This window comes from Puma concolor, chromosome B2, assembly GCF_028749965.1.
Source record: "Puma concolor isolate L17-30 chromosome B2, mPumCon1.1.hap2, whole genome shotgun sequence".
Lineage (NCBI taxonomy): Eukaryota > Metazoa > Chordata > Mammalia > Carnivora > Felidae > Puma > Puma concolor.
The window spans coordinates 571,220-643,308 of record NC_141671.1 but is presented as its reverse complement, the minus strand read 5'-3'; the positions used below and the strand labels follow the sequence as shown (position 1 = coordinate 643,308).

At 40.0% G+C, this 72,089-nt stretch overlaps 4 protein-coding genes and 1 long non-coding RNA gene across 5 annotated transcripts; 2 read left to right on the top strand and 3 right to left on the bottom strand.

The window, feature by feature from the left end:
* Positions 1 to 17,329: 17,329 nt before the first annotated feature.
* LOC112853715 (olfactory receptor 2W1-like) lies at positions 17,330 to 18,863 on the bottom strand. Its single transcript, XM_025917276.2, has one exon. It carries the CDS (start codon positions 18,861 to 18,863, stop codon positions 17,916 to 17,918), a length of 948 nt encoding a protein of 315 aa, XP_025773061.1. The 3' UTR covers positions 17,330 to 17,915.
* Positions 18,864 to 27,664: 8,801 nt separating this feature from the next.
* On the bottom strand, positions 27,665 to 29,619 carry LOC112853607 (olfactory receptor 2W1-like). Its single transcript, XM_086705907.1, has one exon. It carries the CDS (start codon positions 29,617 to 29,619, stop codon positions 28,672 to 28,674), a length of 948 nt encoding a protein of 315 aa, XP_086562033.1. The 3' UTR covers positions 27,665 to 28,671.
* A 5,913-nt stretch (positions 29,620 to 35,532) lies between these two features.
* LOC147580536 (uncharacterized) lies at positions 35,533 to 62,242 on the bottom strand. The gene is made up of 3 exons (XR_015250747.1): positions 61,962 to 62,242; positions 41,191 to 41,330; positions 35,533 to 35,619 (listed from the first exon to the last, which is right to left on the bottom strand). It is a non-coding gene; the product is annotated as an uncharacterized LOC147580536 (long non-coding RNA).
* On the top strand, positions 54,492 to 55,639 carry LOC112853649 (olfactory receptor 2B8-like). Its single transcript, XM_025917207.2, has one exon. It carries the CDS (start codon positions 54,538 to 54,540, stop codon positions 55,495 to 55,497), a length of 960 nt encoding a protein of 319 aa, XP_025772992.1. The 5' UTR covers positions 54,492 to 54,537; the 3' UTR covers positions 55,498 to 55,639.
* Positions 62,243 to 71,111: 8,869 nt separating the features above from the next.
* Positions 71,112 to 72,071, top strand: LOC112853609 (olfactory receptor 10C1-like). The gene has a single exon (XM_025917165.1). It carries the CDS (start codon positions 71,112 to 71,114, stop codon positions 72,069 to 72,071), a length of 960 nt encoding a protein of 319 aa, XP_025772950.1.
* The last annotated feature ends 18 nt before the right edge of the window (positions 72,072 to 72,089 follow it).

The window sequence follows — 72,089 nt, the reverse complement described above, 5'->3', positions numbered from 1 at the left end:
GTGCCATGTACCCCACCAGGCTACTCTTGTGAACCTGCCTCTCAAGACACTTGCCCCATACCAGACCCCTGACTAAACCCACCTGTGTGGTGCTAGCTCCTCTGGAAGCACCCCATCAGCTCATAGAGCACAGCTGGGCACTATCTGAGCCTGTGGCGTTTCAGTTGGTCCTTAACCACATTCATAACCTCCAGGCCAGAGGGAGCCCACCACTCGAATTCTTGCTTGCATGCACCTTTCCAGTTGCCAAGCTCAGTCCCTATTTGGAATGGCTGCCTGGTGGTCCCAGGCTTAGCAGTCATCAAGGCTCTCAGGTGTCTCTTAGTGAAGGATATTCCTGCAGCCAACAAGCCGTGCCCTGGCAAATCAGTGCAGACTCCTCCACTAAACCTTCAGAGGGACTATGCCCCGATATGTAGGAGATCACTTGAAATGGGTACATGCACGGTAACCCCGACAGCCCAGTCTGAGACCCAGAACCTCAAGGGACTTGCCCTGTTCTAAGTCGCTGGCTACACAATCCCCCATGGCTCTCCCGTGCATGAGATGTACCTGCCCACTCGCCAATGGCAGTGGGGTCCTCCAGAACTGTACAGAACAAACTGGTCCTGAACCACCTGCCTAGCCAGCTGTCCGCTGGGATCAAAACCCCGCCAGTACTTCTGAGCAGCAGCTTCAAACTGACGATAACCAGCCCCAGTCTGTGGACTGGCCGCATGAGCAAGTCCCCACCTTTGCCAGAGCTCAAGGCGCCAGGTGTCTCTTATTGAAGGACAACACGGTCCGTGGACTCAGACCCACCTGGCAAACTGTCCGCTTTCCCTCAGCTCAGGCTTCAAGGGAAATACATGTGCTTTGGTAGGTTCAGACTTGCAAATAAGTTTATGTGCCACCACAGCCCACCTGGAGACCCGTCACACCCATCACCTGCCACACCCCAGGTCCTTGCTCCCCGGACACAGGAAGCTCTCTAAAGTGGAAAACACGCTAAGTCAGCCAGGTGAGGCCCTCCGAGCTAGTGGGGATTCAGGTCAGTATGAATCACTCCATCAGCCTCCGGATAAAAAAGGCATCCTCCCTCCCACAGTGCTTCTCAGGTGACAGGTTGAAATGGTAAAGTCAGTCCCCACCGCCTGATGTGGTCCTGGGCCTACCAAGAATCAAGGTTCCTGAGTATCTCTTAGAGAAGAACCTGGTGGAGAGGATAGAGCCGTCTGTGGCGGGTGGTGGGTGGGGGCGGAGCTTTGAGTGGTGAGCAATCGGTGGTGCGTGGTGGGTGGTGGGCGAGGGCGGAGCCATCTGTGGTGGGTGGTGGGTGGAGCTCTCCGTGGTGGGTGAAAGGTGGGGGCAGAGACGTCGTGGTGGGTGGGGAGGTGGGGGTGGAGCTCTCTATGGTGGGTGGGGGGGTGGGGGGGCGGAGCCGTCATGGTGGGTGGTGGGTGGAGCCGTTGGGGGGATGGGGCGGAGCCATCATTTTGGGTAGGGAGGTGGGGATGGAGCCCCCCATGGTGGGTGGGGGGTGGGGGCAGAGCCGTCCGTTGTGGGTGGAGGGTGGGGCTGCAGCCCTCGTGGTGGGTTGGGGTGGTAGGTGGTGGGTGGTGGGTGGAGGGCAGAGCTCTCTGTGGTGGGTGGGGGGTGGGGGTGGGGGCAGAGCCATCAGTGGTGGGTGGTGGGTGGAGGGTGGGGATGCAGCCCTCGGGTGGGTTGGGGTGGTGGGTGGTGGGCGGGAGCGGAGCCGTCAGTGGTGGGTGGTGTGTTGTGGGTGGGGGCGGAGCCCTCTGTGGTGGGTGGTGGGTGCGGGCGGAGCCCTCTGTGGTGGGTGGTGGGCCGGGGCGGAGCCATCAGTGGTAGGTGGTGAGTGGGGGCAGAGCTCTCCGTGGTGGGTGGTGGGCAGGGGTGGAACCGTACGTGGTGGGTGGTGGCAGAGCTCTCTGTGGTTTGTGGTGGGTAGTGGGTGGAGGTTGGAGCTCTCTGTGGTGGGCGGGGTGGGGGCAGAGCTGTGTCGTGGGCGGTGGGTGGACCCAGCAGAGCCTTGCACCTGTGGCATCAGTGGCTGAGAGCCCCGCTAGTGGTAGTGCCCTGGGTCCGGGCAAGGCCTCCACCTCGTGGTTAGAGATGGTGGCCTCTGGCTTGGCGCAGATGTACGTGCTGAACCTGGGTCACCTTTAGTTGTGCGGGTGTCTGGCCAATGCCCCTCCAAGTTCGGGCCCCCTCATGGAAAGGCCATGAATGTGACAATGCTGACCTGCTGGCAGCGGGTGGTGAGGACAGGAGGCTTGTTCCCGCAGCCCTGTGTCCCAGCAGGTGTGAGCTCGGCTCCCTGCAGGCCTCTGCCTCCGGCCCTGGTAGGGGTGCAGTGGACTGTCCCCCAGTCCTCACTGGCCCTGCACCATCCCTGCTAGTGAGTTTGGAAGACAAGCTTGCTGCTTGCACAGCTGAAACCAGAAGGGACACAAGCTGACCGTTGTTAAAATGTCTTGTTCTGTTAGGACACCCTTTGTCTAGGGAGGACACTCTTCCTGAGGCTGTGACCGTGTGCAATTCTGGATGCAGGGTCTCCACGCCCGTCCTGCTGTGGAAGGCACAGCAAAGGCCCGGAGAACACAGCGGCTGGTCCGCACGTCCTGAGGCTCAAAGGAAGTTACCTTCTGTTCCTCAGAATTGTCCTGTGTTTATGTGCTGTTTTATACCCAGGGAATTTTTAGCTGTAGATGGAGAATCTGAGAGTGATGGGATCACTCCGTCTTGGCCAGTCACAAGTCCCAAGTGGCATTATCATAAGAAAAGATTCTGGGGCGCCTGCGTGGCTCAGTCGGTTAAGCATCCGACTTGGCTCAGGTCATGATCTCGCGGTCCGTGAGTTGAGCCTCGCGTCAGGCTCTGTGCTGACAGCTCAGAGGCTGTAGCCTGTTTCAGATTCTGTGTCTCCCTCTCTCTCTCTGACCCTCCCCCGTTCATGCTGTCTCTCCCTGTCTCAAAAATAAATAAACGTTAAAAAAAATTTTAGAAAAAAGAAAAAAGAGAAGGTTTTATTGAGATAATTCACATACCATACAATTCGTCCATTTTTTAAAGTGTATTCAGAGAGTTGTACAATTTTAGGACATTTTCACCAGCCCCCAAAGAAACCCAATACCCAGTAATTACTCTCACTGCCTTCTGAACCTCCTGTGAGGCCCAGACAACCAGTGTCCTAAATTTCTGCTGCGGTAGGTTTGGCTGTTGTGGACTTTGCACATAAATGAAGGAGCACAGATATTCTCTTGGGATCCACTTATTCGAGGATCATGTTGTAGCTAATATCTGTATATAACATGTCAGTGTGAAGTATTACTTGTTTTGCTAAAAATATTCTATGGGGTTAATGTGCAGTATTCTACTTATCCACTCATCAGTTGATAGACCGTGGGTTGTTTTGACCTTTTGGCTATGCTGAAGAATGCCAAAATGAACAGGTGGAGGAACTGGTAGGCTCTGACTCACAGCGGGTGTACCATTCACATTCCTGCCAATAGTACAGGGCATTCTGATTTCTCCACATTCCTTCCAACACCTGTAATTGTCTGTGCTTTTTGTTCTAGCCACCCTAGTGAGCATAAAGTGGTATCTCCTGTTTGTGATTTGTGTTTCCCTGATGACTAATGACATTGAGAATCTCTGCATTTGCTTATTGCCATTTGTAAATCTTTGGAGAAATGTCTTAGACATTTTGCCCATCTTCCAAGTTATTTGCCTTTTTACCATTGAGTTGTAAGAGTTCTTTATGCATTCTAAATACACTTCTATCAGATATGTGACATTCTCTTACGTGAGTTGTTTTCTCACTTCCTCAGTTGTATCCTTTGAAGTACAAAAGTTTATAAATTTTGATGAAACCCAATGTGTCTATGTATTTTCTCTTTGCTTGCTTACACTCTAGGTGTCATAGAGAAGAAACCATTGCCTAATCCAAGGTCTCAAAGTATTATGTTTTCTTCTTAGAATTTTGTATTTTAGCTCTGACCTTTAGGTCTATGATCCAGGTTGAATTTATTTTTAATAAATAAATCTGTGTGAGGTAGGGTCCAATTTCATTCTTTTTTGCACATGGATATTTTGTTGTGGAAGAGACTATTCCTTCCCCCCATTAAACTGATGTGGTTGTTTAACACATTCACATTTAATGTTGTTATTGATATAGTTGGAAGTGCACCTGTCATTTTATGTTTGCTTTCTGTATGTCTCATGTCTTTGTTTGTTTCCTCTATTTCTCCTTTAGTTATTTTCTACATTAAGTGAATAATTTCTAGTGTAACACTATTTTAGTGATTTTTTTCATTGTATTCTTTTTCTTAGTGGTTGTTTTAGAACATACCATATATACCTTAACTCATCATAATCTACTTCAGACTTGGGCTTAATTCCATCAAAACATAGAAACATTACTTCTATATATTTTGACATGGACCTCTTTGAGTTCATCCTACTTAGTGAAAGGAACTTTTTAGACATGTTTATTACTGTTTTGATCAAATTTGTTAAGTTTTGGGGTGCCTGGATGGCTCAGTCAGTTAAGTATCTGACTTCAGCCCAGGTCATGATCTCGCGGTTCATGAGTTCCAGCCCCACATCGGGTTCTGTGCTGACAGCTCAGAGTCTGCTTCAGATTCTGTCTCCCTATCTGTCTCTGCCCCTCCCTGCTTGTGCTCTTTCTCTCTCTCAAAAATAAATAAGTAAACATTTTTAAAAATTTGATGTTTTCAGCAATTATTTCTTTGAATATTTTTCAGCTTCTTTGCCCTGCTTCTGGTATATCCAGTACATGCACTTTGGTGTGCTCAGTGGTGTTCCACATTTGTCTGAGTCTCTGTTCATCTACTTTACTTTTTCCCTCTCAGTTCTTCAGATTGCATTATCGATCGTTAAGTTTATGGACTCATTCTTCTCATTCAAGTCTACTGTTGAGACCCTCATCTCCAGAATCTCCATTTGGTTATTTAAAAATCTCTATCCTTTTTTGTGGTCTCTACTTGATGACACATTGTTATCATACCTTCATGTCTGTAAGCACAATTTGCTTTATTTCTTTGAACACATTTATAATGACTGCTTTGATGTCTTTGCATGTTAAATCTGACCCTTGGGCCTTGTCACTGATGGTGTCCATTGCCTGCTCTTTTTCTCATACATTGGTCACACTTTCCTATTCTTTACACCTATTCTTTACATGTCTCACATTTTTTGCTGTTGTTACTGAAAACTAGTCATTTTAAGTACCACATAGTAATTTTGGAAACTACTATAGCCCCTCCTTGGGACTTACTTGGTTATTTGTTTACTTTGTTGTTTAGTGACTGAGATGGACTGTTTTATTTTTATTTTTTTAACTTTTTTAATGTTTATTTATTTATTTATTTATTTATTTATTTTTAATTTTTTTCAATGTTTTTATTTATTTTTGGGACAGAGAGAGACAGAGCATGAAGGGGCGAGGGGCAGAGAGAGAGGGAGACACAGAATCGGAAACAGGCTCCAGGCTCTGAGCCATCAGCCCAGAGCCTGACGCGGGGCTCGAACTCACGGACCGCAAGATCGTGACCTGTCTGAAGTCGGACGCTTAACCGACTGCGCCACCCAGGCGCCCCAAATGTTTATTTATTTTTGAGAGACAGAGATAGAGCATGAGCTGGGGAGGGCCAGAGAGAGAGGGAGACACAGAATCTGAAGCAGGCTCCAGGCTCCGAGCTGTCAGCACAGAGCCCAATGCAGGGCTCGAACCCATGAACCGCGAGATCATGACCTGAACCAAAGTTGGATGCTTAACCGACTGAGCCACCCAGGCGGCCCTGGGATGGACTGTTTTAGCAAATTTCCCCCACAGTGTGAAGCCTCTGGCTGCTGCCTTTCCATGTGCACAGCCATCTTGGGATGAGAATATTTTTGACTGTCTTTTTCTGATTTCTCTGTTAAGCTGTCCACCTCATTTGGTATCATACCCAACTACTAGACTCCACTAATGGCTGGCTGATTGTTTTTCTTGTTGTTAATGCCCTGGGGCACAGATTTCTTCACAGTCTGATCCATCTTTTCAGGGGTAGTTTTTGAGGCCACTCTTTGAGCTTTGTTCCAATCCCAGGAAGGCTCTTTCCCGGTTCTTTCTGGTCAACTAATTGGCCCACAGTGTAGCTTGGTGTCCCATCCAGTCTCAGCCTTGTCTTACTGGTTTACCATCAAAATACCCATTAGGCTTAAACTTTCCAATACTCTGCTCCAAATAAAGTCTGTTCCTTTGGACAGCTTCTGGGTGTTCTGTTCTTTTGTACTACCTCTGTCTCTGGAAAAATCCCTGAGCCACTGCTCCAAAGCTGGAGGGCAGGAATACATCCTTTCTTAATGAACAGTGCATTGGCCATGAGTGGTAGCCTTTGGTCTTCTTTGCTCGCCTCTCCTATCATTGAACCTTTGCTTAGAGGTGAGTGAGGGCAAGGGTGACCAGGGTCCCAGTATCATTGGCCCACCATGCCTAGTGTAGAGCATCCACACTATGAATGGGGGCTAGGTGGAGGAAGGAACCCCCCAACCTCATGGCCATAACTCCAGGAATGTGGCCTCCACAACTCAGAGCTAGAGACAATGAGAAATGCAGGCAGCTTACCCTTCTCAGTAAGGTATAACCCCCAACTGGGAGTGGAGGGGAGGAGGATCCTTGTTTTCTCGGCCACACCTGCCCGGAGTGGAGCTTCCACCATACTGCTAGGCAGGAAAGGGGTCGGGGGGCGGGGGGGGGGGGGGGGGGACACACTGTGGCTCAATTGTCATAGATTCTTGCTCTTACTGATATTTAGTAGATTTTCTTGGATAAATATTACTTTTTTTGCTATTTTCCCATAGAACAATTTTAGAGAATAAATTTGGATTGTGGGAGGGGGGATAGGCTAAATGGGTAAGAGGCATTAAGGAATCTACTCCTGAAATCATTCTTGCACTATATGCCAGCTAACTTGCATGTAATTTTTAAATAAATAAATAAATAAATAAATAAACAAACAAATAAATAAAATTCACCACTTATGGTTAACAGGGCAGTGAGTCTGTGGAGCTCCTCACCTCACAATTCCAGAAGTGTTATTATAATTTATAAAAAATTCTTTCAAAGTCATAGCCAAATTAAAAATTTATGACCAGAATATGAATAAAAGTATTATTTGCAGATATTAAACAAGAGTTGAGAAAAAGAATATGTCATGAATTAAAAAAAACCAAATTCCACCATCAGGTGTGCCTAGGTGGCTCAGTAAGTTAAGCATTCAACTTCAGCTCAGGTCATGATCTCGTGGTTCATGAGTTTGAGCCGTGTGTCAGGCTCTGTACTGACAGCTCAGAGCCTGGAGCCTTTTTCAGAATCTGTGTCTCCTTCTCTCTCTGCCCTCCCTGGCTCATGCTCTTTCTCTTTCTCTCCTCTCAAAAATAAAATAAACATTAAAAAAATTCCACCATGGGTAAACCATATGGTCCAATAGGATTAAAATAAAACCTTTAATATACATGGTTGAAAAAGACTCATTTCCTTTATAAAATAGCATTCTGGCTTTTTATTTCCCCGAAATAAGGAATGCCTTTACAAAAACAAACAAACCAAAACAAAGGCAAATGTCATAAAAACGTATTTTGAGGAAAAAGAAATATATTACTCATATGAAAATAATTTCAATTCTATTCTAATTAGAAAAATTGAAATTGAAAAGTTGAGATTTTTCTCCTAACGTGCCATATATTGAAGAGTTTAATGTTGCATATATGAGAAAATGGTCAGGCACATAATCTGTGTCAAAGTGTATAAATCTTTTTGGAAGACAAGTTGCCATTATCTCTCACAATTGGCAAACCTTCTGAACCACATTCCCCCAGTTTCATTTATAGGAATTTGCACACATGCATACTTACCATAACTCCCCCAGAAATATTTGTGCAGAATTGTTTTCACGTGAAAAGTTTGAAACACCATAAATGATCATCAGAAGTAACTAGTTAACTAAATGTTACATATCTCAACGGAATTATATAATATACATGTACTTACATGGAAGCATAATCAAGATATGCCATTCATGGGGCGCCTGGGTGGCGCAGTCGGTTAAGCGTCCGACTTCAGCCAGGTCATGATCTCGCGATCCGTGAGTTCGAGCCCCGCGTCGGGCTCTGGGCTGATGGCTCAGAGCCTGGAGCCTGTTTCCGATTCTGTGTCTCCCTCTCTCTCTGCCCCTCCCCCGTTCATGCTCTGTCTCTCTCTGTCCCAAAAATAAATAAAAACGTTGAAAAAAAATTTTTTTTAAAAAAAGATATGCCATTCATTAGAATGCCACAAAGATTGTATGGCAGAGCATTGTATATATTGTATTCTATTTGATATAACAGCATACTTTGCATAAACTTGTAGAGACATTATTCATTTCTTTGGGGAAAAGTTACATATTTAATATTCACTTTATACTCCTATTTTTTAATATGAAATTTATTGTCAAATTCCTTTCCATACAACACCGAGTGCTCATCCCAAAAGGTGCCCTCCTCAATACCCATCACCCACCCTCCCCTCCTTCCCACCCCTCATCAACCCTCAGTTTGTTCTCAGTTTTTGAAGAGTCTCTTATGCTTTGGCTCTCTCCCTCTCTAACCTCTTTTTTTTTCTTCCCCTCCTCCCGTGGACTTCTGTTAAGTTTCTCAGGACCCACATAAGAGTGAAAACATATGGTATCTGTCTTTCTCTGTATGACTTATTTCACTTAGCATAACACTCTCCAGTTCCATCCACGTTGCTACAAAAGGCCATATTTCATTCTTTCTCATTGCCACGTAGCATTCCATTGTGTATATAAACCACAATTTCTTTATCCATTTGTCAGTTGATGGACATTTGGCTCTTTCCATAATTTTGGCTATTGTTAAGACTGCTGCTATAAACATTGGGGTACAAGTGCCCCTATGCATCAGCACTCCTGTATCCCTTGGGTAAATTCCTAGCAGCGCTACTGCTGGGTTATAGGGTAGGTCTATTTTTAATTTTTTGAGGAACCTCCACACTGTTTTCCAGAGTGGCTGCACCAGTTTGCATTCCCACCAACAGTGCAAGAGGGTTCCCATTTCTCCACATCCTCTCCAGCATCTATATTCTCCTGATTTGTTCATTTTAGCCACTCTGACTGGCGCGAGGTGATATCTGAGTGTGGTTTTGATTTTTATTTCCCTGATGGGGAGCGATGTTGAGCATCTTCTCATGATCCTGTTGGCCATCTGGATGTCTTCTTTACAGAAGTGTCTATTCATGTTTTCTGCCCATTTCTTCACTGGATTATTTGTTTTTTGGGTGTGGAGTTTGGTGAGCTCTTTATAGATTTTGGCTACTAGCCTTTTATGTGATATGTCATTTGCAAATATCTTTTCCCATTCCGTTGGATGCCAAAGCAGGAGGCATCACAATCCCAGAATTTAGCCTCTACTACAAAGCTGTAATCATCAAGACAGCATGGTATTGGCACAAAAACAGACACATAGACCAATGGAATAGAATAGAAACCCCAGAACCAGACACACAAAAGTATGGCCAACTCATCTTTGACAAAGCAGGAAAGAATATCCAATGGAAAAAAGACAGTCTCTTTAACAAATGGTGCTGGGAGAACTGGACAGCAACATGCAGAAAGATGAAACTAGACCACTTTCTTACACCATTCACAAAAATAAACTCAAAATGGATAAAGGACCTGAATGTGAGACAGCAAACCATCGAAACCCTAGAGGAGAAAGCACGAAAAAATCTCTTTGACCTCAGTTGCAGTAATTTCTTACGTGACACATCCCCAAAGGCAAGGGAATTAAAAGCAAAAATGAACTATTGGGACCTCATGAAGATAAAAAGCTTCTGCACAGAAAAGGAAACAATCAACAAAACTATAAGGCAACCAACAGAATATACTCCTATATTTTAAAGCTGAATCTTTGTTACTCAGAATAAATTAAGAGTTGGAAAATAATTAAACACAATTTATTTTGATTCTCTTACTTATCTTCAGTCATGAAACAAACTTGATATAATAAAGAACATACCATTCTATAAAATTCTCAAATCATTAATAACTTGAATGCATATTTTATAATGCATTGATTCTGCCTCTGACAGAACTATTACATTCCACAACTTCAAACCTTTCCAGCTTCCCAGATTTCTGATTTTATATTATAATCTCACAATTAAAATTATTACATGATTATTTTTTTCACAATATTCCAAAGAACTCAGCAACTGATGGAATGGGAGAATTTATTTGTAAATGACATATCAGATAAAGGGTTAGTATCCAAAATCTATAAAGAACTCACCAAACTGAACTCCCAAAAAAACAAATAATCCAGTGAAGAAATGGGCAAAAGACATGAGTAGACACTTTTCCAAAGAAAACATCCAGATGGCTAACAGACATATGAAAAGATGGTCAACATCACTCATCATCAGGGAAATACAAATCAAAATCACAATGAGATACCCCCCTCACACCTGTCAGAATGTCTAAACTTAACTCAGAAAACAACAGATGTTGGCAAGGATGTGGAGAAAAGGAACTCTCTTGTACTGTTAGTGGCAATGCAAACTGGTGCAGCCACTCTGGAAACAGTATGGAGGCTCCTCAAAAAATTACAAATAGAACTACCCTTGGACCCAGCAATTGCACTACTAGGTATTTATCCAAAGGATACAAAAATCCTGATTCAAAGGCACATGTACCCCAAGGCTTATAGCAGCAATATCAACAACAGCCAAAGTATATAAAGAGCCCAAATGTCCATGGACTGATGAATGGATAAAGAAGATGTGGTATATATATTCAATAGAATATTACTCAGCCATCAAAAAGAAGGAAATCGTGCCATTTGCAACAATGTGGATGGGACTAGAGTGTATTATGCTAAGTGAAATAAGTTAGTCAGAGAAAGATAAATATCATATGACTTCAGTCATATGTGGAATTTAAGAAACAAAACAGCCAAACATGGGGGAAGGGAAGGAAAAATAAAATAAAATCAGAAAGGGAGGCAAACCATAAGAAACACTTAAATACAGAGAACAAACTGAGAGTTACTGGTGGGGTGTTGGGTGTGGGGGATGGGTTAAATGGATCATGGTTACTAAGGAGGGCATTTGTTGGGATGACCACTGGGTGTTATATGTAAGTGATGAATAATCACTGGGTTCTACTCCTGGAACCAATACTACATTATATGTTGACTAATTTGAATTTAAATTAAAAAAAAGAAAGAAACTTAAAAAATAGATTTAAAAAAAATTTTTTTTTTCAACGTTTATTTATTTTTGGGACAGAGAGAGAGCATGAACGGGGGAGGGGCAAAGAGAGAGGGAGACACAGAATCGGAAACAGGCTCCAGTCTGAGCCATCAGCCCAGAGCCTGACGCGGGGCTCGAACTTACGGACCGCGAGATCGTGACCTGGCTGAAGTCGGACGCTTAACCGACTGCACCACCCAGGCGCCCCAAAAAATAGATTCTTTTAAAAAACAGATTAAATAATTAAAATGATTCTTGAAAAATACTTGTTTTTGTTTCAGAATCTTCTCTTGTCAAAACAAAACAGACAATCTAATAGAGTTCTCTCCTAGATTAATTCATATTCTATAGAGTTCTCTCCTAGATTAATTCATATCCTTTGTCATTTAAATTTCAGATTGTGTAGAGTTTACTACTGGCCATAAACTGAGTTACTACTAAACTCACTTTCTCACTAATGGTTTGTACATAAATTAGGTTTATTTTTCTTCTTACAAAATAGGTTAGTTCAGAGAAAAAGATTAGAAGATTCCTTTTCTCAGGGCACCTGGGGGGCTCAGTCAGTAAAGCATCCGACTCTTGATTTTGGTTCAGGTCATGATCTCAGATTTTGTGGGATCGAGACCTGCATCAGGCTCTGCCCTAATAGCATGGAACCTGGTTGGGATTCCCTCTCTCTCTCTCTCTCTCTCTCTGTCCTCCCACAGCTCACTTGTGCATTCTTTCTCTCTCTCAAAATGAATAAATAAGCATTAAAAAATATTTTTCTCATATGTGTGGTAATTTTTCCTGAAAGCATAAAATTATTGACTATAAATCGCTGAGGAAAGCATTCAAAAGTTTTGGCCTCTTGTATTTTCACTACATTTTCCTTCAATTTATAAGTAAAAAAAAACCACATAATTTGACCTTTATTTCATGGAATAATTGGTTTATTCACCCAAGGGCTTTCATATTCTAAAGGTGAGAAAGGAAAATGGAGTCACCAGATGGGATTGTGGAGGCTCGGACTATACTTCTATCTTGAGTAGCTTGTTCCTGCTTACTGAGAGATTGACCAACTGTTGTATTTGCCATTGCTGTCCCTCTGGATAACTGGGGGGAAATTTCTCAAGGATTTGGAATAAAGAGACTAATATTTGAAGTTTAAAGTCAGAGAAAGAACAAGGAAGATATTCACTTAAACAGTTACATGTTAGGAGAAAAGAGCATGACCCACGTGACCTCATTAGAAAGTTGCATGGAGCTGCTGGGCTGTCTGATCTCACTTTGAGACTGTCACTTTGACATTTAATTTCTCCCAATGCTGCTTGAAGCTATTAAGGTTTGAAGTGCATTCTTTGTAGGTCATGGAGCAAAACTACCTCTAAGTTTTCTCTCTTAGAGGAGAAAGACAATAAAATCATCAAAATGAGTCCCTTAAAGCTCAGCCCCAGCTCTTTCATGGGCAGAGGCCAAGCAGTCATCTACATAGAGGTGAGGAGTAACCAGATCCCCAAGGCAACTTCCTCCTTCCTCCTCCTGTGCATGGCTAACTTGTTAAGTGGCTGAACTATTCCTCTAGGGAACACTTGAGGAAAAATTATTTAACAGTATTTTGCTGCATTGCAGGGTCCTTTCTTCAAGCTGCTCTCAAATGAGAGGATCTGGGTCTGTGAACTGGTCATGAATCCCCACTGTGTTGATTCAAGTTATGTTTCTGCCTTCAGACCTATGTTTTTCTGCTAATATATTCCAACCAACATCTTAGTAGGTCACTCGAGTGTTTTATTTTTAAGAATCCTGTGATAAGTTACCCATCACCACAGATCTCTATAGACCAAACTCATGTGGCTTAATCGTAGTACCTATTTCCAGCATGTTTACATGACACCTAATTTTCCAGAACATCATTATTTTCCATTTCAGGTGGTCCAATTCCATGACTGCACTTCCCAACACCATCACTGGCCATCAGGAGTTAGATACCACAGACCATTTTAAGAATACTGATGTTCTCCTCACCAAATCATTTCTTAATGCCTTCATGAAGGAAATGTTCTCCAGGCTTCCCACACAGTATGTTTAGAGGGTGGCTGAGCATATTGCATTACACAGATTCCAAAACTCCCACCTTCCTAAGCCCACTGATTCCTTATTCCACAAGGTACCAGGAAACTTCCAGCTTGTCAACATTATTGACTACAGACTGTCCTTAAGTTCAAGCTTCAGTCAGCTGATGCAGAAGACAGCCAATTCATCATATCCTGTGCTCTGGATGATGGCACCAATGCCCTTAAATTCAGATGATTCAGGTGTTATGTTTCATATGATGTAACATCATTCCCATGTGTGCCTTCAAACTTTTGCTAATACAAACAGTAAGTAAACACCATCATTTTAGAATAGAATACAACATTCTCATGAAGCAATACTTGAATGTGTAAAATTACTCTGTTTTGTCACTGTAATTGACCCTGATGATTGGCCAAGTATGTTCTGTTTGCATTTATTTTGTATTTTCAACTGTTTCTCTTTTTTTAACTTTTAGTTAGTTAACATACAGTGAAATATTGGTTTCAGGAGTAGAATCCAATCATTCATCACTTACATACAACACCCAGAGCTCATCCCAACAAGTGCCCTCCTGATACCCATTACCTATCTAGCCCATGCCCCACCGCCCTCCCTCCATCAACCCTCAGTTTGTTCTCTATCGTTGAGTCTATTATGCTTTGTTTCACTGTCTTCTCTTTTCTCCCTCCCTTCCCATACGTTCATCTGTTGTGTTTCTTAAATTCCACATATGAGTGAAATCATATGGTATTTGACTTTCTCTGATTGATTTATTTTGCTTAGCATAATACATTGTACTTCCATCCATGTCATTGGAAATGGCAAGATTTCATTCCTTTTGATGGCTCAGTTATATTCCATTGTATATATATACCACATCTTCTTTATCCATTCATCAGTGAATGGATATTTGGGCTCTCTCCATAGTTTGGCTATTGTTGATAATGCTGCTATAAACATTGAGGTGTATTTACCCCCTTTGAATTCATATTTTTGTATGCTTTGGGTAAATATCTAATGGTGCAATTTCTGGATCACAGGGTAATTCCATGTTTGGTTTCTTGAGGACCTCCATACTTCTCTCCAGAGTGGCTGCATTAGTTTGCATTCACACCAACAGCAAGAGGGTTCCCCTTTCACCACATCCTCACCAACATCTGTTTTTCCTGTGTTAGTTTTAGCCATTCTGACAGGTGTGAGGTGGTATCTCATCATGGTTTGATTTGTATTTCCCTGATGATGAATGATATTGAGCATCTTTTCATGTATCTGTTTTCCACCTGGATGCCTTCCTTGGAAAGTTGTGTGTTCATGTCTTCTGCCCATTTCTTAACTGGGTTATTTGTGTTTTGAGTATTGAGTTTGAGAAGTTCTTTATAGATTTTGGACACTAACCCTTTATTAGATATGTCATTTGTAAATATCTTCTCCCATTCTATAAGCTGCCTTTTAGTTTTGTTTATTATTGCCTTCAGGGTGCAGAAGATTTTATCTTGATGAAATCCCAATAGTTCATGTTTGCTTTGGTTTCCCTTGCCACCGGAGATGTTATCAAGTAAGAAGTTACTCCAGCTGAGGCCAAAAAGGCTGCTATCTGTGTGCTCCACTAGAATTTTGATGGTCTCCTATCTCACATTTAGGCCTTTCATCCATTTTGAATTTATTTTTGAGTATGGTGTAAGAACATGGTCCAGTTTCATACCTGCACATGTTGCCATCCAGTTTTCCCAATACCATTTGTTGAAGAGACTTTTTTCCATTGGATATTCTTTCCTGCTTTGTTGAAGATGACTTAACCATATAGTTGTGGGTCAATTTCTGGGTTTTCTATTCTATTCCATTGATCTATGTGTCTGTTTTTGTGACAGTTACCGTATTGTCTTAATGGCTACAGCTTTGTAGTATAGCTTGCAATCTGGAATTGTGACACCTCCAGTTTTTTCTTTTTCAGGACTGCTTTGACTATTTAGGGTCTTTTGTAGTTCTATACAAATTTTAGAATTTTTTGTGCTAGCTCTATGAAGAATGCTAATGGTATTTTGATAGGGATTGCATTAAATGTGTAGATTGCTTTTCATAGTATAGACATTTTAATGATGCTTGTTCTTCCAATCCATGAGCATGGATTTTTTTTTCCATTTCTTTGCATCCTCTTCAATTTCTTTCATAAACTTTCTATAGTTTTCAGAGTATAGATCTTTTAACTCCTTAGTTAGGTTTATTCCTAAATATCTTATTGTTTTTGGTGCAATTGTAAATGTGATTGATTCCTTCATTTCTTTTTCTGATGCCTCATTATTGGTGTATAGAAATGCAACCAATTTCTGTACATTGATTTTATACCCTGTGACTTTGCTGAATTCATGTAGTAGCTGTAGCAATTTTTTGGTGGATTCTTTCTGGTTTTCTACATATAGTGTTATCTGAAAATATTTTTTTCTAATTGAAGTATAGTGAACACATGAAGTATGGTGAACACAATATAGTCTTTCAATAACTCTATATGCTATGCTACATTCACCATAAGTGTAGGTACCATCTTTCACTACACAACACTATTATGATACCCCTGACTGTATTCTTGTGCCGTATCTTTTATTCTTGTGACTTATTCATTGTATTCCTGGAAGCCTGTATATCCCACTCCCTTTCACTCATTTTGCTCATCCCCCACCCCTCTCTCTTCTGACAACAGTTTGTTCACTGTATTTATGGGTCTGTTTTGGCTTTTTTTTTTTTTTTTTTGCTTTACTTTTTTACATTCCACATGTAAGTGAAATCATATGGTATTTATCTTTCTCTGTCTGATTTATTTCATTTAGCATAACCCTGAACTTAAGTATATTTTTATGTATTGTCCATTTGGATATGTGATTGTTGTGTTAGATTTTCCGTTTTTTTCTTTTTGATTTGTAGGAATTTTTTGTATAGTCTGGATGGAAATTCTTTCCTTGAGACAGCCAGCCAGCCAGACACACACACACACACACACACACACACACACACACGGAGTGGCTCTCTTAATGGACCTTTTCACAAAGGTATGGTCTTAATTTTACTATATTTCAATTTAGTCAAATTTTTCTATTATGGTTAAAAGTTTCTGTCTTATTTAATAGATCTTTTCCTATTCAAAATTCATGAATAATATCATTAAAATCCATCTTGTTTTACTTATGTCTATAATCAAGTTGAAATTGATTTTTATGTATAAGTTTAAGTATCTTTTCTCCCACAAGGACGTCAGTTGATCTGGAGCCACGTATTGAAAGACTGTCCTCTCCCTCCTGCACTACAGGGCACAAGAGTCATTAATTGGTTGGCTGTCTATGTGTTGGAGCTCCTTCTGGACTCCATACTATCCTATTGGTCGAGTTGTTTAGCCTCCTCCTCAAATATGTTTGATGGAAACTTAATTATCATCAAGATACAGAACTTGTTTATATTCCAAATTTTCTAAGAGCCTTTGTTTTCCAGTAAATGAATGTTGAAATGCTTTACTGAATCTATGGAAATAACTTTATTGTTTTTACTTTCATTTTGTTAATATTATGGATTACATTAACAGAATCATGTGGTGACTGATTTTCAATGTTACTCCAGTCTTGCATAGTGGGAGTAAACCCACTTGACTGACATGTTAACCTTTATTTCTGGATTTGATTTCTTAATCTTTTGTTAGGGATGTTTGCATCTATGTTCATGAAAGATATTGAAAAAAATTCCCTTCATTTTCTTTCTTTTTCCTTTTTTTTATTTTGTAATATCCTTGTAACGTTTTGAAGCCAAGTTTATGCTGACCTTATAAAAAAGAGCTAATAAACACATTATTTATTTTTCCATGTATTGTTTACTTACTACAAATTAATGAAAAAGATTAATGTACCTGCTGTAATGAACTCAGAAATTTGAAATCAAGAATGATTTGTTAGCAGTGTTATAATATCAAACTCTGCATCCAATTTATTCTCACATTTTATTTTGACAGGCTAAGTTTGAGAAAGTCCTGATTCAGGCAGAAAACAGCTACAAGTAGAAATATATTTTATCCAGTTTATATAATATATTAAGATTCTTTTAAAGTAAATAGACATGGCAGGAACATTTAAGATCTGAACAGAAATGATTTTGTCTTCACACGAACAAATTGTAGAGTCATGTAAAAACTTATAGTTAGAACATTAACTTTTTTCTTTTTGTTAAAGTGTCATGATAATTTAAAGATATTTGATAAATTATAACTTGAATCCAGTTTGGTAGAGTCTTCCCTCCTTCCCCTCACAGTACAATGCTTGGACTCCATACAGCCTGCTCTCTGGCTGCAGGTGGGGATGACTGATCAAAGGTGATAACTGGTGACTTTGAGAGACATACTTGGTTTAGAATCAACCCTTGGCAATTTGGGACATTGATGCTAAAACATAAGCAACATTTTAGGTATAATTTTCACTTTTAGGTGATGAGTACTACTAAAATAATTTGGCAATGATTTGTATGTTACACAGGACCAATTTCTTAATTGGAAACTTCTCATAAAAAGATATTAGTGTCCTGTTGTTTCCAAGGAACGTTTTTCTTTTCCAATCAGCTTCTTCATGGCCCCCTTGAACTCCTTATTCCTTAGTGTATAGATCAGGGGGTTCAAGCTGGGAGTAACAATGGAATAAAAGATACTGAGAAGTTTACCTTCATCCTGAGATGGACTGTTTCCTGGCTGGATGTACATGTAGATAACAGTCCCATAAAAGATGGACACCACAATGAGGTGGGAGGAACAGGTCCCAAATGCTTTCTGTCTCCCTGCTGCAGATTTGATCTTCAACACAGCTATAGCAATGAAGCCATAAGAAACCAGAATGAGAAGGAGTGGTGTGAGGAAAATAAAAAAACATAATGCAAATAAGGTTTCCTCCATGGCTGTGGTGTCCACACATGCAATCTTCACCATTGCAGATATTTCACAAAAATAGTGATCCAAATGGTGGTTCCCACATCGGGGAAGACTCATGGCATAGGGTGAAAGTATCATGCAATTAGTAACACCAACTCCCCAGGTCATGGCCACCAGGGTTCGACAGAGTTGGGGGTTCATAATGGTCATGTAGTGCAGAGGCTTGCAGACAGCATTGAATCGGTCATAAGACATCACAGCCAGAAGCATACATTCGACTGTGCATAGTGTCACATCAGTGAAAAGTTGAAAGGCACAGCCACCAAAAGAGATTTTTTTGTCTTTGCCCCAGACATTGACCAACATCTGTGGGACTATATTTGTGATATAACAGAGATCCAAGATGGCTAAATTCCTAAGGAAGAAGTACATGGGGGTCTGGAGACGTTCATCCAGTAACGGCAGCAGGATGATGGCCATGTTTCCCATCAAGGCAATGGTGTAGAAGAGAAAGACAACCCCAGAGATGATCATCTCCAGCTGTGGCTGCCCTGGGAATCCAAGGAGTATAAATCCACCAAAATGGGTATTGTTGACCATTTTCCTATTTCTTAATATCAGCTGTGACATATTGGAAGCGAGTGTGTTTATGAACAATATTAGTGGAATTATAGCTGGCAAGAAACGTATCATATAATCAAATAACACATCAGTATTTACATCTTATTGAGTATTTGTTCTGTTTATCCAATTAGGTCTAGAATTTATCCCAGGGCGACCTGTCTACTAGATCCATACTCTCAGTTTTCTGTAGGCTTCTATGCCATGGCTAAAACCTGCAAAATCTCATAGGAAAAGCCTGATGAAAGGCTGATGAAATCCAGTGGACTTCTCTTTATTAATTGGGGTGCTGGGAAGGGGGTTTGGAATCTGTGATCACTCATTGTCTCTTTCATTCAAGTGTTCATAGAAAACACAGGTTTCATACCTCTAATACCCCCTTTTCTAATACTTAAACTGCATGGGCTCAGTTTGGGTCTCCATTTTCACTCTGCTATGTAAATTTTCTGACTTTATATCTTAAACTTTCTTAAGTTTATGTATTTATTTTTGAGAGACAGAGACAGCATGAGCAGGGGAGGGGCAGAGAGAGAGGGAGAGAGAAAGAATCCCAGGCAGGCTCCATGCTATCAGCACAGAGCTCTAAGCAGGGCTTGAGCACAAAACCATGAGATCATGACGTGAGCCAAAACCAAGAGTTGGACAGTTAACTGACTGAGCCACCCAGGTGACCAAGTGACTTTAGATTTTAAAGTCAAACTTTTTTCTTTCATCTCAAAACTTGGGTTTCCAAATGCTATCTGCCCTTCCCCGCATGGTCCCAGAACAGCATTCCTCCCACTTTCCCTTCAGATGCCATTTTTCATCTGAACTTTGTGTCCACCATCCACTACTTCCTGTTTCCATCTCTTCATTTTACATTCAATCTCTGATATTCATTTGTGTCCTTCCTCTCATCCTACAAGAACTTCCATTCTATGACTCATACATATGAAATGTTAAAACACCTCAGGAGGGGGAGCTGTGTTATTTTTGTGTTCATATTTCATGACTCCCCTCAGGATCGGCACAGAGAAAACATCCATGAATATGTGAGATTTGTTAAAAGAAACTTTGCTGATCACATCTGACTCTTTCCTTTCATACCTCAAAAAAGTGGTGTCTTTGTAAAAACTCAAGCAGGAACTGTGGAAAACTATATAGGTTCCTCAAAAAAAAATTGAAATTAAAATTAGCATACAATACATTAATGTCTCTACTGAGCTATTCAATGAAAATGAACTCACTAACTAAAAGGGATACATGAACCCACATGTTTATTGCAGTATTATTTACAATAGCCGAGATATGGAAGCAACCTGTGACCACTGACTGATGGATGGAGAAATGGTATGTGTGTATATATACATACACATACATATATATATACACATACACATATAAATAGTACTCAGCAATCAAAAAGAACAAAATCTGGTCATTTGCAAAGAGGTAGATGGAGCTAGAGTTTATATCCTAAACAAAATAAGCCAGTGAAAGAAAAACACCACATGATTTCACACATATGTGAAATTCAAGAAACAAAACAAATGAACAAAGAAAAAAGGAAACAAAAACCAAGACTTTTAACTATAGAAAACAAACTGCTGATCAACAGAGGGGAGATGGGGGGTGGAGGAGATAGGTGAAATAGGTGATGGAGATTAAGAGTGTACTTATTGTGATGAACCTGGAGAAAGATAGAAAATTACTGAATCATTATATTGTACACCTGAACTAGCATAAAACTGTGAATTAATTATACTTTACCAAAGAAAAAAAAAGGCTCAACCCAAATATTCAACTAAAACAGGTCCCTCCTGAGGTGGGTGGGAGGCTGGAGGAACAGATGATGGGTATTAGGGAGGGCACTTGTGATGAGCACTGGGTGCTGTATAGGTTGAATCACTAAATTGTAGACCTGAAACAAATACTGCATGTAGGTTAACTGGAATTTAAATAAAATCTTAATAATAAAAATAAAAAAAATAAACAATGTCTCTCATGCACAGAAATGAATTCCTAGCTTCCAAACCAGTGGTCTTTTCCACGTTATTTTTCTACCTGAATTCTCAGTGGCAGGTTAGTGCCCCCATGTCAGCGTTGCCCTTTGCCTTCCCAAAGACACCACCTAGCTGCCCTCCTGACCCCCCCACCCAGGGCACCCTCCCTGCTAGCTCTGTCCCCAGAGTGTTCTAACGGGCTCTCCTTTCTCCCCTTCCTCCTGTGTCACAAGGCTTCCCTTACCAATTTTTCATAGAAAACTAACAGCCTAGGTCTTCTGGCCCTCTCATCCTTTGCGCCTCAGATTTAAAATTTTAGCTAATTTTTCGGAATTTGTACTGACTTTGATAACAGTAACTTCCCATACCACATGTACACAAAATTGAATTTATTACGTTACCTCGTAAAACAAACGTTAGCTCTTTCTTTCACAGACATGAACTTTTTATGTATATAGCGGTGTTATAAACTACTTCCTAGGGTCTTAAAAATGTTTGTTAAAATGAATTTATGAACTCTGGACATAGAAATTAAAAACACAAATATTCATTTTCATTTCTAGTGTACATTTCATTACATGTGATTAAACATATGTCTCGGACTTTGAAGGACAGAAAATTCATATAAAAGCCAGAAGCTTCTTTTGTACATTTCTTTGAGAATTTTGTAAACTAATTTAAATACAACATGATTTTTAAAGTAGGGAATGTTTCTTTCTCTCTTCACCTAAATAACACTGAGAATGTAATTATTCTTTACTTACAAGATTTCTCCCACTTGCCATGGGGATCATATAGGAGACACTCCTGTTCCTGTCCAAGGAGAATCATCCTATTTATATGACTGGGAAGAGAAACCTGCAGTGTGAAAGATGACAGGTCATTTCCCCAAACAGCAATGATGAAATGTGTTGAGTCTGGGAAGACCTTAGGGATGCTGGGTTATCTCATTAGCAATTAAGGTATATTGTACATTACCCAGGGAAAATCATTTTTAAAAAACCCCAGGAGTTTCCATAGTTAACTGACTCATTTTCAACTCTGCATGGAAATTACAACCATCATTTATTTGAAGTAATAGTAATATAAGACCAAATGAATAACTATGCTTTGCAATTCAAAATACATTTCTGTGTCTGGTTTCATCAATGAAACACTTCTACTGATGGTGTTAGTACTGCAGTTTCTGTGCAAGAAATTCATGTGTCCAGAACTTACAGATTGTCACAAGGCAACATAGGCAATGATGAGACATTTAACCCACATATAATCATGATTGTAAGTTTTATTTTTTCTGTCACATTTGCTTTTGTTTAACTTAAACTTTCAAATATATTTCAATAACAATGAAATTTGTGACTTCTACAAAGAAGGGCGCCTTTAGCAATAGTGCCCCTGACAGTTTGTCCTGGAGTCACAACCATGGATGGAAGAGGTCAGAGGTTATGGTGGTGATTATTTGATAGAGTTATGTTATGCCTGAAAGCCATAATTTGTTATTTAAACTTTGGCTTGTTATTCCCATTGAGGACACACTGGCCAATTAACACTCCCTGGAAACTGACATTTTATAGATACGTGATCCCGCAAAATTTCAGCAGTTTTTATTGTTGAATAGCTTGGTAATAGGATCAGAGAGTGTAAGTCTTGTCAATGACCCTAGAGATTATTTATAAGGATAGGCCAAAACTCTAGCATTAGTGTTGTGAGAATCATTACTTCCTCTCCTCCTCTGAGAAATCACCTCAAAACAATAAGGATGATAATAAAGGGGAAATGCAGCTTTATTTAAGCAGCTGAGCTCTGAAACATGGATCCTAAAATAGAAAACTATTCCAGGGTTAGTGAAGGTCAGACAGTGGAATATGCAGAAGAAAGGATGCCTCCTACTTTGAGAAGCTGAAGGAGGTAAGCTAAGGGGCCTCCTGAACACAGAGCAGGATGGAGCATATCAGGGGATGGTTCTTATATCCATCTGGACTTCTGGAAGAACCACACAGGACACCACTGAGACAGACCTTCTGAAGAATATTTTCTCTTGTTATGTATGTGGTGAGGAGAGGGACTGTGAACAGACTGTGAGCAGGAATTGTGAGTTCACATCACAACACGATAGCCTAAAATCTCCCTTATGTGTGTGACCCTGGGTCTGAAGGAACATTCTCAAGCTCAAAGCATAGACTTTGCTCCTTCCCAACACAAATATTCTGAAATGGGTGGTCCAGGAAAGAAATTTCAGGTTGAATGTAGTAATAAGAAATAAGAAATGAGTTCCATATTTCTAAAATAATAATAATAATAATACCCAATGGGCATGAAAGGGTCAGGAGAGAAGCAAATAACAGATGAGGAGGGGCACTAACCTCACTCTTTATTTTTTTTAATGTTTATTTATTTTTGAAAGAGACCATGAACAGGGGAGGGGTAGAGAGAGAGGATGACACAGAATCCGAAGCAGGCTCCAGGCTCTGAGCTGTCAGCACAGAGCCCGACACAGTGCTCCAACCCACGAACTGCGAGATCCTGACCTGAGCTGAAATCGGACACTTAACCAATTGAGCCACCCAGGTCCCATCACTTCATTCCTTAAGTGTTACACACGGAAGATGAAGTTACAGGATCACATTTCATTTAAAAAGAAAAACATCAGGAAATAATTAGCTCTGTGGAACTAGAAGACAGCTCAGAAATATAAGAACTCATAAAATACATGGTGTAAGAGATGAGCAGTAATGGAGTTTAGCTGAGGGAACACAAATGGGGAAGAAAACAACAGAAATGAAATAAAATTTTGAAACACAGAATACAGACTTGGCTGAATAAATCTTACAGGAAAATGAGGTCAAGATGAAGAAGCTGAATAAAATTAAAATAAAATGAACAAGATGTTCAAAATATTAGCAAGAAAAATATGGTTATTAAAGTTTACCAAGGGTATTATGTATATGTTCAATTGGAATTCATGGAGAAATATCACTAAAACAGTGAAGCAAAGGAAAGATGTATCTAGAAACTAAAAAAAGATCAGTGTTTTGAAATTACTCAAATTCAATGAACTATTAGTTGATTAGGGAAAATTACCAGCCATCTACAAAAGAGATCCTATGGTATGTGGCAAGGAAAACATATCACGACCAAGTTGTACTTATTCCAGGAAAGCAAGGAAGCACTTGATGTTTAAAATCAGGTAATACGATTCACCACAGAAGTGAATAAAATCAGATAAAAAATCATATAGAAGATGGGGTCCCTAGGTGGCTCAGTTAGTTTGGCATCCAACTTTGGCTCAGGTCCCAATCTCACGGTTTGTGAGTTCAAGCCCCGTGTCGGGCTCTGTGCTGACAGCTCAGAGCCTGGAGCCTGCTTTGGATTCTGTGTCTCCCTCTCTCTGTTCCTTCCCTGCTCCCACTCTGTCTCTCTCTCTCAAAAAAAAAATAAATAAATAAAAGTTAAAAAAATCTTTTGATCATATAGAAGAAAATATGATAAAATTCAGCACCTTATAAAAATCTATTTTTGATATTACTCAGCAATCAAAAAGAGTGAAATCTTGCCATTTTCAACAACATGAATGGAACTGGACGGTATTATGCTAAGCAAAATAAGTCAGAGAAAGACAAATATCTTATGATTTCACTCATGTGGAATTTAAGAAACATAACAGATGAACATGGGGGGAAGGGATGGAAAAATATGATAAAAACAGAGGGAGACAAACCATAAGAAACTTAAATACAGAGAACAAAGAGGGTTGCCGGAGGGGTGTTGGGTGGGAGTATGGGCTAAATGGGCGAAGGACAATAAGGAGGGCACTTGTTGTGATGAGTACTAGGTGTGTATGTAAGTGATGAATCACTGAGTTCTACTCCTGAAATAAATACTATACTGTATGTTAACTAACTTGAATTTAAATAAATAAATTATTAAAAATCTTTTTAAAAAAGAAAACAGGGCCACCTAGGTGGCTCAGTAGGTTGAGCGTCCGACTTTGGCTCAGGTCACAATCTCACGGTTTGTGAGTTCGAGCCCCACGTCTGGCTCTGTGCTGACAGCTCAGAGCCTGGAGCCTGCTTCTGCTTCTGTGTCTCCCTCTCTCTCTGCCCCTAACCCACTTGCATTCTGTCTCTGTCTCTCTCAGAAATAAATAAACATTAAAAGAAATTTTAAAAAAAGAAAGAAAACAGTCTTTAACACAAACCTGTAGCAAATCATTAAACTCAGAGGTGAAATAGGGGATGCCGTCCTCCCTGTCAGTGAGCAGGACAGTTTCTGACACTTCCAGCCAAAATTCTGCTGGGAACCCAGCCAGTACAGTAAGAGAAAAGAAAACTAAAAAGGGGGAGCAGAGCACCTGAGTGGCTCAGTCAGTTGAGTGTCCGGCTTCGGCTCAGGTCATGATCTCTCACCATTTGTGGGTTCGAGCCCCGCGTGGGGCTCTGTGCTAATAGCTCAGAGCCTGGAGCCTGTTTCAGATTTTGTGTCTCCATCTCTCTCTGCCCTTCCCCCACTTGTGCTCTGTCTCTATCAAAAATAAATAAATGTAATAAAAAATTTTTGAAAAAAAAAGAAAACTAAAAAGGAAGTTTCAGAAAGGAAGAAATAATTTGTCATTATTTGCAGATTGTGTGATAAAATACACAAAAATCTCTAAAAGGATATACAAATAAATTAGAATAAATAATTTGGCTAGCAAATTCATTGGATACCAGGTCAATATACCAAAAAAAAACCCCACAAAACATATTTTTATACAGTGGCAACAACCAACTAAAATTTTTTTTAAATAAATACCATTTACTACCATTTACAACAGGATCAGAAACATTCAATGCCTAGCAATAAATCTTTGTAAAATGCATGCAGGGGCCCCCCAGAAAAACTGCACACATTAATGAGATAGAAGGAGGGGAGGTCATAGTCATGGGCTAGAGGACCCTGCACTGAAAGATCACAGTGTCAATCTTGAGTTCTTTTAGATTATAGAAAATGAGGCAACTCCACTCACTTCACGAATCTAACGTAACTTAGATACTAAAACCAGAAAAGAACTTTATAGAAATGGAAAATTACAGGCCTATAGCACTTATGAGTTTTGGTAAAAAAAAAAAACAAAAAAAAAACAAAAAACAAAAAAAAACTGTCAACAAAAGTAACAAACTGAATGTATAAACTAAGATAATAATTCTGGTCCAAGTTAGGCCTACTCTGTGAAGGTAAAGTTTGTATAAACATAGAAATCATCAATAAATATTAATTTACAACATAATAAAGCAAAGCCGAAAAAAATCACATGGTCTTCACAACAAACACAGAAAAATACTTCATAAAATTTCATATTTATTTATGACAAAAATAAAATAATCTTAGAATGTAAGGAGTGTAAAAAAATAACAGCTGATAAAAAGTGGCAAGATGGGGCGCCTGGGTGGCGCAGTCGGTTAAGCGTCCGACTTCAGCCAGGTCACGATCTCGCGGTCCGTGAGTTCGAGCCCCGCGTCAGGCTCTGGGCTGATGGCTCGGAGCCTGGAGCCTGTTTCCGATTCTGTGTCTCCCTCTCTCTGCCCCTCCCCCGTTCATGCTCTGTCTCTCTCTGTCCCCCAAAAAATAAATAAAACGTTGAAAAAAAAATTAAAAAAAAAAAAAAGTGGCAAGATAAAACACATCACATTTATTATATAGTAATAGTGAGATAATTAAAACTCTCCCTTTGATATTAGGAACTACATAAGCAATGTCACACATACTACGTTCATCATTGGCAGGGCAGGCTAGTACTATAAATTGAGTAGAAAAATTAAAATCACATAACTCGAAAAGGTACAAGTAAAACTTCACATAATATTGATGAATATTGGTGTATATACGGTCACTTTTTACACATAATAATGGTGTATATGTGGACAGTCTAAAATAATCTCTGGATAAATTAGGAGCCTCAGCAGGTATGTTGGGTAAAATGTGAATACAGGGTCAATATTGAAATCAATTTTGCTTGAACAGCCATTGTGAAAAAATAAAATTAAAAATGTTAAAGATACAACCTGCGATAGAATAAAAATGCATCAAATATCTAGGAAAAAATTCATAAAAAGAGCTTTGGAATGTATATATGTGGATATTAATACATATGTAATTATAGGTTATTAAAAACTACAACCTTTATGAACAGGAGAGATAAATTATTACTTTCTATTCAGAATTATCAGAGTTGTGGAAATAAATGAAGTACTGAAATGCTTAGACATGCATAAATCATGAAAATGTGATGTTATTCATATGAAGGAAGTCAGGCACAACAGAATTCATTTACACAAAAAATTTTAAATATCCAAGTTATACCATATTCCTGGGAGATGCATACCTAGGTAAATCATCCATAACACAAAGGAAGACATTGGAATCCACACATTGAGAATCATGGTTCTTCCAGGGGAGGAGGGCAGGATTATAGGCAGGTATTAGACACGGAATGAATTGTTATAGCCATCTTTTTTAACCTCTTTGGTGTGAATGGGATTTTGTGACAGATGTGAGGACCCTGACATGATCGGAAATGGAGCCAGAGGAAGTGACACTGGATACTGAACCAGAAATAAAGAGGAAGTCATCAAAAAGTCTTAGCCTCAAGCTTCAGTCTGATAATACAGCTCTCAATGGTCTCTACATATCAATATTCATCTTTCTTCTTAAATATGGAAAGGATTACAGTTTGACCAAAATGATGGAGAAATAACTAAAAAACAAACAACATTGTAGCGAAAGGCAAATATGAGAGGTCACTTCAGTGGCCATGAATCACCTTCCCATGTGCTAATTTTTCCCCAAGTTGGGAAAAGAGTATTTCTACTCTGCACACAGAGTAGGGAGTTAGTACAGTTCAAACAGGTGCTGTGGTAAGATCTCCATGCTGGCCCTAAAAATAATCAGTAAAAAAGACCAAGTGGGAAAGTGAAAAGTTATAATATCTTAACAACAGTCACTGGAATGTGACATAACATGTTTTTCTTTTTGTGCTCAAAGAATTGGGTTGTTTGTTGAGTAATTATATAGACAGAGGAAGATGTCAGAGGAAAGACATTTTCGGTGTAATTAGCATCACCTCACTTTTAAGATAAGTGGTAGCTGGAACTCATGGTCTTCTTGGTTTATTAGTGGTCTCACAGTTGTCCTCACACTGGAGATCACCCTATGTGGAGATATTCCTATAACGCTGGAGGCGAAGACATCCCAAACATGGGGTGTGACGAGAACAGCTTTTAGCCCCCTTGACATCCTGACAATTTTACTTAGCATAATGAAGGGAGAAGATTAGAGTTAAATTGATGAATGTCAATATAATTGGGACATGTGTCCTCTGAAAGAATCAGTGCATAATTTAAGCAATCTCTAGTGTTGGCATCTCAGTTTAAGAATTTATTTTAAATATGGACTTTGGTGGCAACTGGGTGGCTCAGTCAGTGAAGCAACATACTCTGGATTTCAGGTTGGGTCATGATCCCAGGGTCATGAGATTGAGCCCTGCATCAGGCTCAGTGCTAACAGTGCAGATCCTGCTTGGGAGTCTCTTTCTCTCTCCCCCTCTCTGCCCCTACCCTGCTCATGCCTGTGCACATGCACACTCACTCTCTCTCAAAATAAACATTTTAACATAAATAAATATGGATTTCTGTACATTGGATTTTATCATAATTATTATCGTATGTATTTAGAGTACCCTCTCTCAGCTGATGTCTACAAAATATCTTGTCTACATTTAATGGATGTCAGGTGAACATTTCCATATTGGAAATTGCTGGGAGTAAGAATCATTGTCCTGTTGTTTCCAAGGAATGTTTTTCTTTTCCGATCAGCCTCTTCATGGCCCCCTTGAACTCCTTATTCCTTAGTGTGTAGATCAGGGGGTTCAAGCTGGGAGTAACAATGGAATAAAAGATACTGAGAAGTTTACCTTCATCCTGAGATGGACTGTTTCCTGGCTGGATGTACATGTAGATAACAGTCCCATAGAAGATGGACACCACAATGAGGTGGGAGGAACAGGTCCCAAATGCTTTCTGTCTCCCTGCTGCAGATTTGATCTTCAACACAGCTACAGCAATGAAGCCATAAGAAACCAGAATGAGAAGAAGGGGAACAAGAACTATAATCAGACACATAGCAAATGTGGTTTCCTCCATGGCTGTGGTGTCCACACACGCAATCTTGATCATTGCAGACATTTCACAAAAAAAGTGATCCAAATGGTGGTTCCCACATCGGGGAAGACTCATGGCATAGGGTGAAAGTATCATGCAATTAGAAACACCAACTCCCCAGGTCATGGCCACCAGGGTTCGACAGAGTTGGGGGTTCATAATGGTCATGTAGTGCAGAGGCTTGCAGACAGCATTGAATCGGTCATAAGACATCACAGCCAGAAGGATACATTCCACTGAGCACAGTACCATATCAATGAAAAGTTGAAGGACACAGCCACCAAACGTAATTCTCTTGTCTTTGCCCCAGATATTGGCCAACATCTGTGGGACTATATTTGTGGTATAACAGAGATCCAAGATGGCCAAATTCCTAAGGAAGAAGTACATGGGGGTCTGGAGATGGTCATCTAGGAAAGAAAGCAGGACGATGGCCATATTTCCCATCAAGGCAATGGTGTAGAAGAGAAAGACAACCCCAGAGATGATCATCTCCAGCTGTGGCTGCCCCTGGAATCCAAGGAGTGTAAATCCACCAAAGTGGCTGTCATTGGCCATTGTTTTCTTTTTTGTCACTAGCAGTTCTAAAGATGGAATAATCAATAATGAGTATATTCAAAACCCTTATAGCCAGATTCAAATCAGGCATTACATTGATGATATGGATAAACGTTTTATTATAAAACATATCATTTTCATTGCTTCAGATAATGTAAATTTTTATTGGTTCAGATAATGTAAATTTTAAGCTCTGATGGACAATTGTAATGGGCTATTGTATAGTTTTCTTTTTTGAACATCAAACAAAATGTCCAAATGTGAATTATAATACAAAAATTTACTGATAAAACTAGTAATCTGTATCTCTACCACTAGAGTATATAAAAGAGAACTTTGATTTAATGTCATTAAATGTCTTTTAATGTGGCTAGTTCTTTACTGGAGGAATTTTCTTTGTGTCAATAATAGCAGCAGTGTATACTGAAGAATTTAAATCAGTAACTTTATGTTTAATCTTTTAAAATAAAATTATTTTAATTTTGATTCCAGTAAGGAACAAAATCACATGAATATCAAATAGAACAGTAATTTCCAACCCTGTCTAAACAAAAAAAAATTTTTGGAGATATTTTCAAATAAAGAGATTCCTTGATGCAGTCACTATGGAAAATACGATGGAAGTTCCTCAAAAAATTAAAAAAGAAAACAACAACCATACGATCCAGCAATTCCACTTTTGTGTATTTATCCAAAGTAAATGAAAATGCTCACTCATTCACTGCAGCACTATTCACAATAGTCAAGTCATAGAAGCAAACTAAGTGTCCATTGATGGAGGAATGGATAAAGACACTGGTGTATAGACGCAATGGAATAAGTCAGTCCTAGAGAGATAAGCATGGTGACTATAGTCCATAATGCTACACTGTACACTTGAAAGTTGCTGAGAGAGTAGATCTTTAAAGTTCTCATCACAAGAAAAATACATAGAATACATTCTGTACAGAGATCTCTCTAATACTATTGGAAAAAATTCATAATCATTGACAGAGCCCTCCAAGTATTCGACTGTGGGTCTTGTTTGAGAATTGTATTTATCCTAGCATTAATTCTAAGTGGTCATATAATAACTAAACATTTATGATATTGGTTATGCCTTTAGTATGTCACAATTCTTATGGAGTCTGACATGAGAATTTTAAATTATAAATGCTTGAAATGAAAAAAAAAAAAGTGCCCAGGCACTGCCCAAAGTCCCATATGGGGTAAGTTTCCCGAGTGGAGAACCATTGGTCTAACCTGCGGCTGGTGTGAGCCTGAATCCCACTCTGTCCTTCCAGATTTTTATTCTCAAATTCTGCCATTTCCTTGTAAGAGTCAAATTTATCCCTTTGATTCAAATTTCTCTGTATTGCCACCTATCTTCTACCACTTATTTTTTCTCAGATCCAGAAATTGATTTATTTTATTATAAAAATTATTTGACCTCCTGTACTATTGATTCCATTATTTACAGTCTCCTAAAGTCTGGTTATTCATACTTTTATGTCTTTCTTGATTTTATACAGGTTTTCTACCACTCACTTATACTTTGGCTTTCGTCCATACAATGACTCACTCCTGGCACACTTCCAGTCAGAATTTTGAGCCACATGAAGCTGTGTTATTTCATAGCTGTATTCTCAGTGACTAACCCCAGGTTTAGGCACAGAGACTGGCAATACATAAAAGCCATAGTAACAGTAAATCTGTGTTCCTCACCCTTTGCCTTTATTAAACTCTGAAAGAGAAGTTTCTTCTTAAAATTACAAGCACAAACTTTCAAAAAAGCAATCTGGCTTCTCTCATATACCATATGTTAAAAATATCATCTTAAAGACAAAGCGGCCCTAATTTTGTTTAATGTTTCTTTATTTTTGAGAGAGTGAAACAGAGCAGAAGCCGGGGAGCAGCAGAGAGAGAGGGGGACACAGAATCCAAATCAAGCTCCAGGCTTTGAGCTGTCAGCACAGAGCCTGACATGGGCTCAAACCCACGAACTGGGAGATCATGACCTAAGCCAAAGTCTGAAACTTAATTGACTGAGCCACCCAGGCACCCACCAAAGTGGCCCTAATTTCTAAAACCAGTGTCTTTTCTCAATTATCTTAGCCACTTGGGTTTACCTTTGCCCTACAAAAACAGTAACCAAAACTTAACTTCTACAATAACTCTACTCTCCTCCAAGATAGGACAACCCCTTTTCTTACCATTATCACTTTATCACTCTCTTTACCTCTTCCCTTGACTTCGTCTTCTCATCCATTTCTCCTTCCCTCCACCTGTGTTCACACCATCTTCTGCTTCTCTCCTGTTTCATGGATCTTCACTCCTGAGGTTTCACTTTCTCACTGGGGACTGATGATCGGCCGTGGGTCTCTGCTTGCCCAGCTCCCCCCAGCAGCAGATTCCACAGCCATACACAGGTTCACGTCATCACCAGGAGCAAATGTACAGCTAATGTCACGCATCATGGTTCTAACTGAGATCTTCATTTTCACTCTCCAACAAATCCACTGCCCCTTTCACTGTGGCACACGCTTAGTTTATTAGATGTATGATCCCTAGAGTGCACCTAGTAGGCTCTTAATACATCTTGTTAACATAGAAGGTGGGGTACAGACACAGGAGTAGAGAGGTAAAACCATTTCCACTTAACAGATAGTGACCTAGAGATTATTAGATGTCCTACATGGTAGAGAAAACTAGAACTGAAAGGTTATATGCAAATTATTTTGATGTTGAGGAACTTCTAGTAATACTACCCAAGACAACCTAATTTCTCGCCCACTTACCCTAATTCAGTTGAGTAAACTTTTCAGTGTTGGTAATTCAGGCAAGAAAAACTTAGAAGAGAAACTTTCTTTTTCTGAAGTACAAGATGAATATTCTTCTTTATAACTAAATAGAGCAGATATATCCCTAGACTATCTCCACTTTTGCCCAATTATCACCGTGACTTTTGTGCTGGCGGAAGGAGGCTGTGCTGCCTCTCACCACCTCATTCACTGGCCCGATTAATGAGGCACGTTCATGTCCTCCTGTGAAAAAGAACCCAGCAAGGAGACACAGCTGTGCTATGAATGATAACTAAGTAGTTTTCCCCTAAGAGCAATGGTGTAACACCTGGGGATACTGAGTCTCTCCTAAGCAATTTGTATTGATAATTGCTCAGAAACACAAAGTCAAAACAAAAACAATTCTCCCTGAAGGGAAGTTATCAATGTCCAAAGGCAGCTACTTTTCTTAATTTTAGACTGAGATTAAAATCATCATTACTATTACTTGTATATGAGGCTAATATGAGTGAAAATAATTATAAGAGTTTTGTATTGTGCTTTGTTGTACACAAACAATCTGCAATACAATATACTTCAATATACAATATACAACACATTTTTGTATATTACGTCTTAGCGATCCTTAAGGCCTTGAGTGGACATTATTACTCTTTTTATGTGGCTGCAAATTGCGTATCATAGAAGTCTTGTGACAAGCCCAGAATGACGAATAATAAACAAAACAGTGTGGTCTGCATCTTCTGACTCTACAATTTTTTTTAATTGAACATATCTTCTTATAAATGATCTCAAGTTTTGAAATAAATTTAATTGGCAAATACATTTATAATTTCAGCATGGAACATAAGTTAATGCCCCCTCAGCCATCTACCAAAAGAGTAAGAGGAGAAAGAAATGTAATGGGTATAAAAGTAACATGGAGAGATGCCTGGGTGGCTTAGTTGGTTAAGCATCCAAGTTCAGCTCAGGTCATGATCTCACAGTTTGTGGGTTCAAGCCCCACATCAGGCTCTGTGCTGACGGCTCAGAGCCTGGAGCCTGCTTTGGATTCTGTGCCTCTCTCTTCCCCTCCCTGCTCGTGCTCTGTCTCTCTCAAAAATAAATAAAAGTTAAAAAAAATTGTAACTAAATCCCAGCAGTAATGACTTGATAGATGTAAACCTAGAAACATAGCTTAGAGTTTAGAAATGTTGCCTCTTGATGCCTCTTGCACTGTTGGTGGGAATGCAAACTGGTGCAGCCGCTCTGGGGAAGAGTATGGAGGTTCCTCAAAAAGTTAAAAATAGGGGCGCCTGGGTGGCGCAGTCGGTTAAGCGTCCGACTTCAGCCAGGTCACGATCTCGCGCTCCGTGAGTTCGAGCCCCGCGTCCGGCTCTGGGCTGATGGCTCAGAGCCTGGAGCCTGTTTCCGATTCTGTGTCTCCCTCTCTCTCTGCCCCTCCCCCATTCACGCTCTGTCTCTCTCTGTCCCCAAAATAAATAAACATTGAAAAAAAAATTAAAAAAAAAAAAAGTTAAAAATAGAACTTCCCTAGGATCCAGCAATTGCACTACTAGGTATTCATAGAAAAGGATAGAAAAATGCTGATTCATAGGGGCACCTGCACCCCAATGTTTATAGCAGCACTATCAATAGTCAAAATATGGAAAGAGCCCAAATGTCCATCGGCTGATGAATGGATAAAAAAAATGTGGTATACACATATATGCACGCGCGCGCGCGCGCGCACACACACACACACACACACAATGGAATATTACTCAGTGATCAAAAAGAGTGAAATCTTGCCATTTGCAATGATGTGGATGAAGCTAGAGAGTATAATGCTAAGTGAAATAAGTCAGTCAGAGAAAGACAAATGCCATACAATTTCACTCATGTGGAATTTAAGAAACACAACAGATGAGTATATAGGAAGGGAGAAAAGAGAGAGGGAAATAAACCAAGACAGACTCTTAATGACAGATAACAGAGTTGATGGAGGGTGGGGGATGGGCTAGATGGGTGATGAGTATTAAGGAGGACACTTGTTGGGATGAGCACTGGGTGTCATAGGTAAGTGACGAATTACTGTATTCTACTCCTGAATCCAATATTGCACAATACGTTAACCAAAATTTAAATAAAGTTTGAAAATAAAAGGAAAAATAAATGTTGCGATTCATGTTATATAATATAACCCCTTGTAACTACCACTAGACATGGGTTACAAAAAATATTTTGGCTAGTTTCCCTTGCTGGGAGATTTATTTTATAGGAACATAGAGCATCAGTCCAGTAATGATCTTGGAGATTGATCATCAATGACAGCAAACATTTCAATGTTCTTATGGTTGAATAAAATGTCTTTCCTGTTCCCCTCTCAGAAAGAGACCCAAAACTAATAAGGAGAACAGAAGCACAATAATCTAAAATATACTTGAAAACCAGAACCATTAAATAATGGTCCCAGACACGAGAAGGACCAAAGCAAGGGCTTAAGATAGAGTATGTCCATCACTGCTGAGTTCAAAATGGACTGAAAAAGCCAGCTTCCTCCAAACAAGTGGCCAGCTTGAAGAAAAGACAGCCTGTTGTTTCAACAACAGGAATGGGGAATGAAGGCGGGCAATGTTAATCGTCCTGGATCTCTGTGTGGAGTCTCAGAAAAGCAGAAATAGGAATCATGGAGATAACTTACTTTTGATTCTACAGAGTAAATTGCATAAAAAAAATTAGGAGCCTGACTCTACAACAAGATAAACAGGCTTCCTTTTTTGTTATATTCTGAATTTTTAAATTCAGCATATCAGTTTCTTAAAAAAAAACTTGCTGAGATTTTCATTATAAATTAGTATAAAAATCATGGACATCTTAACATCGAGTCTTCCAATAATGAGTATGGTAGGTCTTACCTTTTAGCCTTTGTCACTTTCCCTCCCCATCCTTTGTGGTCGCCAGTGTAGGGGTCTGTGGCTGGTCGAAAGGCAGTCCCCCAAGAACGCTCACTGAGAATCTGCGAATGTGATCTTGGAGAGGGTGTCTTAGTGCTGCCATAAGAAAACACCACACACTCGATGGTTTAGACAACAGAAATGCATTTTCTCACGGCTCTGGAGGCTGGGGGTCCAAGACCAGGGTGCCGGGGGGTGGGGGGGTCAGTTTCTGATGGGAGTTCTCTTCCTGGCTTGCAGAGGGCCTCCTTCTCCCAGGGAGAGAGCTAACGCTCTGCTGTTTCCTATAAAGACAAGAATCCTATGGAATCGGGGCCCCACCCTTATGACCTCATTTAACCTTGATTACCTCTGTAAAGGCTCTGTCTTCAAATACACTGGGGATTAGGGCTTCAGCATCTGACTTTGAGAGTGGAAATGATCACAAACATTCATTCCATAACTAAAGGGTTTTGCAGGTGTAATTATGCCAAGGGTCTAGAAATAAAATCGTCCTGGAATATCTGGGTGGGTCCTAAATCTGATGACAAGTGTCCTCATAACAGAAAGGCACAGGGAGATTTGAGACCTGGAAGAGAAGGCCACGTGGAAAGGCAGGTGGAGAGACTTCTCTGTCGCAGCTGGGTCTGCCTGGGACAATGTGAGGGTCGTAGGGGAAGGAAGTGTTCTCCCCCTGCCTCAGAAGGCACATGGCCTATCAACACCTCAGTTTTGGACTTCTGGCCTCCCAAACTGTAAGAGAATACATTTCTGTTGGTTCAAGCCAGTAGATTTGAGGTAATTGTTTGGCAACCACAGAAACTCACATGGGGCCATGCACACCTTTCATTAGATATTTTTTGAGGAATTTGATCTTCTAGATGGTATTTAAGAAAGTTTCGTTTTCAGTGGTTCATTACGAACATATAGAAATACAGCTAACTTACATTAACTTGCATCCTGTGATTTTGCTAGTTTCATTTTAAGTAAGAATTGTACTTTTTCCTTTCCAGTCTTCATGGTTTATTTTTCTTTCCTTCTTACAAAATGCTAGGTGTAGGCTTTTCATGAATGCCATGTATCAGATAGAAGAAGTTTCCACCTGTCTCTACTTTTCAGGGATTTTGTTTGTTTTCAATCATAAAACAATTTGCCTTTTCTGTAATTATTGAGATGCTCATCTGAATTTTTCTCCTTCATTCTGCTAATATGGTGTATTATAGTGATTTTAAACTAATAAACCAATCCTTCTTGTATTTCTGGGATGAACCCTACTTAATCATGGTCTATCACCCTCTTTAATCTGCAAGTAATGTATTTATTGATGTATAGTTGACACACAATGTGATGTTGGCTTCAGGCATACAACATAGGATTCAACAATTCTACACATGCAATGCTCACCATGGCAAGTTAATCACTGTCTGTCACCATACAACATTATTACAATATTATTCACTATGTTCTCTATGCTTCACTTTTCATTCCTGTGACTTATTTATTTTATAACTGGAAGTTTGTGCCTTTTAATATTCTTCACCTATTTTTCCCACCCCCGTCCCTACTCTTTTGGCAATTACCAGTTTGTTCTCTGTATTTATGATCTGTTTCTGGTGGTAATGTTGTTGGTTCATTTGCTTTGTTTTGTTGTGTCTAGATTCCACATGTGAGTGAAATCATATGGTATTTGTCTTTCTCTGACTGACATATTTCACTTCGTATACACCTTCTAGGCCCATCCATGTTGTCATTAATGGCAAGAGCTCATCTGTGTTTATAGCTAATATTCCATTGTGTATCTATACCACATTTTTATCCACTCAATCTGTTAATATTTTGATGAGGATTTTGGCATTTGTGTTCATGAAAGACGCTGGTCTGTAATTTTCTTTTCATTGTATGTCACTGTCATGTTCTTCTATCAGGATTCTATCGACCTCACTAAATGAGTTAGCAAGCACTGTCTCTCTATATTTTTAAACAGCTTATTTGAGATTGGTATTATTTCCTTTATAATGTTTGGTGGGATTTACTGATGAAATCATCTGGGCTTGGAGGTTTCTTTGAGAAAGTTCATGGTGGACGCTGTGATGATGCCCCTTGAGGAACAAAGGACTTATTTCTTCAGAGTCTGAGGATGTTTTCAGCTGTTATGTCTCAGCCTGCCCCACCAAGGGCTGCCTTAGCTGAAAACCTGCCTTCTCAGGGCCACATGCTCCTAGTGACTGGTTGGCTGGGGATAAAGCCCCTGCCCACCTGAGTCATCTCCGGAGAGTTCTGCACACCAAGACTGTCTCCAGAACCTTCTGCAAGGCCATGAAGGCCCCCTTTGACTCTGAGTCCTGGCTGTACTTCTTGCTGTCCCCAATCCCGCTTCCTTCCTTTCTGTTCCGTGGACATTGACCCGAAGCGCACTCTCTTCACAACCTGTAGCTCGTGTTCTTGTCTCATTGGCTTCCTGGAAAATCCAACCAGAGCAAGGTTTTGGATAACAATTTCATTCCTTGGTATACACAGGGCTATTTAAACCTTGCTATTTCTTCTTAGGTGAATTCTGATAGTATTTTTTTTAATGTTTTTTTTTTTTGTTTGTTTGTTTAGAGAGAGCACAAGCAGGGGATGGGCAGAGAGGAAGATATATATCTAGATATAGATAGATAGATAGATAGATAGATAGATAGAGATATATTTCAATTAGTTTAAGTTGATGGACAGTGTTTTTCAGATACATTTTATACCATTATGATTTTTTTGTCTAGTTCTATTCATTATTGAGAGAGATGTGTTGATATCTCCACCTGTGTTTGCACATTTTTCTATTTGCCCTTTAACATGTCCAACTTTTGCTTCGTGAATTTGAGGCTCTGTTATCAGTTGCACACACATTTATGACTATTGTGGATTCATGTTTTGGTAATTTAATCTCTGTGTAATGTCCCACATGTAGGACTTCTTGTCTTGAGATCTGCTTTGTTTGATGTCAATATCAGGCCAGCTTTCTGTCTTGTGTTTGCCAACACTTTTACTTTCCATTTATCTGTGACTTTATATTTAATGTGCATTTCTCTGAAAACAGGATATAGATGGGTCTGGTTATTTATTAAACATAACAATCTCTTCCTTTAGTTTGGGGTGATTTTCCATTTTAATATAAAGTAACTTACAGTATGATTGGGTTTGAGCCTACAGTTTTATTGTTTTCTCTTTGCCCTGTCTATTCTGCTTTTGTTCAGTTCATCCTTTGCTGCCTTCTTTAACACTTCTTCTCCTTGACTAACTTCTTAAACTACTCTGTATCTTTTTTTTGAAGTTGTTTTAGTAGTTAAAAGACATTTTAATCTATCAGAGGACATCATCAAACAATTTTTTTCTAACCAGAAACAACGTAAGAAACCTACAGCAATAAATTCCATCTGTCCTGCTCCTTGCTGGCCCCTTACTGTCATTCAATACCAGCTGAACACTACACAACACACTCCCATTATTTTTGTTTTAAACAGTCAATCATCTTTGAGTCTGGAAGGCTTATTGAACTTTTCTTGTGGTGGTCTTCTCCCGCGGGTGAATTTTTAATTTTAAAATATCTGAAACACCCTTAAATTCCCTTCATCTTGAAGAATATTTTCACTGAATATAATACTGTAGGTCGATAGCTTTTTCTGTCATCTGAAAGACGATATTTTATTGTCAGTGTTTCTCACGGTAAAGTCACTCATCATCATTATGACTACTACCCTCTACTCAGTGTTTGCTTTTGCCTGGTTTCTTCTAGGCTTTTCTAATTGCCTTTGGTTTACCATCAATATGGTGGCTACATGTGATTTTATTTTTATTCATCTTGCTTTGGGTTTGGTGAGTTTTGTTTTTTTCTTCAGTTTGTGATGCTGTTGTTCATCAATTTTGTAAAAGTCCAAGATAATGGACTAAATCAAACAATCTCTCCAGCCCTTTACTTCTCTTGGCACATTTGGGGCTTCAATTATTCATATGCTGGAAGAGTTAGTACCCTATGGAATATGTATGCTCTGCTTTATGTTTTTTGATATTGCATTTTTCATATCTAACATTTTCACTTGCTTCTTTTGCATAATGCTCATCTCTCTGCTGAAGCTTCTCATTTGTTCATGGTCTTCCTTTACCACAAAAATTTTGAATGTAATCATTATAGTTTTTTAAAAGCCCCTGTCTGATCATTCTAATGGCAAGGACATCTGTGGGTGTGCCTCTTTTGGGTGGTTCCCCTGATTACTTTTCTTGCTTGCTAATGTGACTTATAATTTGAAACTTTATTTTATGCTGGGCATTATGTCAGCTTGGGATACTATCACAAAATACTACATAATGGGTGGCTTAAACAACAAACATTTATTTCTCGAGGTTTTGGGGACTGGGAAGTCGAAGATCAGGGTCCTGGCAGATTCAGTGCCTGCCTCCTGGCTTGGGGCGGCTGTCTTCTGCTGTGTCCTCACATGGCAGAGAGAGGGGGCTGTAGACTTCGCTTCTTACAAGGACACTAATGCCATCATGGGGCTTCACCCTCAGGACCTTATCTAAAGCTAATTACCCCCCTACACACACACACACTTCCTAACACAATCCCTTTGGGGGTTAGAATTTTAGTTAACAGCCAATTAACAGGCCCAGAGGTCATTGGATGAAAAAAACCTCAGTCTCCTTGAGGAAAGACTAGAGACGTTACCATAATTATGTATACAACTCTACCTTTAGCCTTGGCATTTTACAGGGTACAATGGGAAAAGGGAAACATACTCATCGAATATAGACTGTTGCAGAAAGAAAGGGAAGAGGTAAGAGGTGCCCCCTCTCCACCACTTCTAAATAAACTGAAGCTCCAGAGCAATCACAGACATTGCTACCATTAAAGGTTGGAAAATTCAGACAGTAATTCCTATCACATTAGCATTCTATCCACCTTTTCCATTTCTTACAGCTTCCTTCAGTTTGTTTTTCATCGATATCTCAATGTTTTTCCATGCACAGAACTTTCATCTCTTTGGTTGAATTTATTCCTAAATATTTTACTGTTTGTGGGGCTGTTGTAAGCGGGATTGCTCTTTAATTTCTCTCTCAGATAGTTCTTGTTAGTGTTGAGAAATATAGCTGATTTCTGTATGTTGACTTTGTATTCTGCAACTTTGCTGAATTCATTTATTAGTGCTAACAGATTTTTTTATGGAGTCTTTAGTGTATACTATAGTATACACTATACTATATATATACACTATACTATACTATATATACTATACTATATATATACTATATATATATATATATATAGTATACACTAAAGACTCCATAAAAAAATCTGTTAGCACTAATAAATGAATATATATATACTCATATAGATATATATATATCATATTATCTGCAAACAGAGACAATTTCACTTCTTCCTTTCCTGTTTTGAATCCTTTTATTTATTTTTCTTGCCTAATTGCTCTGGCTAATACTTTACATACTATGTTGAATACAAGTGGTGAGAGAGGTACCCTTGTCTTGTTTCTGATCTTAAAGGAAACACTTTTAGCTTTCATCACAGAGTACGAGGTTAGCTGTAGGCTTGGCATATATGGTCTTTATTACGATGAGGTATGTCCCTCCATATCTAACTGGATGAGAATTTTTAATCATGAAAGGATGTCAAATTTTGCTAAATGCTTTTTCTGTATCTAATGAGATGAACAAAGGAATTTTAGCCTCCATTCTGTTACTGTGGTGCACCACCTCTATGGATTTGTGTGTGCTGAAGCATCCTTGCACCGCACAGATAAATCCCATTTGACCATTGATCCCATTTGATCTTTTCACAGCAGTTTCCCTTAATCTGTGGTTTTGCCTTGTGCAGTTTCACTTACCTGTAGGCAACCATGGTGTGAAAGCAGGTGATCTTCCTCTGATGTATATCGTCAGAAGGTCAGTAGTAGCCTAACGCTACATCACAGAGCCTGTGTCCTTCACCTCCTTCATCTCATGTTGTGGGCATTTTATCATCTCACTGCATCACAAAGAGAAGGGTGAGTACAGCACAATAAGATATACTGAGAGAGAAGGATCACATTCACATAACTTTAGTTACAGTATATTATTATTATTGTTCTATGTTATTATTATTCATTATTGTTAATCTCCTACTGTGCCTAATTTATAAAATGACTTTATCATAGGTATGTATCAGAAAAACACAGTATATATGGGATTTTATACTATCTGGGATTCCAGGCACCCCCTGGGGGTCTTGGAATGTATCTCCTGTATATAGGGGGATACTGTTAGAATTTTGAAATCACTAATTAATTTGATATTGTTCATAGTTTCCCATAATTCACATTGGCTTCATTACTTCAGTGCTTTTATTTTCTTCTTTCTTTCTCTTCTTTTTTTTATATGAAATTTATTGTCAAATTGGTTTCCATACAACACCCAGGCTCATCCCAACAGGTGCCCTCCTAAATGCCCATCACACACTTTCCCCTCCCTCCCACCCCCCATCAACCCTCAGTTTGTTCTCAGTTTTTAAGAGTCTCTTATGGTTTGCCTCCCTCCCTCTCTTTATTTTTCCCCCTTCCCCTCCGCATGGTCTTCTGTTAAGTTTATCAGGATCCACACAAGAGTGAAAACATATGGTATCTGTCTTTCTCTGTATGACTTATCTCACTTAGCATAACACTCTCCAGTTCCATCCACGTTGCTACAAAAGGCCATATTTCATTCTTTCTCATTGCTAATTAGTATTCCATTGTATATATAAACCACAACTTCTTTATCCATTCATCAGTTGATGGACATTTAGGCTCTTTCCATAATTTTGGCTATTGTTGAAAGTGCTGCTATAAACATTGGGGTACAAGTGCCTCTATGCATCAGCACTCCTGTATCCCTTGGGTAAATTCCTAGAAATGCTATTCCTGGGTCATAGAGTACATCTATTTTTAATTTTTGAGGAACATCCACACTGTTTTCCAGAGCAGCTGCACCAGTTTGCATTCCCACCAACAGTGCAGGAGGGTTCCCATTTCTCCACATCCTCTCCAGCATCTATAGTCTCCTGATTTGTTCATTTTAGCCACTCTGCCTGGTGTGAGGTGGTATCTGAGTGTGGTTTTTATTTGTATTTCCCTGATGAAGAGTGATGTTGAGCATCTTTTCATGTGCCTGTTGGCCATCTGGAAGTCTTCATTAGAGAAGTGTCTATTCATGTCTTCTACCCATTTCTTCACTGGATTATTTGTTTTCAGATGTGGAGTTTGGTGAGCTCTTTATAGATTTTGGATACTAGCCCTTTGTCCAGTATGTCATTTGCAAATATCTTTTCCCATTCCATCGGTTGCCTTTTAGTTTTGTTGATTGTTTCCTTTGCAGTGCAGAAGCTTTGTATCTTCATGCGATCACAGTAGTTCATTTTTGTTTTTAATTCCCTTGCCTTTGGAGATGTGCCAGGTAAGAAATTGTTGCAGCTGAGGTCATAGAGGATTTTTCCTGCTTTCTCCTCTAGAGTTTTTATGGTTTCCTGTCACACATTCAGGTCCTTTATCCATTTTGAGTTTATTTTTGTGAATGGTGTAACAAAGTGGTCTAGTTTCACTCCTCTGCATGTTGCTGTCCAGTTCTCCCAGCACCATTTGTTAAAAAGACTGTCTTCTTTCCATTGGATGTTCTTTCCTGCTTTGTCAAAGATTAGTTGGCCGCACTTTTGTGGGTCCAATTCTGGAGTCTCTATTTTATTCCATTGGTCTGTGTGTCTGTTTTTGTGCCAATACCATGCTGTCTTGATGATTACAGCTTTGTAATAGAGGCTAAACTCTGGATTGTGATGCCTCCCACTTTGGTCTTCTTCACTATTACTTTGGCTATTCAGGGTCTATTGTGGTTTCATACAAATTTTAGGATTGCTTGTTCTAGCTTTGAGAAGAATGCTGGTGCAATTCTGATGGGATTGCATTGAATATGTAGATTGATTTGGGTAGTATTGACATTTTAACAATATTTCTTCTTCTAATCCATGAGCACAGAATGTTTTTTCCATTTCTTTGTATCTTCTTCAATTTCCTTCATAAACTTTCTATAGTTTTCAGCATACAGATCTTTTACATCTTTGGTTAGGTTTATTCCTAGGTATTTTATGCTTCTTGGTGCAATTGTGAATGGGATCAGTTTCTTTATTTGTCTTTCTGTTGCTTCATTATTAGTGTATAAGAATGCAACTGATTTCTGTACATTGATTTTGTATCCTGCGACTTCGCTGAACTCATGTATCAGTTCTAGCAGACTTTTGATGGAGTCCATCAGGTTTTCCTTGTAGAGTATCATGTCATCTGCAAAAAGTGAAAGCTTGACTTCATCTTTGCCAACTTGGATGCCTTTGATTTCCTTTTGTTGTCTGATTGCTGATGCTAGAACTTCAAATGCTATGTTAAACAAGAGCGATGAGAGTGGACATCCCTGTCGAGTTCCTGACCTCAGAGGGAAGCTCTGAGTTTTTCCCCATTGAGGATGATATTTGCTGTGGGCTTTTCATAAATGGTTTTTATGATGTTTAAGTATGTTCCTTCTATCCCGACTTTCTCGAGGGTTTTTATTAAGAAAGGGTGCTGGATTTTGTCAAAGGCCTTTTCTGCATCGATTGAAAGGATCACATCGTTCTTATCTTTTCTTTCATTAATGTGATGCATCACATTGATTGATTTGCAAATGTTGAACCAGCCCTGCATGCCAGGAATGAATCTCACCTGATCATGGTGAATAATTCTTTTTACATGCTGTTGAATTCGATTTGCTAGTATCTTGTTGATAATTTTTGCATCCATATTCATCAGGGATATTGGCCTGTAGTTCTCTTTTTTTGCTGGGTCTATGTCTGATTTGGGAGTCAAAGTAATGCTGGCTTCATAGAATGAGTCTGGAAGTTTTCCTTCCCTTTCTATTTTTTGGAACAGCTTGAGAAGGATAGGTATTATCTCTGCTTTAAACGTCTGGTAGAATTCCCCATCTGTTACTGGACTCTTATTTGTTGGGAAATTTTTGATAACTGATTCAATTTCTTTGCTGGTTATGGGTCTGTTCAAGTTTTCTCTTTCTTCCTGTTTGAGTTTTGGAAGTGTGTGGGTGCTTAGGAATTTGTCCATTTCTTCCAGGTTGTCCAGTTTGTTGGCATATAATTTTTCATAGTATTCCCTGATAATTGCTTGTATTTCTGAGGGATTGGTTGTAATAATTCCATTTTCATTCATGATTTTATCTATATGGGTCATCTCCCTTTTCTTTTTGGAAGCCTGGCTAGAGGTTTATCAACCTTGTTTATTTTTTCAAAAAACCAACTCTTGGTTTCATTGATCTGCTCTACAGTTTTTTTAGATTCTATATTATTTATTTCTGCTCTGATCTTGATTTTTTCTCTTCTTCTGCTGGGTTTGGGGTGTCTTTGCTGTTCTGCTTCTAGTTCCTTTAGGTGTGCTGTTAGATTTTGTATTTGGGATTTTTCTTGTTTCTGGAGATAGGCCTGGATTGTAATGTATTTTCCTCTCAGGACTGCCTTCGCTGCATCCCAAAGCGTTTGGATTGTTGCATTTTCATTTTCATTTCCTTCCATATATTTTTTAAATTTCTTTTCTAATTGTCTGGTTGACCCATTCACTCTTTAGTAGGGTGTTCTTTAACCTCCATGCTTTTGGAGGTTTTCCAGATTTTTTCCTGTGGTTGATTTCAAGCTTCACAGCATTGTGGTCTGAAAGTGTGCATGGTATGACCTCAATTCTTTTATACTTATGAAGGGCTGTTTTGTGACCCAGTATGTGATCTATCTTGGAGAATGTTCCATGTGCACTCAAGAAAAAAGTATAATCTGTTGCTTTGGGATGCAGAGTTCTAAATATATCCATCAAGTCCATCTGATCCAATGTCTCATTCAGGGCCCTTGCTTCTTTATTGATCCTGTGTCTGGATGATCTATCCATTATTGTAAATGGGGTATTAAAGTCCCCTGTAATTACCACATTCTTATCAATAAGGTTGCTTATGTTTGTGATTGTTTTATATAGTTGGGGGCTCCTGTATTCCGCGCATAGACATTTATAATTGTTAGCTCTTCCTGATGGATAGACCCTGTAATTATGATATAATGCCCTTCTTCATCCCTTGTTACAGCCTTTAAATTAAAGTCTAGTTTGTCTGATATAAGTATGGCTACCCCAGGTTTTTTTTTAATTCCAGTAGCATGATAGATAATTCTCCATCCCCTCACTTTCAATCTGAAGGTGTACTCTGGTCTAAAATGAGTCTCTTGCAGACAGCAAATGGATGTGTCTTATTTTTTTATCCATTCTGATACCCTATGTCTTTTGGTTGGAGCATTTAGTCCATTTACATTCAGTGTTATTATTGAAAGAATAGGGTTTAGAGTCATCGTGTATCTGTAGGTTTCATGCTTATAGTGATGTCTCTGGTATTTTGTGGTCCTTGCAACATTTCACTCACAGAATCCCCCTTGGGATCTCTTGTAGGGCTGGTGTAGTGGTGATGAATTCCTTCAGTTTTTGTTTGTTTGGGAAAATCTCTATCTCTCCTTCTATTCTGAATGACAGACTTGCTAGATAAAGGATTCTTGGCTGCATATTTTTTTCTGTTCATCACACTGAAAATTTCCTGCCATTCCTTTCTGGCCTGCCAAGTGTCAGCAGATAGGTCTGCTATTACCCTTATGTGTCTACCTTTCTATGTTAGGGACCATTTATCCCTAGCTGCTTTCAAAATTCTCTCTTTATCCTTGTATTTTGCCAGTTTCACTATGATATGTCATGCAGAAGATCGATTCAAGTTATGTCTTAAGGGAGTTCTCTGTGTCTCTTGGATTTCAATGCCTTTTTCCTTCCTCAGATCAGGAAAGTTCTCAGCTATGATTTGTTCAAATACACCTTCAGCCCCTTTCTCTCTCTTCTTCTTCTGGAATTCTTATGATATGGATATTATTCCATTTGATTGCATCACTTAGTTCTCTAATTCTCCCCTCATACTCCTGGATTTTTTTATCTCTCTTTCTCAGCTTCCTCTTTTTCTATCATTTTATCTTCTAATTCACCTATTCTCCCCTCTGCCTCTTGAATCTGTGCTGTAGTCACCTCCATTTTATTTTGCACCTCATTTATAACATTTTAAAATTCCTCATGACTATTTTTTAGTCCCTTGATCTCTGTAGCAATAGATTCTCTTCTGTCCTCTCTGCTTTTTTCAAGCCCAGCGATTAATTTTATGACTATTATTCTAAATTCTTGTTCCGTTATATTTCTTAAATCGGTTTTGATCAATTCGTTAGCTGTCGCTACTTCCTAGAGTTTATTTTAAGGAGAATTCTTCCGTTTCATCACTTTCGGTAGTCCCTGTGGTAGCTCCAAACTGCAGGGCACTTCCCCTGAGCTGTCCAGAATAACTTGTGTTGGTGGGCGGAGCCGCAGTTAGACCCAATGTCTGCCCCCAGCCCACCACTGGGGCAACATTCAGACTGGTGTGTACCTTATCTTCCCCTCTCCCAGGGGCAGAACTCACTGTGGAGTGGTTGGCCCCTATCTGGACTGCTTGCACACTGCCAGGCTTGTGGTACTGCTTCAGTGGGATCTGGCCAGGGCATATTAGAGGGGTGGATCTGCAAGGTGCACCGGGGCAGGGGTGGGGGCGGGGCAGGGGGGAGGTGGGGAGAGGCAGGCTTAGGCTTAGCTCGCTTTGCCATGGGTGGTCCCCTGCAGGAGGGGCCCTGCAGCACTGGGAGGGAGGCAGTCCCATGAGAAGGATGGATCTACAGAAGCACAGCGCTGGGCATTTGTGCAGTGCAAGCAAGTTCAGTGGCAGGAACTGGTTCCCACTGGAATTTTGGCTGGGGTATGGGAGGGGGAGATGGCGCTTGCCAGTGCCTTTGTTCCCCTGCCAAGCTCTGTCTTTCCAGGACTCAACCACTCTCTGTCCCAGCGTCCTCTTGCCCTCCTCACTCTCCGAGAGCAGAGCTGTTGACTTTTAACATTCCAAATGTTAAGTACCGCTGGCTGTGAGAACTCACGAAGTCTACCCCTCCACTTTTTGCAAGCCAGACTCGGGGCTCTACCTTGCTGGGCAGGCTGCCCCTCCAGCACCCTGGGTCCCTCCCACCAGTCCGTGTAGCGCATACCACCTCTCTGCCCTTCCCACCCTCTTCCCTGGGCCTCTTGTCTAAGCTTGGTTCCAGAGAGTCCCTTCTGCTGGTCTTCTGGCAGTTTTCTGGGTTATTTAGGCAGATGTGGGTGGAATCTAATCGATCAGCAGGACACGTGAGCCTAGCGTCCTCCTATGCTGCCATCTTCCTTTTTCTTTCTTTCTTCTTTCTTTCTCTTTTTCTTTCTTTCTTCTTTCTTTTTCCTTTCCTGACTGGTTTTTTCATATGATCTGTCTTACAGCATATAGATTTTTTTTCTTCTGCTTGATCATTTCTGCTATTACTTTTTTCATTTCATTAATTGTAATACTCAGCTTCAACAATTTTATTTGGTTCTTTTTTATGATTTCTGTCTCTATTGAATCTCTCATTTTGTTCATGTATTTTTTCCAATTTCATTGCATTGTTTAACTCTGTTCTCTTGTAGCTCACTGAGCTTCCTTAAAACAATTATTTTGAATACTCTGTCAGGCAGTTCATATATCTCTACTTCTTTGAGGTTGGTCACTGGAAAATTATTGTTCTCCTTTGGTGGTGTCATGACCCTTTGATGTTGCCTACTGCTTAAAGTCTGGTGTTTCTGTCTTTGCATTTGAAGAAGCAGTCACTTCCTCCAGTCCTTACTCACTGGCTTTGAGAGAGAGAGACCTTCATTGGTCAATCTAGCCAGGTATTATGAGGCTCTCAGAACATTTCTGTGGATGCTTCCACTCTTTACTTCCTGTTCTCCCTTGGCAGGTAGACAATTATTAAGATTGTATGTCTTCTTTTTGTGGTCAATCCCACAAAAGCATGCTGAGTGCTGATAACCTCCTGTTTGTTTTCCCTGGGCTGGTGCCCTGAAATGCTCATGTTTGTGAACCTTCTCCCAAATCAACAGAGTCAGTCTGGCTTTCTGTGCTTCCTTGCTAGCCATCTGCAAAGGCCACACTCATCATCCATGGGAGTGTGATCTGGGAGTTGGCCATAGGGTGTGCAAGGGCTGTGCTTGAGGTATATAGAGCATTAGGGATACCCAGGGGTCAGTTTGGGGTCTCTGCAGATGAGGAAAGATGAATACTGAAATATACACACATGAAATAAATGATGTTTGGGATTTGTTCAAAAATAAGTATTGACGTGGTTAAGGGTTATAAATTAGACAAATTGGGCCATCTATTGATATTCGTTAGAAGCTCTCTGATGGATACATCAGATCTATTCTGATTATTCTCTTATATTTGCTTATCTTTAAAAATTCCCAGTAAAAGTTAAGACAACTCTATTAAAAGAGTAAAAATATTAGTTACAGAATTGGAGAAAATATTTCTAGTGCATTTATTTTGTAAGTACATGTATCTAGAATATATAAAGAGCTCCTAGAAATCAGTAAGACAAAGATAAAATCTTATAGAAAAAAATGGATAAAAGAACAGACATTTTGCAAAAGAGGGTATATAAATGGCTAATTTGAAAAGTTGTTCATCCTTTCAGTCATTTGGGAAATGAAAATTAAATCAAAATAAGATACCCCTTTCATGCCAAATAGAAAGGATACTGTTTTCAAAAGCTGATGTTACCAATTGAAGAGGCTACGAATGGTAGAAATGAATGTTTATAAATGCTGGTGGGAGAATAAATTATCTTGACTACTTCAGAAACTAGTCAGCAGTTTGTACTAAAAATAAATAATCTCAATACCATCTAAGCCAGAAATTTTACTCCTAGGTATATACCCAAAGAAATGTATAAATTTGTTCACTGAAAGACATGTACAACTGGATATATCCATATTGTAATACCTACCAATACAACTTTCCAAATATAGTAAGAATAAATAGATTGTATCATATTCATAAATATAGAAGCATACAGTAATATGAATCAATGAACTAATGGTACATGTAAAAATATAGGTGAATCTTGCAAACACAATGTTGAGATGCAAAATAGTATATACCAGATGAATTCAATTATGTAAATTTCAAAACAAAGCAAATATGACTTATAATTTCAATAATAAAATCATGTTGGAGGGGCTAGTGACTTGGATGAGCCACACAGGGACCTTTTGACTTGGTAGATATATTCTCTCTTGGCTCTGTGTGTGCTTACAAGAGTCTTTATACTCTCAAAATTCATTGATCAAAATTCATTGAGCTACACTTAGAAGTTTTACATTTTTCTGCATGTATAATTCAATGGGAAAAATGTAACAAGAAAGGTCAAACCACCCATGACAACCAAAAAAATTCTTTTTATATTGTTGCCAAAGGGCCAACCCCGTAATGTATAAAGAGCTCCCCAAAATCAAGAAGAAAAATATTTACAAGCTAATAGTGAAATGGGCAGCAGCATCTTCAAGTATGGGCAGATATTTCACAAATGGTTAAATGGCCTTTAAATATATAAAAAGAATATCAGTCTCATTCAAAATAAAAAATGCAAAATAAAATGGCAATAAGATACCATTTCTCAACTATCAGTTTGAAAAAGAAATCCAATTAACTAAAAATAAATGAATAAAAATAAAGACACATATCTTTAAAAAAATAAAATAGAGTATTTACAGCCCAGAAAAGAAAGAAAGAAAGAGAAACAAAATCCCAAAAGTTGACAATATACTATATTGGTGAGGCTCTAGGGAGAAGTAAATGATGTATTTCATCTTAAGCTCTAGTGAAAAAATAACTCGCACAAAGTAAACACTAAATATTCACTTTAAGATTTACAAGTTAGGTATGTATAACTACCAAGAGGGACTATGGATTTAAAATTCAATCCAGAGAATATATTTTTTCCTACAATTCTCAGCCCTCAAGGAAGCATTGATTCCTTGTGGGAAAAAATAACTATTTCAATAAAATGACCCTAAGAAAGTTATAGTTGGATCTGAAATTTTCCTTGAAACTGGAAAGTAGCTTAAGTGTTCATAAATATAGAGGTAGAAAAAAATCTGGGGAATAGCTAACTCTGAAATGCAGGATTTATTCTATAGGAAGGAGAACCAAATGGCAGAATTCAGGAGGATTCATTTGCTTTGCAAACCACTTATGATACTACTTTTTAATATCTTCCCCATGGCCCAAACTCCTTCCTCCAAGAGTTTTGCTTAATTGCAATGGGGGATTGGTTCCCTAATGTCAACATTTCTAGCCCCAATCCTATAGTCACATTTCCTGAGGATTAAAAGACAGGGAGACCCCAGGTACCCCTGTAATATTTCAAACGGTGGAGAAGACAAGGAGATTTCGGGGAGTGAAACAGACTTTGGACAATGCCACAAACCCAAGAGGTAAGGGCACGAGACATCAGAGACACTTTCAGAGCACAAGGAGCCTCAGTTCTGAGAGAGGGAAATTACTTTTACTGGTTATGCTCTCCTTGACCTTAGAGACTGAAATTTTTCCTTACTGGAGGTCATTTCGACAACAATGGGTTTGTCTTAGGGAAACAGGCTACAGAGTACAGCAGAGGGGAGGGATGATCATGGCATGTGGATTAAAAATAATTTAGGAATAAAACTTATTTAGAGTAAAAGAAAAAGAATTGTGATAGTCAAATATTTAAGTAACAAGAGTAAAGTAAGGTGCTGAGTTTAAGTTGGACAATTTTTTTTTTTTTAAATTTTGGGATTGCTACTTATGGGAAGGTCTAACGACAGTTGTGGGAAATTATGCTGGGCAATTCTCTGGAAGCATGAGTGATCTCTTCCCCCAAAACAATGTAGACTTGGTAAGACGTCTGCTTAGAAGGTTTGGGAAATGACCTCAATAATCAAGTGGATGAACCCCTATTTACCAAGGAACCATATTACTGCATGTACATGATTAGCAATCTGGAAATGATCACCAGTGGTTTAGGGACACTACAAATCCATTTTAGTGAATGAGTGAATTTAGTGAATAGTCCAGGAAGTTTGCTGGCATGCACGGTATTATTACACCCATTAGGCATCATAAATGATACAAAGAGATACACTTTTTTTTCAGGACCATTTTAATTATGCCTCTTGGTCACCGCTCCTATTCTACTAAAGATAAGGAAAGAAAAAATATTTCACACTATTTGACACTAAGAAATTATGCACTTAAAAATATACTTTATACTAAGACAGCTTGAGGAAAATTCATTTCAAATGATTGTTGTGAGGTATTTATTTAATGTAATTTAGATGAATTAGGATGTAAACATATTTCTAAATACATCTTCATGATTCTTAGTCTTTGAAATCTGTCTCTTGTATTATTATAAAAGTTCTTTTTAACAATTATTGTTTCCAGGAAATGTCATTAAAATCAAAATTTTCCTTTTCCTTCCTTTCTTCCTTCCTCCCTGTCTCTCCTTCTCTTTCTTTCTTTCTTTCAAAAAGAGTAGTGAATAATATCCTTTGAAGGTGTGGACATTACAACTGGCTCAGACTAAATTATGAATTGGGTGAAACTTCAATTCAAGTTTGGAGACTTCATTTCTATTTTCACTGCCTTTCTTCCTTCAGGTCAACTTGTCTGGGTCTCAAAACTTCTCTGCACCATCTGAAGGTAGGACCCCGCCCCATACTCAGAAGCTTTTATAGGCTATGCGATAACTTCTCTTTTCCCTCATATCAAACAAATCACAATATGAGTGGTGAATGATGTATCTATGGTAACAGTGTACATTTTATCAGGATAATAATTTAACCCAAAGTACCTAAACTTTCATTATTCCTTCCTGCCTATAAAATAATTCTGCATATTTGTACTATGGATATGATTAATTATAAATAAATTGATGACTAAAGTATTTTAGTGGTCATGGGGAGATACGTGCCACAATAAAAACAATTAGGATTTAAATCCTTTATTCTATCCACCTCTGTGCTGTTTTACATCAACTCATTGAATCTCCCTAACAACCCTCATGTGAAAATTACCTGAGTCAATTGTTCAAGGACAGTAAACTAATAGTATAAAAATAGAATATATGCGGCCTCTACTCTCAGTGACTGCCTCTTTGAATGATTTAATCAATACTCTGGAGTGAGAACATTTAAAGCACAAAATCAGTAGACTGTATAACAGTAAAAAAATTAATAACAAGCACCAGGAGTTCTAACATATACAATAGCAAGGCCATGGCATATAGCTCGGCAAGGACTATTCAGTATAACCAGAACAAAGTAGGATTACACAGGGCTGCTCCTTGGGCCAGGTGCCTTGTTTAACATCCAGTGTTTACTGGCTAATTATAAAAAGAACGCCTAATCATTGAATAAAATTTGGAAATGCAGAACACAATTATATAATGAAAACTATTAATAATCCCAAAGTCACAGATAATCTAAATTATCATTCTTGTAGTGTGCTTTCCAATGCTTTTGTATGCTTACATTTTCATATATTACAGCAATATTTGGAAAATATTTCATATTTTATATTAGGCCTGCCCATATACTAAGACATTGTAAGCATCATGAATAGGTATTACATATTTAAAATTAATTTTATTGACTATGTAATAGTCTAATCAATGGATACATGATCTTTGACATTTCTCTGTTCTGAAACATCAAGCTTATTTTTTCTAATTTTCCCATAATGTACATATGGCAATGATGTTTATCCTAGCATGTAAATATTTTTGTGCATTTAATCATACATCTAGAATGTTTTCTTAAGGAGGGGCTCCTGGGTGGCTCATTTGGTTAAGCGTCCGATTTTGGCACAGGTCATGATCTCATAGTTTGTGGGTTCGAGCCCTGTTGTCAGGCTCTGTGCTGACAGCTCAGAGCCTGGAGCCTGCTTCAGATTCTGTGTCTCCCTCTCTCTCCCCCTCCCCTGTTTGCACTCTCTTTCTATCAAGAATAAATAAATATTAAAAAATTTAAAAAAAAGAAGTTACCTTCTCTAAAAATTAAAGTGTTTATAAAAGCCCTTCACTCATGGAATCACTTCTTGACTGACAATTATTATCTTAATAGTAATACTTATATTTATGTGATGCATTGTTCGTTGCTCAAAGTTTGAGTATAACATTCCTGAATTATATATTTGCTTGATACATAAGGAAAATGAAGCACATGCCCAGCATGTGTGTGTGTATGTGCAAGGTCATATATTTGGTAATTATCACATCCAGGACTCACACTGGAGAATCTATATAATGTTCTTCACAGCTCTGTCCATTGTGTAATCACAGTTTCCAGAAAACAGAAGATTATATTATACTGAAGCTTTATTACAGGACAGCCTGTTTTGAAAATCTTTGTACTTGGAGGTGTGGCTTAATGGAAGGAACAGTGAGGCCATCCATGAATACCACACTTTTTTTTAGTTCATGATATTTGATACAAATACAAAAGTGTTTTTGACATAAGTAAACTAAGTGAAAATGTTTGTGCTATTAGTCCTAGCTGTGTTAACTCCTACTAATTACCCTTTGGCTAAATATCATGATAAATTAATTCCATGAGTGCATTACCTTGGGTCCTTGGGGTTTTAGCCATATTGACTTAATTACCAGGAGAAGAAAGGAGAATTTACCTTCACTGATAGTGACTTTCAAGGGTGGTAATTTTACATGCTATAATAGAAATCCATTAAAAATCAGCAAGAAAAATGAATTGAAATGAATTAAGTTAGAAAAAATTGAGTAAATTAGAGATTTATTGAAGCTCCAATGTCTCGGTTTCTCCCAATCCTAACAGATATGATACCTTCTTTCTGTAACAAATAATTAGTAATGCCTCTTTACTATCTTGATCTTTGCAATACTCCCACTTAGCAAACTAAATGAAGATCAAGGATTAAAACATGGTTGTTAAAAAAAAACAAAAACAAACAAAACAAAACAAAACATGGTTGTTAAGATACAGATATGTAATTGTTAATTCTCATTATTCTTGCTGAAGTTATAAAATGCAGTATGTTAATTATTTTCTCTGTTTCACATCCCCTGCCCAGCTTCTGTGTTGCTTGTAAGTCCACAAGCCAGCATCAGGTTCTAACCACAGGATAACAAAGCTCCCAGGATTCTGACTGTGTTGTTTCTGGCAAGTAGTGTTCCAGAAATGGGAAGATTCAACAACACCTTTACTCACCCCGATGGCTTTGTTCTGGTGGGCTTCTCTGAATGGCCCAGACTAGAAATGGTTCTCTTTGTGGCTGTCTCCACCTTCTACATAATGACCCTCCTCGGAAATTCAGCCATCATTTTCTTGTCACACCTTGATCCCAGACTCCACACACCCATGTATTTCTTTCTGGCTAATCTCTCTTTCTTGGACCTCTGCTACACTACCTCCACTGTCCCGCAGATGCTGGTCAACATACAGAGCCACCGGAGAAACATCAGCTACACGGGATGCATAGCTCAGCTTTTCGTCTTCCTTGGCTTAGGATCCACTGAATGCATACTTCTCTCAATAATGGCCTTTGATCGTTATGTCGCTATCTGCCGGCCTCTCCATTACATAGTTATCATGAACTCTCGGCTTTGCCAACAAATGGCAGCGGTGGCTTGGGGAACAGGTTTCAGTAACTCCTTGGTGCAAACAGTGTTAACTTTCTTGTTACCTCGCTGTGGTCAATATCGGGTAGAGAATTTCTTCTGTGAGGTACCTGCCATGCTTCAATTATCATGTGTTGATACACGGACCAACGAAGTCGAGATGTATGCAGCTGTGGTCATCATAAAAGTTATCCCCGTTGGATTAATTCTGTTCTCTTATCTCAACATTGTCAGAACAGTGGTTGGGATCCAATCTACTGAGGGTCGCAAGAAGGCCTTCAACACATGTGGGTCTCATCTGCTGGTGGTCGTTATGTTCTATGGCTCAGCTATCAGTGGTTATGCATATATGGCGCCCAAGAGCAATTCAGCCAAACTGAAGGGCAAGCTTCTTGCTCTCTTTTATGGACTTGTAACTCCAATGCTTAACCCTCTTATCTACACCTTGAGAAACAGGGATGTGAAGGGAGCAGTAAAGAAGCTACTGGGGAGAGAAGAGCAGGGGTGGAGCACAGCTTAGGAGAAGGTGGTTCCTTGCAATTCGTGTTCCTCACTCCCAGAATGCCTGCCATGGACGCCATCACCACGGTCCCAATAGCAGTGGCTGCCTGTTATTCCTATTACCTTTGTATTTCAGAGGAAATAAAATGCTGACTATTCTCCCCCTAAAATAATGAAAGAGCTCTAAAAATAGATAATGAATATTCATAGATTTTAGTAAAGTATTGCATTTGTTGCCATGCTGTCTTTTCCAATGAAGTCTTAAAATTAATAACCAAGTAAGTTTTCTTATCACACGGCACATTAAAACTGATGATTAAGGGGCTAATCTTGAGACTTGTTTAAAAAACAGGAAGAGGACTGTCTGAAATAACTACATTATGCCACAAAATTAGAAGAATGCCCTTATACTCAAGAGGGAACTTAATTTCCTCCACCCATATTTTCTTGTGTTGTCAGTATAGCTGTTGTACCTCTGACCTCATTTTAGTCAATATTAGAATGAAGCATCCTCAGGGAGCCACGTCCATGCTATGAGCATTGACACAGTTCTGGAAAAAAAGGTGTGGATGTGTAGAGAGCTCTCTGCAAGACCTCTGCCTGTTTGTTCATTTATCCAACCCTTCTAGCAGCCTCTTTTAGCATATTTTAAAAATTCAACATGTTCTCATATGGAAGTTTTTCCTCATGGCCAATATACAGACAACATGTATATCTCTCAGCAATGGCTTTTGATCTGAAAACACTTGTTTCCCAATCAGTATAAATTTTATTTTTGGTGCTCAATCATCTTTATCAGCATTCTCAGCAGGCAAAATAGAAAAATAGACATTTTTCTCCAAAATGAAAAGCAAGAAAGCATGTAAGTACTGCACACAGAATAGATATCCCCAATGCCATGTGTTTAAGGTTTTTTTTTTAATTCTGGTTAGCTAATGTACAGTGTAATAATAGTTCCAGGTGTAGAATCTAGTGATAGAACACTTCCATACATCACCCAGTGCCCATCACGACACATGCCCTCCTTAATCCCCATCACCTGTTTCTCCCATCCCCCACCCAAAGTTCCCTCTGGTCACCAGAAGTTTGTTCTCTATAGTTGAGAGTCTGTTTCTTGGTTTGCCTCTCTCTCCCCAGTTCCGGTTTCATAGATGCTACATTTTATGCAACCATTGCTGGATGAAAGGCCTACCTCGAGGCAAGGATGTGTAGGCTTGACACAACCAAATATCTTGCATGTACTATGAAAACAGCCCAAACATCGAAAGAACATTCCTACTATCGATACGTCTTATTAAATTTTAATTACTTCTCTTCCTATCTTCTTCTGCAAGTTATGGTTTCACATTTGGAACAGAGGGAAAAAAATGACCACATCTTCATCTGGGTAAATTTACAGCAGAAGAATATGAAAACGCATCTACTCTCAAAGACTGTAATGTACAAGTTATTTTATTAGTGGCGACACACAGTGGTCCTTTCTACCTATGTCTGAGCAGTGGGTATATAGTTCAATTCTCCTGAAGAGTAGTGAAAATGAGCTGTTTGAAGATGTGACAAAATTTCTGACATCTTTTTCTATAAAGACTTCATTTTTGGAGGAGTAGATTTAGATCTACAGCAAAACTGAGAGATTAAGAGAGACCCCCCCCCCATTCCCCTGCCCCTCTGCACACAGCCTTCCCCACTATCTACACCAGAGGGGACATTTGTTATAATTGATGGACCCACACTGACACATCATTATCACCCAAAGTCCATTATTTACATGAGGGTTCACTCTCAGTGTCCATTCTGTGGGTTTAAGATAAATACACAATGACATGTACCCACCATTATAGTATCATACAGAGTGTTTTCACTGCCCAAAACGTCCTCCATGCTCCACCTGTTCATCCCTCCCTCTCCCAACGCCAGGCAAACACTGAACTCTTTACTGTCTCCATAGTTTTGCCTTTTCCAGAATGTCATACAGTTGGAATCATTAGGGTATACAGCCTTTTCAGGCCAGCTTTTTTCACTTAATATGCATTTAAGTTCCTCAATGTCTTTTTACGGCTGGATAGCTCATTTCTTTTTAAAAAGTGATGAATCATATTCCACTGCGTGGATGGACCACAGTTTATTTATTGATTCACCTACTGAAGCACATCTTGGTCCTTGCTTCCATGATTTTTCAATTACGAATTCAGCTATGATAAACATCCATGAGCAGGTTTTTGTGAGAACATACGTTTTCAACCACTTTGGGTAAATACTAAGGAGTGTGACTGCTGGACCACACGGTAAGAGTGTGTTTAGTTTTGTGAGAAACCACCAAACTGTCTCCCAAAGTGGCTGCGCCATTTTGCATACCCACCAGGAATGAATGAGCGTTCCTATTGTTCCACATCGTCACACACACTTGGTGTTGTTTGTGCTCTGGATTTGGGTCATGCTAATTGGTATATAGTAGTATCTCACTGCTGCCTTAATTTGCATTTACATAATGAAGTATGATGTGGAGCATCTGTTCATACGCTGATCTACCATCTGTTCCTTGCTGAGGTTAAGGTTGTTGGTGCACTTGCTAATGAGGTTGTTCGTTTTCTTAATGTTGAGTTTTAATAGCTTTTTGTATATGCTGGATACCAGTCCTTTATCAGCTATGTCTTTTGCAAACATTTTCTCCCAGTCTGTGGCTTGCCTTCTCATTCTCTTGGTCTGTCATTCCTCTTCTATCCCAATATAAATTTCCTCATTTTTTCTAATATGTATATGCTTGTGTGTGTGCCCTATGTACAGGTGTTGTATTTCAGAAGTGTATACAGGATGAGAAATCACATTTCAGACATTACAGACATTGTATTCCCAATCCTCTCTAAGGGATCATTACTATCCACCCTCCCTAAGCATTTATGTATCTTATGTTGTTTGTGACTTGATAGAGGGGGTAGGGAGTAGGTTTTGTGATTGAGTCTTGGTTTTTCAAATACACTGATCTTTTCTGGATTCTATCTTTATGTAAATAAAGTTGGTATTCAAGTTGTTTGGCAGAATTAAAAAGAAAAGTTAGTGGGTTTTACCCCCATTTACAGGCCTGATATGTATCACATGCAGAAAGGTAAGGGCTACCGAGCAGTGTCTATTCTGATAGTCTGTTGTGACCTCAGGGTGTAAGAGGTGCAGGATGGAGTATTTCAAAGGATCTTGTGTGTGCATGGTCCCAAACTTTTAGGCTTCATTTCTTGGTCACATATGGTAACTATAACCCTGGGAAATTTCCATTAAAATGGTTGGTTCTTCAATTTTGTTGAATTTTTTTAAGCATAAGGGACCTTCCCTTCTTCTGAGACTTTTACAGCTACCCTTTATCAGATTAAGAAAGTTCTCTTCTATTGTTGGTAATGCTAGGTGTGTCTTTATGTTAACGTAAATGGATGCTGTATTTTATACAGCTTTTACTGTCTAAAGAGAAAAAAAAGACTTCTACATCTATTGAAATGATTATATAATTTTCCCTTGTTATTTTTTCTAATATAATATATTCTGTTAACTGACTTTTTAACATTAAAAAGAACTCTGAATTACTAAAATAAAATCAACTTTGTTATAGTCTGTTTTCCTTTTTATAAATTGCTAGATTAAAAATGCTAATTATTAGCTGGAATTTTAGATTATGCTCATGAGGGAGACAGGCTTGCAACTTTACCTTCTAATCGAAGTCAGAGGATTTGGATTACTTGATATGAAGATTTATTATAAAGAGACAGCAATTATGGTCTCTTATGGGTGTAGGAATACACACAGAAAACAGTGAAGTACAGTAGAGGATCTAGAAACAGACCCACATGAACCTGGACGTTAGGTTTATAAAGAACTTGGCAGTGGAGAGGGGGCATGGCGATATTTAATAAGATAAATAGTACTTTGTCTATCCACATAAAATAAATATTGACACTTTGCCTCAGAAACTACTTCCCCATAGAGTTTAGATATTATAAATTTGAATGGCAAAATATTAAACCATCTGGGAAAATAACCCTGAAGAATATGATCATGATCTTGGGGTCAGCAAAAGTTTAAAAAAACCTAATGCATAAGTAGCACTAACTATAAAGGCAGTAACTGATAAATTAGACCACATTAATTCTAGAAACTTCTGCTAATCACAAGATACCGTTAAGAAAGTGAAAAGGCAAACCACAGAGTGAGAGAAGATGTTTATAATACAACTTCAAAAGCTAGACCAGAATATATAAATACTTATAAATCAAGAAGAAAAAGACAAATGACCTAATGAAAAATGTCCTGAAGTGCTTCACAAAAAATGAAATGACCGATCAATATACAAAAAGATATTCACCTACATTAGTCACCAAGGAAATGCAAATTAAACTCACAGTTCAATACCGCCGCATGCTTACAGGGTTACCTAAACTAAAACAGACTGATAGTTCCAAGTGTTGGCAAACTGAATAGGTGGAATTCTCATCCATGGCTGGTGGGAGTCCAAGTGGCTCGTCCATCTTGGAAACCAGTAGGCAGGGCACCTACTAAAGCCTAGCGTATGCATATCTTAGTACCCAGGAATTCTGCTGCTACAGATACGCAGAAAATAGCTCAACTAAAATGCTTATGCAAACAGTATTAATAATAAAACCAAATAGAAATTGCCAACTATTCATCAGTAGTAAAGTAGATCGATAAAACTGTAATATATCCATATATATAATACCATACAGCAACGAAACAAAGCCTCGCTACCCGCAACATCCCAGGTGAATCTCAGAAACAAGTCAGATGGAAAGATTAGTACTACATGTTTGGACGCACGAAAATTTCAAAAACAGGTAAAACAAACTTTGTAGACATCTGGATGACGATTACCTTTGGGGAGGAATGTGGAAACAGCAAATGGGATGGATATGAGGGGGTCTGGAGGTGGGGTAACATTCTAGATTTCCATTTGGAAGTGGTTGAATGTGTTTTGTTCCCACTTTGTGGTAATTCAGTTAGGTTTAGTGTTTTCTTCATTATGTATGTTATACTTTATAAAACAATTAAGAATCCATGTCAAATGGGATAAGCTGATAGTATACTGTTACTTGTAAAACAAACAGGACGCCTTTGCATTTCAAGAGGAATATTTTCATTATCTCCCTCTCTATGAAGACAAGGAATACTGATCTGTTTGCTAAAAAAAACTCTTATTTATAAAAATGGAAAATTGTATCAACTCTTGTGCACATTAGATCCATAAAAGTAATAGAACATGATTTAAAATAGAAACCAAAGCGTTCATGTACAACAAAGGAAATAAAGACGTGCCACTAAATATCATTAGATCACTCCAGAATCCTCACTGATGAGAAATCCTAGTAGTGACCTGATTCCCTTTGAACTTGGTGAGATATCCTTCTGTGCTCATGTCCCTTAACATAGTGACATTGGTTTCCATCAGTTTTTTATTAAAAGATGAGCTGGCTTAAGGTTTGGGAAATACTAAATGTTGATTTACACAGCTATACAAAACCCTCATTGTCCTGAATCAATTTGTCCAATTTGCAATGACTTGACTTATCTTACGTAAGGAGGCGTGAAGGAGCACGGATTCCAACTCTTTCATCATTTAAAGACTTTAGCAAACCAAAGAAGGCTGAATGTGAGAGACTGGGGATTCAGTTTCTTTTCATTTTTGTTAACACCAATACAATTTTGTTACAATACAATACAATTTTGTTAACACCAAAAATATCTGTTGGAGAACCTGGGATGCTAGGATACACTTTGGCACACAAACTCCATTTTGCACACCGACAATTATTGGGCCTGCCCTGAATCTACATTTAAAAAGTTAGAGTGTTGCGGGGAGGAACAGAGTCCTGAGCTTCAGGCTGAGAACACTCACAGTCGTACAGACACAACGCACAGAGAAGATTCAGCAAAAGTCAGAGAGACAGAAGACTAAACCTCTCACCCTGGGACTCCCGGGCCAGAAAACAGCCCTGCTAGACAGACAAGAGTCCTCACACAAGTTAGCACACGCACTTACACACCGAACGAATCAGATTCACCCTTCGCCTGGCTGCGGCCGGATTCCCAAGATCTGTCACTGGACAGAAATCACTTAACACTCGAAATGTAAAGGTCACAACTGAAAATCCGGTCTGCTGGCACCACTGCGGACACGACTGGCTGTGCACCATCAAAACATCAACGGAACGCTAACTTGGCAAAGACTCAGGTGTACATGCAAGACCTAAAACAGCTCAACCGGGAAACTCACCAGAACAGACTCGGGAGGGTGGCTGCAGCCGAGGAGGTCCCCTGCAGACCACCTGTTTCCGTTGGTCCAGCGTGGGGTCCAGGGGCGCGGCATCGCAGGGACCTCCAGGGATGCACTGCTAATTAGCTCAAAGACGTCCAGCTAATCAACGGCACACTATGTATACCGGATATCAATCAGGGGACTGATTTAACTCGGCAAGGCCAACACTTAACAGAAGAGAAAGGGCTGAGACCCGAGCAGGTTGACTGGGGACATTCTGGACTGGTCACATCTGCACTGCAGGTCAACAACTGGCTGGCAGGTGACACAGGTGTGTGTCAGGAGACGCAGCAGAGAGACGGCAGGAAGCAGTGTCGGCTGCCTGTGGGTCTGGTCCTGCAGCCGGCAGCCAAGGTCCTCTGGTTCGGGCTCCCTGTGCCCAGTCTTCAGCGCGAACCTGGCCAGGTCGATGCCCTGCGACAAGCCAGCGTCAGGACGCGGTCGACCCGCATTGAGACGGGAGGTAGGGTGTGCGCGCATGCGTGTACGTGCGCGTGCGTCCTGTGTGTCCTTGTGCGTGCGCGCGAGTCCTGTGAGTGCGTGAGCACGTGTGCGCGCGTCCTGTGAGTGTGCGTGCGTCGTGTGCATGCGTGTGCACGTGTCTGTGTGCGTGGGAGACAGTGTCACGTGTGTGTTGTGTGTCGTACGTGGGGGAGCCGTGCGCATTCAGGAGGAGGGTAAGGATACAAAACTCACAGCATGTGGTGACATATGGACATATACAAGTGGGGATTAATTATTGCCCAGTTCTTCCAGCTTGTGTCGTCTTTTTCCTGGAGATCCACCCTGTTTCGTCAACGGCATCTTGTAAGATTATGAGTAAAATAAAGAGATTTTTCCTAAACAAACATCTTCGCCCCCCTTCTAGCAGTCGCCCACAGAAACTAGCAAATCAGGGTCAGGCAGTTTTTGAAAAAGATCCACATAATTATTCAGTACCCTACCCTGACACGTGCATTTGTCAACATCGTGCTAACGCAGGCTTCGCGGAAACAGCGTAATACTGGTTTCAGGTGTACTATGTAGTGACCCATCACCTACAACCCCTGATGCTCCGCCCGGTGTCCTCCTCCATCCCCATCAGCCATTTCCCCATCCACCCCTCCCCTCTGGTGGCCGCCAGGGTGCTCTCTAGAGTTCAGAGTCTGTTTTATGGTTTGCCCTCTCTCTTTTTTCCCTCTATGTTTATCTGCTTGCTTCTTAAATTCCACACATGACTGAAATCATTTTGCTTAGCCTAACACCCTCTGGCTCCATCCAAATGGATATGTTTTGAATAAACTGATAACCTGCACTCATTCTATTAAACTGCTTTCCTCTCCATTTCTCCTTCCCTCATAAAATTGCTTATTTGAAACATATATTTAAGCATAAAGCTATATAATTACATATAACAATGCTAATTAAAAAGCCAAATATGAACAAATACAAACTAAGTAACTAGTAGTGTGTATTACTATTCCTGGAATAAGTATCTTTTTTCTTTGGAGAGCATATTACTTGGGACACTTTAAGGATTTGAATGCGTTATGTTAGAGGCTCTGCTACTACGTACAACTCCTACTTAGCAGTGCACACACCCGCGTATTTTAGGGGAAAGACCATGCTAGCACTTCTCCCAGACAGGCTGTGCACCTGTGCCAAAACATTCTGTAGCTCTGAACACCTGCCTTTATTTTCTTCTCTCGTCCCTTCACTTCCAGCCAGGTCTCCTTCCACAAAACTCTCCCTTTTAACTCAACTTGCTACTAACTTCCTTAGCATTCTTCCAGTGCTAAGGCCATTTAGTGATACTTAAAGTAATGTCCTTCGATTAGAAAGCTCTAACAAGCACGTTTGCTCCTTCGTGCTGACAGATGGAGAGGGGCAAAGTCCTGTGTCCAGGATAGAAAGTCCACAGAATCCCAGCAGCTTTCCTCACCCTACCCGAGCCACCTGCTTGAGAGGTTACCACTGAATCTGGGGCGCATAGTGAAAGATTCCCAAACACCTGTGCCTTCTTAACAAATACAAGTTTATACATCTCACACAATGAAGTCCACTTTGTCCAGAATTCGCGTCTCTCTGGCCTTCTATTCCAACGTCCCCCAGCTTTGGAGTTGTCCTTTGTGTGCAAGGTGTAAGCCTGGCTGAAGCGGATGTCACACTGGGCTCCCGGGCCACAGGATGGACAGAGAGGGGCAAAGCAGGGCAGTCTCCCTCCTTTCAGGAAACCTCTTGGTCATACCAACCTGCCTCTGTTTGCATCTTCTCGGCCAGAGTTAGGTGTGGGTGCACCTCGCTGCAAGAGAAGCTGAGAAAAGTTCCTGAACTAGAGCATTTGCCACAAATAAAGTCTGTATTCTGTTACTAAGGGGGAGAATGTTGGAGAGGACAGCTGTCTCGTCCTGTATGGATAAACCTAATAAAAACCCCTTGGCTCTGTGTTTGAATTAGGGAGTGATAACTGTAGGAGAACTACATTTTAATCACATTCAAGCTGTCAGGTTCTAATTCAGGAGGACTTAAAGCAAAAAGTACAAACCAGAATGTATACTTGGGATGTAAGCTCTTGTGTGAGGTTCCCATGAACACGTTCTCACTTCACCTGAGAGGGCTCCCACCAGGAGAATTTTCTACCGAAATGACACTTTATCCTTTCCTATGTCTCCTTGCCTTTGTATCATGACAATAATAGGAACGTAGTACCTTACCCACTTTTCTGTAGCATTTAAATAAGAAGCATTCAGTACCTTACAGTTTTTTCCTGTAAAACTGTATTTACAGTTTTATTTATCTATCCTAATATATATCCTTTGACTTTTGATGATTTTATTATTTCCTTTGATAGAAAAAAGTAGACACTTTGTCAAACTCATGTAACAAGATTACTATGATTTATTAATTTGAGTTTTTTATAATAGTTGGAATAAATATTATCTGCATCGATGTAATATGACATGAATGTTACTTATGTAGTTTTCGTAATTGTTTTTCATGAGTTTTGTTCAATCAGACAAAAAATTGAAATCTTAATATTTTATACTAATGGAGTTGTCAAAGATTTGGTTGCAACAGTGCATTTCATGGAATTCATATCATGCTCTGTACACAGACTGGGGTAGCAGTTACCCATAATATAGCTTTCATTATAACTATTGATTTTTTTTTTTGTCTTTTACTTTTACTTCTTTATCATTTACCTGTTAGCATTTACCTGTTAGCTTTTACCAACAGTTAGAGGAATTGCCTGTGACAATTCCTGAGAGGCAGAATCACAATGCTCCCTGAGAGTCTCCAGTGAAAAGAAATCTGCCTCCTGGGGGAGGAAGAAGGCTAAGGATCCAGAACCAGAAGAATCCAAATATAACTGTTCAAGCTCTGTTGTTTTCCAGGAAGGAGGAAGGCTCAACTATATCATCATGTAATTGGCATAGCCTTGTGTGCATTCATAGGGGGCAGCGGGAGCGTGGAGGGCATTGCTGGAGGGACATGATCCCATGAGACACAGAGGTGTCCTGAGAGCCGGGAGGTGCTGAGCACAATCCAAGCCTCTGGACGAACAGTCTTAGAGGATCCACAGACTTACAGCATCTGGATTTTGAGAGGTTGTAAGGGGAGGGTGCAGAGGAAACCAGGCAGTGGCCATAACCACCTAGTCTTTCCCCCAAACGTTATGATTAAAGGAATGTGGCATAAGTGGATGTTTCCAGAAGACAGGCTGGAGACAGTGGGTTAAAGTGTGGAAACGGAGAGCCAGCACCTGCAGCATTTTCCTTCTGAGCACTATTTAATCAGCTATTTCTTCCATCTCCAGAGAGTGGAACAGTCTACCCAGTTTGCCAGTATTCCTGTCATAAAATTGCTGTGAGTTGTTCTAAATTAATTCCTTCATAGGAAATGGAAATACCTTATTGTTGGGGAATGAACTACCTAGATTGTCCTGTACACGTTAACCCAATCAAATGACAAAATAGTTTCTGCTGCGTTATGGTAAGGCATCACCTCAGGTCCTAGAAGAAGCGACTACGGGGAAATTGTGGAAAGCAATGGGTAACCACCTCCGTAATCCATAACGAGCCATTTACATAGGTTGTATCTACTATGCAGACATTTGAGAAATGGAAACTTCGTTTTAATGAACATTAATACTTCTGAGTGTTTCTTGTATGCCGGGCACTGTGCTGTTTCAGATACAGTGTCTAATAATGTATAACAAGTTTTCCTTTGGTTGATTGGAAAAAAGAAATATTTTGTTACGAAAATGGAGATTAATAAGAGAATGAGTCAGTCAAGGAACATTTCTCATTATGTGGAGATAAGCCAATCATCTTGTGCTGGGTTATTTCCAAAGCAGAAGTCTATAGAGAGTGTTTGTCTTGGCTTTTAGGGCTGGGCATGAAAATCACCTTATTTCCCTCCTACTTCTCATACATCCACCTATCACTGAAAGTCCATGTCGAAGTGTAAACCTTCAGAATCTTGCCAGTGTCCAAGGGCCACTTAATCTGATCACATGGAATAGGAATCTATAAGTAGAATTTATCACGGGGCATGAAACTTGGATATCTTTAGGTTATATGACGTTACTATCTGCTTGATCACACCCTTCATAAGTTACTCTTATAGACTGATAATAATATAGTTATATATTATATGGCATATATTTATTTTGTATATGTTACAATTTAACAATAGAGAATGATAACAACAGAAAATACTCCATGCAGTGTCCTAGGAGCTCATTCATTGTTTTAGAAGACAAGAGATTTTAATGCTGATTAATTGCATTTTCATGGCCATTTCTTACTTTTTATTCATGGTCTGCCTCCACAGTGCCTAGCAAGAAAGCTAGGAAGGCTTCATCATCCTGCCTTTACGTGAAAATGATGAGTCAGAAACTTTAAGTCAAGAAAAGGTGTCAGGTGAGAGCAGAAGCGACATGCAAACTCGGCTGCTGTACGAGCTGGAGGCCCTTTCTGCTTCCAGTTCTTCACTGTCTGCACAGCAGTGATCGGTGTACGTAAGGCTGGTCTCCACCACATGGGCCTCAGGTCCCCAGACTAAGGCCAACACAGTAAATCCTGAAAACAGCAGGATTTGTGATTTAAACAATCGGATTTTACCTGCTTCAGTATCAGGCCAAGTGACAGAGAGGGAGGGAAAAGAGACTGCATTTGGTTGTACCCTCACCTCCAGAGAGTCCTGTACATTCATTGTTATATGATTTAGTATTTATTTCCAGGCAGAGTGCCATTCTTTGTTCAACAGTTAGAAACGCTCACAGACCTTTGCTGCCTCTGTTATCCTGTTTCTCCAACTGTCTCTGAACTTGTGAGGTTTTAAAATGTCCTATCATAGGATGACTTTTTTGTTCATACTGGGAGTCCAAAGCACAACAGCTGTCATAGCACACATTAGGCCGTGTGAGCGGCCCCACTGCGTGCCGTCCACCCCCAGCATTGCCCGACTCCTAGCCCCAAAACAGGCCCAGCATTTCCTGTCCGCTGTCCAAACGGGGTGGGACATTTAGGAAAGGAGACCATCAGGATGTCACTGCTTGAGAAGCAGTCAGACGTTGTCCTTCTCTGCTGGGGACTTTCCGCCTGGTCCCTCCATCGGCACCACTCAGGAAACTGCTGTCTTCCCAATATGAGGGAAGATGTGCAGGGTAAGAGGCCTGTGCACGTGTCTAACTGACAAATGGACTGACACCTTCCCCACAGGCAGAGTTTTCTGTCTATAGACCCTGACTGAAGAGTCAGGAAATTCAAGAAAATGTTTTGGGTAAAAACAAACAAAGATAAGTACGTCATTGTCTGTTTTTGTTGCCTCAGGCTTCACTGAATTGTGTGCTTTCATGGGAAACATAGACGTTAAAAGCGATTTCAATGCAGGAAAAGGGTTTATAAATGCTTTAATATCTGTATAAGTACATTATAATAGACTACTTGATGTGGGAGCCCCTGTCATTACACAGAGTTGTTATTTCTTATTTCCCAGTCTTAGATCAGATCACTTGTTCCCATCCTTAACTTTGGGCCTTTTGCATAGCTCCATGGACACCCAAATTAGTAGATTAAAACGATCCACAACATAACTATTTTTTCTTAGGACATAACACTCAGGAGGCATCTTTATGTGTGTATGGGTGTGTGTGTGTTTTCTGCTGTTCCTCTTTCCATCATGGCAGGTGCACAGCAAAACATGACATGGGGATGAAGAAGAGGCAGGAGAAATGACCAGGGATGGATGAAAATCCCACAAGAGGGAGTGTGTGTGAAGGTAAATCTATGGTGACAAACACCACAGTGTACCTGGACTCAGCCGCTGCCATGGCCGATGCTCACTGCGCATTGAACCACTTTCTAGGTGCTTTTATGGGAATTAACTCAATCTCATAGCAACCCCATTAGGGACATACCACTGTCACCCCCTTTTATAAATGGGAAAATTGAGGAACAGATAGTTCCAGGAAATGTTGACTTTGACCCAGCCCTAGATGGCTGCATTAGGATTTGAACCCAGATAGAATACCTCCAAAACACTCGTGATTACTATGCTACTCGGTGTGGATTGGAATGTGTGTTTCTGTGTGTGGGTGTACGTGTGTATGCAAGAATGCACATTTTTGTGCTAGGTTTTCGTGAGTGCACCTCATGTACTTGTCTATCCACAATAACGTGCAACCTCAGGAAGCGCTTTTGTGTTACATGTGTTGGCATCACACGTTACTGTGCGATAAACAGTGATGTGTTATGAACAAATGTACAAACAGGATCTCAGGTGACGCTAGAGCAGATAGAGTCCAGGCCGACAGGCATGCGACCTCCCTGCTCTCCCGCCCCTGGGATGGCAGACCTGGCTTGGAGCTTTGACTCATGACGTTTCCAAAGAACAACCCAAAGTGCAGGACGTCCACAAACGGAACGAGGGCTATTTTGCCGGGAGTTGATGTTCCTAGATTGAGAGAAAGGTGACGGTCACATTTGGGACATTTGAAGGAGATGAGATTTATCATAGCTAGCCTCAGAAAACAGACTCAGCACCCGTGGGCAGAAAAGTAAAGCTAAGCGTTCAAGCTTTTCCTCGTTACACGAGAACTTATTCATTAGTAAGTGTGGTGCGTGTAAGAGGTAAGTAAATACAATTAGTTTCTTTTAAATGTTTATTTATTTGAGACGGGGGGGGGGGGGGGCAGAGAAAGACAGAGAATCCTAAGCAGGATCTGCACTGTCAGTGCAGAGCCCAACGCAGAGCTCGAACTCGCGAACTGTGAGATCATGACCTGAGCCTAAATCAAGGGTCAGACACTTAACCGACTGAGCCACCCAGGCGCCCTGATAAATACAATTCTGCACTCCGTGTCTGTGTCTGAGGCTCCGCTCAGGAAGAAATGGGCAGTTGCCTTGGAGGAGTGTGAGTTACCAGGTGGTGGGAACACACGCAGGGACATGTCCACACCCGCTGTGGGGACAGGGCAGAGCAGGAGTGAGGAAGACGTTTCCAGAGAGAAGAAGATGCATCCTGCAGCCTGAACGCAGTGGGCGGTCCACTTCACTGACTGTCCACTTCACTGGGTGGACAGTCAGGGTGGCAGAGGTCAAGTCCCTGCGAGAAAATCAGCACAAAGGAAACACGTGCAAGAAAGGTGCGAGTGCGTGTGGTTTGATAGGACAGTCACAGGAGGCCTCTGGTTAAGGGGCAAACGTCTCTGTCATAGTCACTGAGCCAATCCATGGGTTTGCATGAATGACGTTAATAAGACATCTGAATTGTAACTTGAAGGCAGTGGTCATTTAGCGAAGAATCCTGTGACAGGGAAAGCCTGGCAGATGAGAAGAATCACCAGGAGAGTAGTCTGTTGCTTCAATGCAGTGAACGCAGCATGCAGTGTAGACGTGGTGTGAGAGTGGATACGGGCTCCTGCTGTTCCCACAGAGCCCCCAGGACACACTGGCTTTAATTCTCTGCAGTACAGCAGTTATTTATTTACTGGATAGCTATTTAATCTCTACTTTCTTTCACTGAATAAGTCCCATTTGGGAAGAAATGGGTTGTTGTTTTTCATTGTTGAATCTCAGGACTTGCAGCAGGAAAGGCAGAATCTCTGTGCTCAGTAAACACGTGCTGAGTAAGTGTGTGAAGGACTCAGTGACAACAGAAATGTGGAAAAGGAAGGATCGGTACAGAGGACCTTTGGTGGTATCTGAAGACTGATTAACAGACTGGATGAAGACAGAAATGAGCTGGAGTTAATTTTTTTTCCAACGTCATGCTTGGTGACCAGGTGTATTTTTTTTTTTTTACCAGAAATAACCTTTTATTCAATAGGATACAATAAAATGTATAAGAACATTGGAAACCACTCACCTGCCTCTGGCCCCATAAAATACTTATGATAAAGCTCAGTGATTAAATGTATGGGAACTCCATGAATAAAACAGAAGGAAATTTGTGCTGTGCTCTTGGACGGCCAGAGAAGATTCTACTAAGAGCAAATCTTCACTAATTAGTTTATGAGTTAGACTTTTTTTTTAAATAGTTTATTTATTTTTAAATTTACATCCAAGTTAGCATATAGTGGAACATTGATTTCAGGAATAGATTCCTTAGTGCCCCTTACCCATTTAGCCCATCCTCCCTTCCACACCCTCTCCCGTAACCGTTTGTCCTCCATATTTAAGAGTCTCTTATGTTTTTGCCCCCCTCCCTGTTTTTATATTATTTTTGCTTCTCTTCCCTTACGTTCATCTGTTTTCTCTTAAAGTCCTCATATGAGTGAAGTCATATGATTTTTGTCTTTCTCTAATTTCACTTAGCATAATACCCTCCAGTTCCATCCATGTAGTTGCAAATGGCAAGATTTCATTCTTTTTGATTGCCAGGAAATACTCCATTGTATATATATATACCACATCTTCTTTACCCATTCATCCGTTGATGGACATTTGGGCTCTTTCCATACTTTGGCTATTGTTGATAGTGCTGCTATGAACATGGGGGTGCATGTGCCCCTTCAAAACAGCACACCTGTACCCCTTGGATAAATACCTAGTAGTGCAATTGCTGGGTCAGACTAGATGAAGACGGAAATGAGTTGGAGTTAATGTTTGTTTTCAATGTCATGCTTGGTGACCAGGTGTATTTTTGAGCAGATCAGCTGGTATGGTGAACACAGAGTAGGATTTGGTTCATAAAGGCATGAGGGCAAGTGTAACTTCCAAACTTTGAGTTTTAGATTTGCAGGTAAGAAATGTACCTACCTGGCGTACTAGCACTCTTTAGAGGTAGATTTGCATTTATATTGAACGAATCCTTGCCTGCTGACCCCTTCCCAGGTCATGAACCTCAGCTGTTCCCAGTGGCAGGACAACAGCGAGCCCGTCAAGCACTTTGCATTCGCCAAGTTCTCTGCCGCTGCCGAGCAGTGCTTGCTTCTATTCACCCTCATCCTGCTCATGTTCCTCGCCTCCCTGATGGGCAATGCTCTCATAGCCCTGGCCATCTGCACCAACCCCACCCTCCACATGCCCATGTACTTCTTTCTGGCCAACCTGTCTCTCTTGGAGATTGGCTACACGTGTTCGGTCATACCCAAGATGCTTCAGAGCCTTGTGAGTGAGGCCCGGGGCATCTCCCGCGAGGGGTGTGCCACACAGATGTTCTTCTTCACGCTGTTCGCCATCAGTGAGTGCTGTCTTCTGGCGGCCATGGCTTTTGACCGCTACATGGCCATATGCTCCCCACTACACTATGCAACACGAATGAGCCGTGGGCTATGTGCCCAGCTGGCCGTGGTTTCCTGGGCAGTGGGTTGCGTGGTAGGCTTGGGCCAGACCAACTATATTTTCTCCTTGAACTTCTGTGGCCCCTGTGAAATAGACCACTTCTTCTGCGACCTCCCCCCTATCCTGGCCCTTGCCTGCGGGGATACATCCCATAACGAGGCCGCGGTCTTTGTTGTAGCCGTTCTTTGCATTTCCAGCCCATTTCTACTGATCATCGCTTCCTATGGCAGAATCCTAGCTGCCGTGCTGATCATGCCCTCACCCGAAGGCCGCTGGAAAGCTCTGTCCACCTGCTCTTCCCACCTGCTTGTAGTGACGCTCTTCTACGGCTCAGGGTCTGTCACCTACCTGAGGCCCAAGGCCAGCCATTCGCCAGGAACAGATAAGCTCCTAGCTCTCTTCTACACGGTGGTAACCTCCATGCTCAACCCCATCATCTACAGTTTGCGGAACAAGGAGGTCAAGGCAGCTCTCTGGAGAACCCTCTGGAAAAAAGCTTTAACTCGCGGGTAGGTACCGAAGGACTGTGCA

Excerpts from the sequence above, each read along its gene's own strand:
- LOC112853715 (XM_025917276.2), bottom strand. The coding sequence starts at position 18,863 with ATGGTCAACAATACCCATTTTGGTGGATTTATACTCCTTGGATTCCCA.
- LOC112853607 (XM_086705907.1), bottom strand. The coding sequence starts at position 29,619 with ATGGCCAATGACAGCCACTTTGGTGGATTTACACTCCTTGGATTCCAG.
- LOC112853649 (XM_025917207.2), top strand. The coding sequence starts at position 54,538 with ATGGGAAGATTCAACAACACCTTTACTCACCCCGATGGCTTTGTTCTG.
- LOC112853609 (XM_025917165.1), top strand. The coding sequence starts at position 71,112 with ATGAACCTCAGCTGTTCCCAGTGGCAGGACAACAGCGAGCCCGTCAAG.